Source organism: Equus caballus, chromosome 6, assembly GCF_041296265.1.
Source record: "Equus caballus isolate H_3958 breed thoroughbred chromosome 6, TB-T2T, whole genome shotgun sequence".
Taxonomy (NCBI): Eukaryota; Metazoa; Chordata; class Mammalia; order Perissodactyla; family Equidae; genus Equus; species Equus caballus.
Window position 1 is genome coordinate 12,981,597 of NC_091689.1, and position 72,089 is coordinate 13,053,685.

A 72,089-nucleotide genomic window follows, 5' to 3' on the forward strand; every position below is an offset into this window, starting at 1 on the left:
AATAGGTCATTCTGAAGACTATGATTAATAGAGGGAGAGGCAACAGAAACTTTCCAAGGAGGAACGACAGAGACACTTTTCTGTTTCTTAGGACTTAAGAAAACCAAAAACTATAGACAGTTGAAGAACTAAGGCTAGTTTTCTAGAGTGATACATTAGTTTGCTAGGGCTGTTGTAACAAAATGCCACAGATGGAATGACTTAAGCAACAGAAATTTATTTTCTTGCAGCCCTGGAAGCTGGAAGTCCAAGATCAAGGCGTCTGCAGGGCTGGTTTCTCCTGAGGCCTCTCTCATTGGTTTGCCAACTGCTGTCTTCTTGCTGTGTCTTCACGTGGTCTTTCCTCAATGCACATGCGTCCCTGGTATCTCTTTGTGTGTCCAGATTTCCTCTTCCTATAAAGACTCCAGTCATGTGGGATTAGGGACCACTCTAAAGGCCTCATTTTAACTTAATCACTGCTTCTAAGGCCCTATCTCCAAATATGGTCACATTCTGAGATACTAGGGGTTAGGGCTTGAACATACAAATTTTGGCAGGATACAAGTCAGCTCATAAAAGGTGAGGATATGTTTGTAATGGCAGTTGAAGTCATCAACACTGAGGGACCAAAGGAACAAATTGGGTTCTCCAAACAGCAGACTAGTAGGGCTCTGCTGGTGGTAGGGGTGAGAAACGAATGCATGAACAGAGGGTCAGATGGTAAACTGGGTCCAACTCCCTCTAACTGTGAATGTGAATCATCAATTTTCTCAGTAGATGAGGGGTTGCCCGCTTTTTCTCATTGGGGGTAGATTAGACCATAAGGAATATAGAGGGTTTATGAAAGCAAACATAACACTGTATTAGAAATTTAATTCTCAATATCCCCTAATCTGAAAAGTTTGATAGTCGTCAACCATAGATTGTGTTTAAAATGACTTTTTGACATGGCAAGGGGTATAGCAAGGCTTTTGATGATGGAAGAGTAGTAAGCACAAAAGAGAAATTTGGAAACCACTGGCCAGAGTAGAGCTTTTTAAACTTTTCAAACAATATAAATTTGATGTCGGAGGAGAGTGAACCCCTGGCTGGGAGAGAAGAGAGAAATGGATGTTGTGTTAACATTGAATATATTTGAACTTCACATTCTATTCTACAATATATTTCTTTTTATTTTGATTGAAAAACTATGTTACCTTTATCCCCCAAGTCCTCAAGAAAGTTCATGACCCAACAACAGACCTCATGCTTGTTGTGTAGCTTTTTCTGACCTCTGGCCTCACAGTTACAGACCTGGATTATTTGTGCCTGGATTTGAGAATCCAGGCCTCAAAGTCTTAAGTGTCCTCTTGTGGGGGGGAGTAGCCCTCTGGATAAAAAGTTTAACACACATCCTTACTAAGCCTTGGCCACAGGACTTGCTCCGGGCATGCTATGAGTGAATGAAAGTCTAGAGTCTCGGACAGACAAAGGCAGGATCTCTCCTTCCCAATCTCAAGGCAGCCCCTCCGCAAATCTCCCTGACCACTACAGGAGTTCCCACCACTTCTCTGGCAGTAAATGTATAGTTATCTATTGCTACAATTATGATGCATAAAAAACCACAAAACCTCAGTGGCATAAAATACAAACATTTATTTTCACTCATGACTCTGAATTGGCTGAGTAGTTCTGCTGATCTTGGCTGGCTTGGCTAAGCAGTTCTTCTTCTTGTCTTGGCTGAGGGTCGCTTACATATCTGGCAGTCAACTGATTTTTGTTAATGTAGGATAGTCCTGGCTGGGATGACTGGCTTTGCTCCACGTGGTCTCTCATCCTCCAGGAAGCTAACACAAGCTTGTTCTCATGGTACAGGGAAGAGAGGGTAGTAGGCATGCAAGATCTCATAAGGGCTGGCTTCAGAGGTGAGGCCCCATTCTATCAACCAACAGTGAGATAAAAGAGCAGCCCAGATTCAGGGGACGGGAAAATAGATTACACTCTTTTTGGGAAAAGTGGCAAAGTCACATTGCAAAGGGCAGAGATTCAGGGAAAGTTGGAGAATTAAGGCATTTTCTCAATCAATGTATCACAAGAAGGCATCTGAGTCATCTTTTTTGTAAGCAAAACTCTGTAATCGTATTATCTTTTTCCATACTGTTTACTTACGGAGCCCAGAGAATCTCGCTGGAATCCAGGATGGAATATCGGGGTGAAAGGTTTTAAGCCCTCCTTGTATGTCAGTTTTAGCTACTTACACATACTCTTTGTTGGGAGAAGAAAAGGGTGCACATCCAAAATGACTTCTCTGAAGACTGGTGGTTGACTAGAGATGGGCTTGCTCTGTTACATTGAGCCAAATTCTTGATAAACATAAAATATATTAATAATAAATTTATTAGACTTGTGACAATTTGGCATCTGCTTGAGCAAAGATTTCAATCACGCAAAGAAAAAAAGTGTCAAAAATGTGGAGGAGAAAAATTACGCAAGTCAATAATGCTTAGATGTATAGAGGAAAAATTAATCATATTTTTGAAGCTAGTTCAAGAAACTTCAGTAATTATGAGGCAGATTTATAGCTCATAAAGTGTAGTTTTTCCATGGAATCATATGTCACAGTTAAAAGGATATATAAAAGATGCTTAGCTCTTCATTTTTAAAGTGTATATCGTTACCCTGCTCAGATATTTACTTACCTTTATCCATGACTAAAGATGAATACTCAGAGAAAGAGAAGGAGAACTCACATAGTTTCAGGAATAGCCATGCAAGGTGAATTTTGGAATCTACAATGAAGGGACACAGACAATGACATTGATTGGCCATTGCAATAGGCACATTATCTCATTTAATCTCCACCATAACATTGTGGGATAGTCATTAACAGCCTTTGATTTTATAGATAAGGAAGCTGAGATTCAGAGAGGATAAGCAGCTTGCCCTAATTCGCACTAGTGAAAGAGAAAGCCAAGAATTGAACCCTAATCTCACGGTTTCCATTTCTGGCTGTGATTTTTCCACTATAACGGGTCATTTCCATCTTGGGTAACCACATCTTTGTAATTTGAAAATAAAAAGGTACTGAGCTGATTTTTACTCTTTGGGGTGTTTTTTTTCCCTCAAAGGCAGAGAAAGAAAGCCTATTTCACGCTGTATGAATGAACACCTCACCCTTTGTTCATGGTCTTCCCTGGAATGATCTTTGTTAAACTGAATACAGAAAGACTAGTCTTCAGGGGAAAAAGCCAGCAGAAATGATAAACACAAACGATGCAGTGACTCCAGAGTTTACAAATTTGAGAAAGAACTTTGCTCCAGGTCAGGCTTGGGGGAGCGGAGGAACAGCCACCCACATGAGACACATGCCCAGGGCTCGGCTGCTGTGGGCACCCCATGCCAGTATCCATGAGGTAATTCTGGAGAACAGCAGGACTCATTCATCCCACATGCCTTCTCAGACAATTAGGGTAAACAACTTTCAGATGTGTTTCCTGTTAGCTTAAAAAAAAATTTCCATAGTGGTACTAGGCAAGCAGTATTTGAAAATTCCCTTTTGTGTTTCCTTTAAAAGTACTTTCTTTTGCAAGAGATTTCCCGGACATGATATCATCCTAATTATTCCTTGACCAATTTTATCACCAACCACTTCACATCTAGACAGTTTACCCAGCCTTACAAGGTGGTTAGGGTCACTCTGGGAATGTCTGAAATAGTGACGACAGGAACACTTTAATTCCGTGGCCAGATCCTACGTTTGGAGTAATACGTGACCTGTCTGCCTGAAGAACATTTACTGCAAAACTGGGAGACAGAACTAATTGGTTGTGGAGTCATGAGGCTAAAGTGGCTAAAAAAATCTGTGACTGGAAACGTGAAAGAAAATAATGAATTGACAGCTAGTTCTTACTCTGAGTTCTAAAAGCAAACTGTTCAGAATTGTTGCAGAAGCTGACACTTCCAAAATTGTCCCTTGGCTCCCTGAATAGAGTTCAGAGTTCAGTGCTCCCCACTTCCCTGTTTAGGCTTTTCTCAAGGATTTTCAAACAGAGGAAACAATCCCCCTTCTACCCCGGGCTCCCCAGAGGGTATAGACAGAGAAAAAGTTGAATCCAGATTTACATAGATCTGCTGTTCTATAAGATTCTTGCCTCAAAGATGAGATAAAATGAAAGAAATGTTGGCATTATGTTGATAAATCACTTGAGACAATGCTAGGTCATTCTTAGAAGAAGATAAGGAAATAGACATTCAAAACCAAAATTTGAAGTTAGAGATAGTTCCAGAACTTATTTTGGAAATGACGTTTGCCACAGATAAAGTCTACTTGAGAGAGACAAGTCTCTTATCATCAGATTTCAGGGTTGTGAAATTTTGCCAGTTTTTATCTAAAGAAGTGAGGTCAAGGCCAGCACCTCTGGCCATAGTGGCTAGTTATTTGTGTATGTATCCCACGTTCAAAGATCTTAGCTTTGTTCAAAGCAAATTCCAGCTGGTCTTGCCCACTCATGGGACTGGAGAGCCCTCGGCAGTCCACGGAGGTACCACTCATAACCGCAACAGCATGAGGATGAAGAGGGGAAGCCACACTATCCAGGGACAGAGAAAGGCCTGCGGGAGCCTTGGGACCCCTCAGCCTGGTAAACCTGGGAATCTGCTCCCTCCTGACCTAACCTAGATATCACAGGACAAGACTACAAACGGCCTTGGCATTTCACTGACACAGGGAAAAAGTGGGAAAGGGAACGAGGTGTGAGATCTTGGCAATCTTTCAGGTCAAACGAGGGTTAGCCCTATAGCTGCCAAGTGACTATTACTGTCTGAAATAGAAGAATCCCACTTTCCTTCTGGATGTAAGGCTGACTTGGCTTCAGTAGCCGTCTCTTCATTGATCATCGGGGTTGAGCTGGCTCCCCTGGCTGGCTAAGAGAAGGCTCCTTCCTTCCCAAACCTGCATTCTCTCTACTGTAACCCTTTGCTCCCTCTGCGTACAACTTCTTTTCTAAACCTCCCAGGCTGTGAGACTGTCCTCCCCAGCTCCCCACTCCCACTTCTATAGGAAAGGCACCAAGATCACCATGGGCCTTTGAGCCACATTGCAGCTCTAAATGGCTGTGATTTATTTTTACAACAAGAGGAGGAGTGAGTGGGCACATGTTCCCTGGAATTTGAAAGAAATTTCCTTGCCTAGAGGGCTTCAATTCTTTCCTCCTAAAAACTCTCCTTAAGAAACAACCCAGAAAAAATGCCCTTAGTCATCAGCAATCAAATGTGTGAAAGTCATGACCTTGTCTGAATCACCTCTCTGGTGAGGACAGAACCAACCAGAAGTCAGTTTGAGGCAGCTGTTGAAGAATAGTAACCCTTGCCTTCAAGTTAGCTTGAAGAGCTTGTTTTAATTAGCATCAGAGCAGAAGAGTATGAATTAAGTCTAACGCTGGAAAAAACAAAAGAAAAAAATAGTACAGAAAAGAGAAAAAATGAACAAAATTATGAAAGCCTGACATTTTCATATTTTTTAAAATTCCATATATATATATATATATATATATTTTTTTTTTTTTTTGGTAAGGAAGATTGACCCTGAGCTAACGTCCATGCCCATCTTCCTCTATTTTGTATGCGGGACGCCTGCCACAGCATGGCTTGATGAGCGGTGTGTATGTCCCTTCCCAGATCCGAACCCGCAAACCTTGGGCTGCCGAAGTGGAGCACACGAACTTAACATTTCACCGCCAGGCCAGCCCTGTAAATTCCATATTTGTATAAAATTCAGTTCAGCAAAGATTTTACTGTGCACTAGACAGTCTGCTAAGTTCAGGAGATAGAAAGATGAGTAACACCAAATCTCTCTCCTAGAAAACTATGCTAAGCACATGGTAAACTTTCAATAAATGTCAATTCTCTTCTTTCTGCTAGTGACAGAAATTCTAAATTAGTGAATATTGTGATTACTAAGAGTTTTTAAAAATAATATACTGTGGCAGAGAAGACTAGCTCTCCCCCAAAATCCATTCTTAGCCTCTTTGCCTGGGCATGTTAGTAGACTACATTTCCCAGCCTCCTTTGCAAACTTGTGACACGTGATTGAGTCCTAGCCAATGGCATGTGATCAGAAGCAATGAGTTGCTTCTGGGCTGAGGATTTTTAATAAGTGGCTGTCTCTTCTCCATGCCCAGTTTCTTGGCTACCACGGTATATAAAATAGATAGGTCTTTATCACAGCAAGTGAGAGTGGAAGGTGAGACCATCCCTAAGGTATTTTTAAACAAGGGGATGGATATGATCAAATTTGCTCAAGTAAAATCCTTCTGGTAACAGGATGGTTTGCTGCAGAGAAAGACCATAGGGCAAGAATACCAGTGAGCAAGCTATTGCAGGAATTTGGGTAAGAATATTGAGGCCCTGAATCAAACAGTGCCTCTGGGTGTGAAGAAAGGGGGCTAATTAATTATATCTTCAGACCTCTGTTGCTAAAAGTTATCTGAAGGCAGACGGGGTTGGGAAATCGCTCATAACTCGTGGACACAGTCAGGAAGGAAAGCGCCTACCACTTTTTCCACTCTCTCTCCTCCTCCTGTTCCTCATCCTCTCCACACTTGACAATTTTCCATTTTTCAAATATCAGGATACATCCCTGAGTGCACATACAAGAAAATCAATGTTAGCAAAAATTCCAAATCCCATAATTGCACTCCACATCCAAACCGTAGTCCAAGACCACTAAAAATTATTTGTAAAAATGTCTTTAGTCAGCAACTCCATGACTAGCCATTGGAAGGAATCTTACCAGAGAAAAATACTAATAAATAGAAAGCATACAAAGGGAACACTTATAAGGAAGTTTTAGTCTAGGACTGGGGAAAGTGGAAAAGAAAAAGGTAAGGAGGAAAAATATTTAAACATATAATTTATAAAGTTTTTTTGTAATGAAAGGAAAATGTGTAATTTGTAATGAGAAACAAATTGCAAAGGTTTAGGAACCAGGTTAGGCACCAGAAAATTACAAAAGGCTCTGATGACCTAAATCTTTGCCGGGGCACAGTAGAAGAAACACATTTACATCCTTGGTCTTAATTAGGCAACTAAATCTTTGCAATAATCCACTATAGCAAAGCGTACTAGCATTGTCAGTCTGAACCTCAGAAACTGAAATGATGTCTCTTAACCTTGATTTTATAAATGTTTTTCTTGGCTTCAACTGGGGGAGGTGGGGATGCCTTTGCAAAAGTTCACAAATGTCTTGTTTCCCAATAAGCAGTTTCAACATCTTTCCTTTGGCCTCACGTCCAGCTATAAGACTTGAGCTCTCTATTAACATTCCTGGCACTTAATACTTGATTGATTCGTGAATCCTAAATTAGCTACCCAAACTTTTAAGCAAAACTACAAGCCCAATGTACAACACTTTAACAAAATTGATTTAAGAAAGACAAACTATTTTGACAGTCTGAGAGATTCTAGCTTTGACTATAAGCAAAGGAAAATTTAAAAAAATACTTTTCTGTCTCATGGTGTTCTTAGTAGACAAAAAAATGGTTCATTCTTTGAAGATAAAATGTAGAGTCCAATTAAGAAAGGAAACATCTGCCAATAGAAACAGCAATGAGAATTAGTTACATATCCTGGAAAAATAAGATTTATCCCAACACTGTTGATGCTGCTTAGTAAGATTGGACACCAGAATTGGCAAAAACATTTCTTATTCAACTATTTTATGGAAATCCTATGAAAATAATTGAAAACAGAAACATGAAATTGCTTCAGCAGAGAGAGCGCACATTCCTTCTCTTCTACCTTCAATGGTTTTGCAAATCTATAGAGGGCTTGGAAGGAGAATACATTAAAAGAATCCTCAATATGTGGAACAGATATGGAAGTTAACTGTGAAGCAAGGTTTTATATAGCAAACTTTTTCCCACTGACTTTCTTCTTAAAATGGAATGAATACATTCTACTGCTTCAAAACAAAAATGACTTCCAAAAGGAAATAAAAATTGAACCCAAGAATGCAACACATCTCTATAGCATACATTTAAAGCAAGTTAAATTGGCTATGCTACTCATATTAACGCAAAAATACGTATGCCAAAAATGAAAATTATAAAAATGTGGAGCCATTGCGTAGAGGTGTAAAGCATTAGGATGGGGGCATTTGCAAGCATCCAAGCCTTAATAATGTGATCCTAATTCCCATGGACACATTTGCCCAATTCGAGTTTCTACTTTATGGCTGTTTTTAAGTTTACTGCCACTTACTGACCTCTATTGACTCAACTTGCATAGAATTTAGTGGTCAGTGCTCACAAAATTGTTTAGGACCAGTTAAAATAGCACTAAATGAAGGATCCACTGTGCAATGATGGTTGTTTACACCAGTGCTACATTAAGGTGTGGTCTGCACACCTTATGTTACCAGTCTTAGTACAAAAACTAAGACTAAGCATCAAGAAATGCTTATAGCAATTTAGTACTGCTGTGATATCTAAGCATGGGCTCTAAGTAGGAGCATTTTGTTCAAATATGAATAGACAAATAATCAGCCAAAGGTGGGTTGGAATTTTCTTTTTTAAAAACAGCCTTTCACCACAAATAGATTGAGAAGCATTGGTCTACTTTGAATTAGGATATAATCATAGTCTAAGTATGGTGACAGGAAGACGCCAGATGAAAGGGAAGAAATACTTTCATCATCTCAAAGTTTATTTTTTAAAAAAACTAGTTTCCAACGGGCAATGGAAACCACTAAAACCACGATTTACCTTCTACGTTTACTGTGATTCACCTCTGTATCTGTAACTTGGGCTACAGTCATAGGAAAGGTCCATAGCCCAATTGCCAGTCTGGCAGCTAATTTTCAAAATTGATGATTAATAATGGGTAGCACATACAACGCCAATAAAATCACCCAAAATCATGTCACCCGTAGATAATCATACTAATATTGGGGGTGGAGAAACTTTCCTAAATTCTTTCCCATATCATACAATTCACTTAATAGATCATGAATATTTCTCCAAGTCAGTAAAGATACTTCTCCATCAACATTGGTAATAACTGCAGAATATTCCATTTTATGAATATGCTATAATTTGTTTAACCAATCTACTCCTGTTGAGTATTTAGATTACTTATACCTAACATCATATCTTTTTCTATCTTTTTACCTTTAATTTCTGTCTTTATATGTAAAGTGTGTCTCTTGTAGGCACGTACAGTCTTACTTTTCAATCCAATCTGACAATATCTTCCTTTTAATTGGAGTGCTAGACTATCTACATTTAACATTATTATTGATATAACAATATATTGATATATCGGGGTTTAAATTTACTATCTTGCTTTTGTTTTCTATTTGTTCCTTTCTCCTATTTTTCTTCTTTCTATTGTACTATTTCTTACCATTCCATTTAGTTTTCTTTCTTGGCTTATTAGTTCTAGCTGTCTATTGTGTTACTATAGTCATTGTTTTAAGGTTCATAGTATCCATCCTTTACTTCTCACCGTCTCCATTGCAGTGATATTATACCATTTCACATATGGTATTAAAAATCTTACAATACCTCTCTCTTCCTGGCCTTGGTGTCATTTTTGTCATAGATTTAGCTCAGATGTGTGTCATAAACTCACATACGTTGTTATTATTTTTGCTTTAAACAATGATCTTTTAGAAAGACTCCAATGATGAAAAGAAAAGCTCTTTCATACTTACCCACATGCGTATGTTCCAGTGTTCTTTTGTTACCGTTTCTAGTGTTCTTTCTTTAGATCCCTTTGTTTGGATCCAGATTTCCATCTGTTATCATTTTCCCTCTGCCTGGAGGACTTGCTTCAACTTCCTTACAGGGTTGGTCTGATGGTGGGCACTTCTTTCAGTTTCTGTACATCTCAAAATGTCCTTGTTTTGCCTCGGTTTTTGAAAGATCATTTCACTGGGTGTGAAATTCTAGGCTGGCAGATTGGTTTTTTCTTTCAGTACATTAAACACAATAAAACGCTATCTTCTGACTTGAACTCCTTCTGGTGGGAAATCTTCCATCATCCTTAACCTTGTTCCTCTGTGTGTTAGGTATCTTTTTTCCTCTGGTGCTGTTAAGATTTACGTTTATCACTGTTTTTTGACAATATGGTTATGATGTACCTTGTATTTTTCTTCACGTTCTTGTGCTAGGGGTTTGTTGGACTTCTTGAATATATAAGTTTATAGTTTTTATCATATTTTCAGCCATTACTTTTTTAATATTTTTTCTCTGCTCCCTCCTACCCCTTCACAGACTCTGATTATATGCATATATATCTCCGCTTAACATGTCCCACATTTCACCCATGCTCTCTTTTCATTTTTAAAAAATTCTTTTCCCTCTCTGTTTTTCACTTCAGATAGTTTCTTCGCTGTGTCAAGTTCACCAGTTGTCTTAGCTCAAGCTGCCATAAAATGTCATAGACTGGGTAGCTCAAACAAGAGACATTTATTTCTCACAATCCTGGAGGCTGGGAGGTCTATTCAGTTCCTGGTGAGAGCTCTCTTCCTGGCTTGCAGAAAGCCACGTTCTCGCTGTGTGCTCACATGTTGCAGAAAGAGAGATCTCTCTTTCTTTCCCGTTTCATAAAGCTGATAATCTCATCATGAGGGCCCCACCCTTGTGACCTCACTTAACCCTAATTACCTTACAAAGGCCCCATGGCCCAAAGGCCATCACAGTGGGGGTTAGGTCTTCAACATATGAATTTTAAGGGACACAATCCGTGACACTAAACTTTTTCTGGGCAATATTTAATTTGTTATTAATCCCATCTAGTATGTTTTTTATCTCAGACATTGTAGTTTCATTTGTTTCTTTTTTTTTTTTTTTTTTTGAGGAAGATTAGCCCTGAGTTAACGTCTGCTGCCAATCCTCCTCTTTTTGCTGAGGAAGACTGGCCCTGAGCTAACATCCATGCCCATCTTCCTCTACTTTATATATGGGACGCCTACCACAGCATGGCTTTTGCCAAGCAGTGCCATGTCCGCACCCGGGATCCAAACTGGCGAACCCCAGGCCGTCGAGAAGCAGAACAGGCAAATTTAACCGCTGTGCCACCAGGCCGGCCCCCTGTAGTTTTCATTTCTAGAAGTTTGATTTGTTTCTATTTTATATCTTATATCTTTATATCTTCCAAGTGCAATCTTTTCTCTAGCTTCATAGCTCTATTATCTGGTCACTTCTGGGTTGATATCAATATTTTTTTTTATCACTAGGGGCATATTTTCCCACTTCTTAGCATGCCTTGGTTGAATGCCCAACATTGTGATTTTTAATTTGGTGGGTGCTGGATATTTTTGTATTCCTATAAATATTCTTGAGCTTTGGTCTGGAACACAGTTAAGGTACTTGAAAATAGTCTTTAATCCTTTCAGATCTTGCTTTTAAGTTTTGCCAGGTAGATCCAGAATAGTGTTTAGTCTGCCCCTCATTTTCTCCTACTACCGAGGGCTCATCTTACCCCAGTTATTTCACTGAGGCAAATGTCTTCTGAGGTTTTCCACCTTGGCTTGGTGGAACATCAAGTATTCCTAGCTATATGAGAACAGGTCAGTGTTTCCTCTGTATCTTTTCAGTGATCCTTTTCCTGGTCCTGATCAGTCCTCAGTTGAGGACTCAAGGGGAACCCACTGTAGATCTCCAGAGCTCTCTCTTTCTGTGGAGCTCGCTCATTTCTGGTACTCTGCCAGCAAACTCTAGCCACCTTGGCCTCCTCAGGCTCCTATCTCTGTATCCTCAACTCAAGTAGACTTCTGGACTCTGCCTTACTTTCCCTTCCTGTACTCATTCCTGAAACCTCTACCAAGCAGTAAGCTGGGGTAACTATAGGCCTCACTTCATTGGCTTCCCACTTCTCAAGGATCACTCGACTTTGTTGCCTGATGTCTAAAGTCTTAAAAAGCTTTGTTTCATTTTTTTTCCAGTGTTTTGATTGTTACAGGCTGATGGGTAAATCCAGTCCCTGTCACTCCATCTTGACCAGAAATGCCCTACTTATTGATTTTTAAATTACTTCACATATTAAGAACATTTCCATTTCTCTTATATATTGCAAACTGGAAATTATATTTAACTCAATCTTTGTGGAGTTAGTCCTGGAGCCCAGGTCAAGAGGAAGAAAACTGAGAAGGCACAAAACTTGCATGGGTCCAAACTCTGAGTCAGACATAAGCTAAACTGGTTCTCCGATCATGAAGTTGTATAATAGCGATACGTCTTGTACTCAATTGGATTTCCCTGGAATAGGAGACTTTGATAAATGTACACCTGGGACTAAACTTTCCTAGAAATAGGCCAGATCTATATGTTCAAGCAAATTGAAAACAAAATAGAAGAAGCTAAGTAGGAAAACATTAAGTTTAATTCATTCATTTCTTCATCTAATTAACGTAAGCACTTACTATGTGTCTAGGGCTTTTCCAGACACAATTAATATCATTTCATATTAAATATGAATTCCAAAATAAACTTTAGTTAACACATGGAGAAATGGAGGGAAATCATTGACACCTCCTAAATTTCTGTATTAATTTAGGAGGTGGCAGATATCAGGAGATATTTCAACCCTTTGAAGCACAGACTTATTTTCAAGTGCTGTTCGCCCTGAGAAGTTGAAGAAAAACAAAAGCAGGTTTTTCTAAAATGAGGGTAAAATAAGAGTTTATTGCAAATGTGTCGCTCAAATATCAAAAGGCATTGGCTTAACAAAAGAACAATATGGAAATATTTTGCCTCTAGTAAATTATGTACAAGATTAGTGTATCAGATATTTGAGTTAAGAAATTTAGTACTCCAAAGATGGCTAATGCTGCCACTTAAATCTCCATGATGATTTGTTCAAAATGAATTTGTGACATTTCTAAAGTTGTAGAGGATGCAATCGACGGTAAAAACAGTCCAAAAATTGTAGGTTTGGATTATGAATTGGAAAATGCTTAAAATTCAGTATGAAATTCCAAAGTAAAGAGAGATTTCCAAAATTTCCCCAAATTATTTCCATTGCCTACCCAATACAATCAATACAGCACATATCAGTATCCACTACAATTAATTAATTAATCTCTTCCAATTAATGACCACAAATTACTTGTTAGTGAACTCTTTATTTTGGAATAATTTTAGAATTACAGAAAAATTGCAAAGCCAATGCAGAGTTCCCACATCTCCTCCTCCCCACACGCATAGTTTCCCTCAGTGTTAACATTTTACATTAATTACCAGGGTAACTTTGTCAACACCAAGAGACCAACTTTGGCACCTTACAATGAACAAAACTCCAGTTATATGGAATAACTCGAAAACTGTTCAAATAATGAATGCCAACGTCTTTTTTAAAGGAAAACATACTACCATTTTGGTTGATTGATAATACCCTAAAGTTAGGTAGTGACGTAGCTCTGTGTTGAGTTTCCTTCGGAAGAACTGAAAGCAAACTAATTTGAACGGAATTTGCTACAAATTCTCAGATGAGAGCTGTTGTATCTCTCACGTTGGGCTGACCTTGGACTCATACTAGCCATAGCAGCACCATTCTTCAAGTGCCGAGGACTCCAGGAAAGCTGGTTTTCGTTTTTCCAACAGTATTTTAAAGTGCTTTGGATTTATTTACTTTGCTTTTTTTTTTTTTTAACTAATTCACTCAAATCATACCTATCAAATTTTCTTGACAAAGATGAGGGTTCATTATTTGGCAAAGTATTTTCTTCTGTTTGTGCATTAATGCACACATGAAAGTAAGCAAATCACACTTATATTTGCATTCTTATGAATGGCCTTTATTGAAAAGAATAAGATTTCATGAAATAGAGACCATCCTGGAAAATCCGGGATGTAGCGATTTTGTCTCCATGGCAACTGGCTAACTGGTTGCACCTGGTCCTCCAGGGTAATTAATTTCTTGTGCGCTGGGATAGTCTGCTGCTTCTCAAGGCCAGTGAAACAGAAGAAACAAGATGACCTTTCTTTAAAACAAAACAAACTTAAATCACACCTAGAGAAATTAGACTTTTGTGTATGCTCTAATTTCACTTTTGCAGCGGGTTTTATATTTGAGGAATAAAATGGGAGGCCAGATGTTGAGTTCTGTGAAGCTTATTTTTCGGAGAGCTCTATTGCATTAGCCATATTTGTAGGATATTGAAGAGTTTTCTCTTGCTTGAATTAGTTCAGCTGAATCAATATCTGTTTATGGGTCCGTATTTGCACATCGTGCTTCACCTGAAAAGAGGAGGAGAAATGTCAGAAGACCTACATACTGACTATCCAAAGACTGGTGACCCTTCACTCTGGTAGGATATTAGAATCAGCTGTAACTCTTTTAAAACAACCAGTGTCTGAGCCCTGGGCGCCAGTAATTTTCAAAAGCTGATTAGAATGTGCAACCATAGTTAAGAATCAGAATCAGATAGTATAGTAACTTAGTTAACTTTGACCCAATGAAGTAAACGTCTTTGTGGATAAAGGACGGGTAAATATGTGCTATTTATTAAAGTGGGTTACTGTTTGTTACTTAATATTCCTTCCATGCTACAAACTAATGAAAGCTTCTGGGAATGCTTAAGGTAGTAGATCTAGAAGATAATGTTCTTGGTTTTCTTTTTTTCAATCCAAGTGTGGGATAACTTAAGCTTTTAGGATATACCATTCCGTCTGAGGAGGTTATAATGTCTGAATCTCAGCGAGCCGCACTTTAGAGTTTTCCCAGCCGTGCGCTGGAATCAAACTATCCTGGCTCCAAGAGCCGATGGTAAAATTTTCAGAAATTTTGCTAGCTAGCTGTTAAACCATTAGTGGCTTGAAAGTGACCCTCGTGGGCGTATCTACACCATGGTAATCAGCAAATGCTACAAATTAGGGCTTTGTTTCTCCTGGAGAGTGAGTTCTTAAACATCTACCTGCAAACCACCTGTTTTCACCTGTGTGATGAGATCAAAAGGACGAAATTTGACTGGGCTTCAAATATTTGTCACCTCTTTGTTTTTATAGATACAGAAACTGAGGCTTGGAGGGTTTAAGTGACTCGTGAAGAAAATTTCTGGTGGATCCAAGAATAGAAGCCAGTTCACCAGATTGTCTATCACGTCTGTCTTGATTCTAGTCTATATAGCAAATGCTTTCAAACAGCTCAGCATTGTACAAATAAGCACCCATCCATACAGTATTATTTTAGGGGCACAGGTATTTTTTGTTAAGATGCCAAAATTCTGTAATACCTATGATAAGTCTAGATAGTGGAGTATTATGCACCCATAAAAAATAATGAGAGACTTCTGTATATGTATACAGGAAGATCTCCAGTGTATATTGATAAGAGAAGCAAGCAAGGTACAGAATAGTGTATGTAATATGCTACCTTGTGTCTACGAAGGGAGAAATAAGAATATCCATGATTGTATTTGCAAAAAAAGAAATACTGAAACGACAAACAAGAACCTAATAAAGATGATTCCTGAACAGGGTGGGAGAGAAACAGGGCAGCAAGGGCAAGATGTCTCTGTGTTGAAAACCAAATGAAGGCTCTGACAACTGACAGCTGGTGACAACCCACAGTATTCCCTATAAACATAAACAATTTCACAGAATTTCAACATTAGATGAGGTCACACCATGACCATGATGGAACCAGGCCCAAATAAGACCACTCTGTAATCATGTCTGAACATAGACGAAAACAAGGACACCGCACAACCACAAAGGCAACAAAATATCCTTCTGCCCCCACGAGTGACTACTCTACGCTTTCTCTACCATGACAACTCTAGCTTCACTTTCTTCCTCCTGCCTCCTAGAGAAAAATCAAGCTTCTCAATCATTGAATTTTCCCCCATTGCCTTCCAGCACCTAACTTGGTCAGTGGTTAAGTTTGAACTTCCAAAGGTATAACAGTTCTGAAACATACTGAAATTATGAATATCTAAGCATATATTATAAATTCATAAAAGAGAAAGCAGGTTATGATACCAACTTGATTTTATTATGATCTGATATGATGAGCCACATAACTGTATTCTCAAGGAGCATGAAGAAACTAACTGAGCGCAAGACCGATCAGAAGTGGCACAAGAAAGAGATGCTGAAATGGAGGTAAAGTGGAAAGGATATATTTGTTTATAAAATTTGGTTCACGGCTTGAAATTTTCTCTAGTCAATGATAAGTGATCTTTTCTTCAGCCAATATGAATAATCTCAGAACAAATCCTTCACTTTCTTGCTAGGTTCTTTTAACTTCATTTCTGTAATGAGATGAGTGTATTTTTCATTCAGCACCTAATCTCTGAACCTCAATCATGTACCAGGCAGAAAGGATTGAAAGACGAATAGGATCTGGTTGCAGCTACCAAGGAGTTTGCTTCCTAAAGTGTGAGCCTACATTCCTCCTCCTCCTTCTCAGTTCTGTTTAGACATCACCCAGGAAACCACCTCTACAGTGATTTGATCAATGTCTGTCTTCTGTCTCCATGCACGACTTGTGGCTCTTGGAAGGCGGGGACTATGTGCATCACATTCACCATTACATTCCTAGTGCCCAACAAAGCATCTGATACAAGTAGACTCGTGTACTGGGCTGAATAGCATCCTTCCCAAAATTCATGTCCACCCAGCACCTCAGAATGTGACCTTATTTGGAAGATGTAATTGGATAAGATGTAATTTGTAATTGGATGAGATCATACTGATTTAGGTGAGCCTTAAATCCAATACGACCGGTGTCCTTACAAGAAGAGGAGAAGATCCACAGAGGTGCACACACAGAGGGAAGAAGGCCATGTGATGACAGAGGCAGAGATTGGAGTGATGGAGCTGCAAGCCAAGGAAAGCCAAAGATTGCCAGAAAGCCCCAGAAGTTAGGAAGAGGCAAGGAACAAAAGAAAAGGAAGAATTTGAAATTGCTTTCTCAGTTGCCAAGATCTTTTTGAAAGCATAGGAACCTAGGTCTCCAAGCAACTTGGAATGCCTGTGGCACAGTGGTTAAGGATAGGACTTCCAATCAGGCTCTCTGGGTTTGAGTCCTGGTCCTTCCACTTATTACACTGTGAGCCTTAGGCCAGTTGACTTAACATCTGGGTGCCCAGTTTCCACATCTGTAAAATGACAAAAGTAATAATAACTACCCTTGGTTGTGAAGAGGACTTGATGAGATTATACCTGTAAAGTAAGAACCTGTGCTATTGAATAGGCGGCCATGAGCACATGTGGCTACTGAGCACTTGAAATATGGCTCCCCTACACTGAGATGTGCTGCAAGTGAAATTCACACTAGATTTTGAATACTTAGTATGAAGGAAAAAATGGAAACATCTTGCTAGTACTCCTTTTATATTAATTACATGTTCACATAAGAATATTTTTAATATATTAAGTCAAATAAAAATATTATTAAGGTTAACTTCACCTGTGTTTTGTGTGTGTGGCTACTAGAAAATTTAAAATTACATACGTGGTTCAAATCTACAGCTCACATTATACTTTTATTGGACAGACCTGGAATAAGTGGTGCCTGGGCACAAATAAAATTACCTCCACTTAAAAATATGTAGAATCATTGTAAAATTTAGTGTTGGACATTGATTCAGAAGTAGATATAAAAGATTGGCGTGGGGGCAGGAAAATAGTTCTATGCGTAAGAAAGGTTCTATAGTGTTCTTGGCTCCCTAGAGAGGTCTCTCCCAAGTCATTTATCTGCTTTTCCTCAGAGGTACCGTTTAGTGGCACTTGCTATGTGTCAGACTAGATACTAAGTTTTTTCATTCACTGTCTTATTGAATAATGTGGTCCTATAGTTTTTGAATATATATAACTTACAATACGTACGTTATTTAGAACAGATGTTAAGGTTTCTATTATGTTAAAATACATCATTCAGTCTTGAATTATGATAAGAAATGGCAGTCACAGCAAGTGTGTCCATGTCATAGCCATAGTGAGCACCTCTGACCTGGGTATGTCCACGGGAGTGTAATTCAGATCCGAACATTATCTGTTTCATCTTGGTGGGAAAAGGGCAAGAATCCCTTCTGGAGAGAAAGCAGAAACCTAGAAAACCTTCTAAAGCTTGGCATTTCCTGGAAGCACCACTGACCCTTTAAGTCATAAAGTCCCTGCCCTCCAGACATGAAATATGAACCTACTTAAATAGTATTTCTTCTCTTTTGAGTTGAGGTGCTGAAAAAAATTCTCCCCGCCCAGTCTTTTGACATTTCCATTGAATTAATCCCTAAAGGAATTGTAATCTCCCATTAAGAGGTGACCTAATTCTTGGCATCTACGCCGAGGCAAGAGAAAAGCAAGAACAGAGTGTCAATCTTGTCCCTGTTGGGGTCACATTTAGGCTGCATACTCTTTGCACAAACCATAAGGGGCATGAGATTTTCTTGGCACTAAACTTGTAGTTCCTGAGCCACTAGGAGCAAAATGATTGTGAGCTTTAGATAAGGCATTAAGCTTCTCCACCTCGAATTGATGTTAGGACTTAATCTCTGGAAGATACGAGAGTGATAGTGCCTCTTTCTGTTGTCATTAGGTACCCAAACGACCTCTTCTTCCTTGTTAAAAGATAGAGTGAGAGAACTTGCTGCGTCAGCTGGAGTGACAGTATGAAGGATACTGGTTAGATGACAAGACCAGCTCCCTGGGATACATGCACTCTCATATAATGCCATTGAGTATTCACTCTTTGCTCTTGCAGGCGTTTTCATTATTTCCCCTTAGGAGACATTTTAGACATTTTTTTCTACTCATCCCTTCCCCCAAGAAATTTTAATATCACAGATATACAGTATATCTGTTCATATACTGCATGTATATCTGAGCTTTACGCCTAAAAAAAGTAAAATTATTTCACTCTCCAAGAACAAATTATGGTTTCCTTGGGGGCAATACTGCCCCTGTTGAGAATGTATGGAATGGAGTGATTCTTTTAAGATATCAGTGCATGATCGACAAATTAATGAACACCGTTAAAATGACTGTCAGAGGACCGAAAGATGCAGACCGTGTCTTTGCTATCTTTCCACCTCTAGAAAGTTGTCTCTAGTTAACTGACTTGATAAATAGAGCAAATTATGTAGTCATGGTAGCACTCTGCTCCATGCCGGCACTGTAACTCAATCAATGCCGCCATTCAGGGATGGGAGGGTATTTCATCCAGAACTAATTGTTCTATATAGGATCTCCAAATTGCCGTAAACTGACTCCCTGGAATATTATTGAACAAAAAGCAAGTTAGAGAATATAATATAATATATTAGAGATATATATATAAGTAATAATATAATATGTAATAATATAATATAATATTAGAGAACAGAATATAATAATGAATTTATTATCACAAAGGAAAAAATTTCTGGGTAGAAAGTGGGAAGTTTTTGCTCAGCTTAGTGTTGATTATTATAAAATAACAATGTAGGAAGTAACAAGTAGAACTTTAAGTGAATATATTTTTCCCAATAAAAACCCTATTACTCACCAATGATCAAATTACTAAACATCTAAGAGTCAACCATAGTTATCATTTGAATCTCTTCCTGCAATTGATACACTTGCTACATTTCCACTGCAAAAAATATTTCTCTTTGAGCCTTTTTTTATTATTATTATTCAAGGAACTTTTTAAAAATTAAGAACTGCATGCTTAGGAGTCAACTTTGCATTGACCAAGTCTTAAGGCTTTGGGGGACTCTGAGCTGGAAACCATGGTGATGGCTTTTGTAAATATCACATTAGCATAATAAGCAGCAGATTTTGATTTTGCAGTGGGAATACACATTTTATCCAGTACTAAAAATAGATTATTGAGATTATCTTGAAACTAACTTCAGTAATCCCAACACGTAAAATGGAACATTTGGAAAAATCTTGTGTTCCAAGGGAGTTTACTGCTCTAAGAGCTAAACAGGTGTGCAGTTGGACACAACATTTACCCAGCCTTCAGACCACTGCACAAAATGACTTTTAATCAGCAGTAAGATTCACAAAGGAAAATGACCTTATCTCATTTGATTATCTGAAAGTACATAATCTTCTTGGAAGAAAAGCAATAAGGACAACAGTAAACAAATGGCTCATTTTATATGCATCATTCTTTTCTCTGCTGAAGAGTATGTTCTTAAGGTGTTCTGTTTTAGGAGCAAGCATGATGGTGAAGTGCTTACTAGTGAAGACTAAAATTGCCTACTGATCACCTGCTTAGAGGTATTTTGTGTTTCTTGTCAATAACAAAGTCAAATTAAATTTATTAATACATCTTGATGTTTTCATCTCTTTTGTGGATCATTCACTAGTCACAACTGTGTTAACTTCGAGGAAAAGAGGAGGGAAATATTCATTGATATTCTTTATGATTTATAGAGCATGCTAAGGGTCAATGGAACTGTTGGGAAAAATTATTTTGTTTCCCATCACATTCAGGCTACTGTAGAACTCATTGGTGGCCAGAGCATCTTGAGTCACTGAAACACCACTGAACTCGGAAACAAAGATATCTGAACATGCCTGAGGTAGAAACCGAAAAGAAAATGAGACAAAATTGTAGGTGCTATCCAAAGATGTACAAAAAGAATTATACACTACAATCAAGTGGGACACATCCCAGGTATGCAAGGCTAGCTCACCATTCAAAAATCAATTAATGTAATCCATCACATCAACAGACTTAAAAAAGAAAAATCACATGATCATATCAATAGATGCAGAAAAAGCATTTGAAAAATTCAGCACCCATTCATAATAAAAACTCTCAGTAAACTAAAATAGAGGGGATTTTTCTCAACTTGATAAAGATTGTCTACAAAAACCCTGACACTAACATCAGACTTAATGTTGAGAAATGCAAAGCTTTGCCACCAATATCAAGTACAAGGCAAGGATGTCCTCTCTCACAACTCTTTCTCAACATTACACTGGAAGTCCTTGCTAATGCAATAAGGTAAGAAAAGAAAACAAGAGATACATAGATTGGGAAGGAAGATATAAAACTACCTTTGTTCACAGATGACATAATCGTCTATGTAGAAAATCCAAAAGAATTGGCAAAAAATTCCTGGGATTAATAAATGATTATAGCAAGGTTGCAGGATACAAGGTTAACTTACAAAAGTCAATTGCTTTCATATATGCTAACAATGAAACAAGTGGAATTTGAAATTCAAAACACAATATCATTTACATTAGTCCCCAAATAAATGAAATACTTAGGTATAAATCTAACAAAATATGTACAACATCTATATGAAGAAAATTACAAAATTCTGATGAACAAAATCAAAGAAGATTTAAGTAAGTGGAAACACAGTCCATATTTATGGATAGGAAGACACAATTTTGTCAAGACGTCAGTTTTTCCCAACTTGATCTATAGATTCAATGCAATCCGAATCAAAATCCCAGCAAGTTATTTTGTGGATATTGACAAACTGATTCTAACGTTTATATGGAGAGGCAAAAGATCCAGAATAGCCAACACAATATTGAAGGAAAAGAACAAAGCTGGAGGACTGATGCTACCCAACTTCAAGACTTCATATAAAGTCACAGTAATCAAGACAATGTGGTATTGGTAAAAGAATAGACAAGCAGATCAATAGGACAGAATTGAGAGCCCAGAAATAGACCAGCATGAATATAGTCAACTAATCTTTGATAAAGGAGAATAGGCAATACAATGGAGCAAAGAAGTCTTTTCTACAAATGGTGCTTGAACAACTGGACATCCGCATAAAAAAAATCTAGATGAGAGTTTACATCTTTCACAAAAGTTAACTTAAAGTGGATCATAGACCTAAGTGTAAAATGCAAAACTATAAAACTCTGAGAAGATAACACTGGAGAAAACCTAGATGACCTTGGGTATGGTGATGACTTTTTAGATACACCACCCAAGACCTGACCCATGAAAGAAATAGTTGATAAGCAAAACTTCACTAAAATTAAAACCTTCTGCTCTGCAAAAGACAATATCAAAACAATCAGACAACAAGCCACAGACTCGGAGAAAATATCTGCAATCTGATAAAGGACTTTTAACCAAAATATACAAAAAACTCTTAAAATACAAAAATAAGAAAACAATCAACCAAGTTAAAAAACGGGCCAAAATCCTTAACAGACACCTCACTAAAGAACATATACACATGGTTAACTAAGCATAGGAAAAGATGCTCCACATCACACATCATCAGGGAAACACAAATTAACACAACAATGAGATATCACTGCACATGTAGTATTAGAATGGCCAAACTCTCGAACACTGAAAATACCAAATCCTGGCAAGGATATGAAGCAACAGGAACTCTCATACATTGCAGGTGGGAATGCAAAGTGGTACAGCCACTCTGAAGACAGTTTGCAGTTTCTCAAAACTCAACATACTCTTTCTGGGCTATTTAGCAATTGCACTCCTTGTTATTTACCCAAAGGAGTTGAAAACTTATGTCTACACAAAAACCTGGGCATGAATGTTTATAATACTTTTATTCATAATTGCCAAAACTTAAAAGCAACCAAGATGTCCTTCAGGATGTGAATGGATACATAAATTGTGGTACATCCAGACGAAGGACCATTATTGAGCACTAAAAAGAAATGAGCTACCACGTCATGAAAAATCATGGAGGAAACTTAACTGCATACTACTAAGTGAAAGAAGCCAATATGAAAAGGCTATATACTGCACAGTTCCAACTCCATGACATTCTGGAAAAGGCAAAACTATAGAGACAATAAAAAGATGAGTGGTTTCCAGGGGTGTTAGAGGTGAAAAGGCAGAGCACAGAGGATTTTTAGAGCAGTGAAAATACTCTGTATGTGATTATAATGACAGATATGTGTCATTATGCATTTGCCAAACCCATAGAACATACAATATCAAGAGGGAACCCTAAGGTAAACTATGCACTTTGGGTGACTATGATGTATCAATGTAGGTTCATCCTTGGTAAAAGAGATACCACTCCATATCAAAATTGGACATCTCCAGAAAGCCAAAAATAAGTAAGAACATACAAGAATTGAACAAGTTTACAGTAAGTAAACTCATGTATGTGTGTGTGCCTACCCATGTGTGCACATGCACTCATGTATATAGGAGAAAGATCCTCAGATCCTTTGAATAGACAAGACACACTTTCACCCCCATGTGTTCATGGGACATTTTAAATAGTTGATCCATATTTGACCACAAAGAAAATCTGATACATCTTTTCATTATTTCACTTTTGCAGCAATCATGTACTACTTTTATAATGTAAAAAACACCAAAATAAAGGAAAATTAAAAAAAAAATACCACTCTGGGGACTGATGTTGATAATAGGGAAGGCCATGCATGTGGGAAATCTGTACCTCTCTCTTAATTTTTTTGTAAATCTAAAACTGTTCTTAAAAAAATAGATAAAGTCAAAAAAATTGTAGGTGCCAGAGAACAAGGTTGTGGAGTGTAAGAAAGATATTCAAAGACTGTGGTGGTTGTTGAGTTTTAATTTGTTTTCTTTTCCCCTTAGAACCTGTATTACGTAAAATAGCTAAAAGAACTTCTTCAGTCTGAAAAGAAAATTATTGAAAACTTAATCTTCGGGGTTGGCCCCGTGGCCGAGTGGTTAAGTTCGCGCGCTCCGCTGCAGGAGGCCCAGTGTTTCGTTGGTTCGAATCCTGGGCGCAGACATGGCACTGCTCATCAAACCACGCTGAGGCAGCGTCCCACATGTCACAACTAGAAGGACCCACAACGAAGAATATACAACTATGTACTGGGGGGCTTTGGGGAGAAAAAGGAAAAAATAAAAAAAACAACAAAAAAAAGAAAACTTAATCTTCAAGTAAGTTATTTCTAACACATTAATTCTCACGCAAATTTATCTGATTTGCTGAAGTTATCAATTTCTTGATGTAGATCTATTTCTTTTTTGACAGTAAAGTAGAATCTTCATTTGATCCGTATACATAATATACTTCCTAACTCAGCCAACTGCATATTCCCTGGAACCGGCCTCCAATGACCAGAATCAAGATCTTGAATATGGAGCAAGAAGAGGGAAGAAAGAAATCCCTTTCCAAATCAAAAATATCAGTTTCTAAATGCTGTGAGTCATCGATATTGAATAGGAAGCCTAGTACCATCTCATTTGCGTTGTATTAATGACCCTGGCTTCTTTGAACAAGCCATTTATTCTTTTTCAATCTCTGTTCTGTCACTAAAATAAATAAAAACATGGCCGGCCCAGTGGCCTAGTGATTAAGTTCACATGCTCTGCTTCAGCCGCTCAGGGTTTGCAGGTTCAGATCCCAGGTGCAGACCTACACACCATTCATCAAGCCACGCTGTGGAGGCATCCCACATACAAAGTAGAGGAAGATTGGCACAGATGTTAGCTCAGCAACAATCTTCCTCGCAAATAACTAAATAAATAAAAACAAGCCTAAGAATCATTCCCAGAATTCCTCTCAACATTAACAGAAATTTTAGTTTATATACATATATATATATATTTTTTAATACAGCTATTTGGACAGGATTGTGCTACTTAAGAGAAGTACAATTCCAAATGTTTGCAAGTTGAAATAACAAGCTGTATTTTTTGCAGCAGACTTTCAGGGAGAATAATAAATTTTACAAGGAAAATGGAAACTTTGGTTTGGTTTATAGATATATAACATACTAATATATTTGGGTCTTCAATATTTCCTATTATATCTCACTCCACTGAGCTCAAACAAAAGCTATTCATGTGTTTTTAAAACTTAGATTCTCTCATGAGTTGGAGAATATTAGAGATATTGGGCAAAGGTGCCAGGGATACTCACATTGTATCCTAGCCCAGCCGCTCTTCCTGTGAGGTCCTCTAGTAAGTAGTAAAGCATGGAGGAATGTTACAAGCGAAAGTACTTTCCTAGCTGGACTCTTGGCCCTAAACCCAAAGGGAGAGCATTGGTGAGGTAGGCTGTTGTGATCACGAGTTGCTGTTCCCTGAAAGCCACTTTGAAACGAGGAAAGGAAAAAAGCCTATTCTTTCCCGTTGCACCAAGCTGGTGCTTGCATCTTGACTGTAGACAATGCGGTGTGAAGAAAGCTCAAAGCAGAGCGTGCCGGTCTCTTCAAGGAGCAAGAGAGTACAGGAGCAGTGAGAGACACTGCCTCCAGGGCCAAGAGAGGCCCACTCCAGGGCTCCTCAAATCTACCCGTTCCAGGTCTAAGCCTGAGGATGAGAGAGCCCAAACAAAGACTGAAGAAGGGAGCCAAGGGGAAAGTGAGATTCCCGTGCCTGTATCCCAGGAATGAAATATACCCAAAGGAAACAAACTGTGGAAGGAGTGGATGGGCCTCCTCCCCACCTAGTGGAAAAGACACAGAAGGAAGTAAGGCTACAGCCAGCGTTTGCTCCAATACAGGTGCCTTCACCATAGACACCACGTTAAAAAAATACATGGCCTAATTGACATCCTTGACTTTGACTAAGTCATAGCCACATTCTTCATCAGGGAATTTGAGAGTCTGGGGACTTTGATAGGAGAAACTACAGGCTTCAAGTCAAAATTTGTCACGATTTTACTCTCTACGGTATTTTTATGTATTATAATATCTTTGCATCTTCATGTACAAAATACCTACACGTGCACATATTCACAAAGTACCCTCCTCCCCTAATTGCGAGTATGAAATTACCTTTAAAGTCCTTCATATTTGTAAGCTTCTGTTTACAGTAGACAACCCTTGAGGTCAGGAACCATAACTTACTCTGCCAACCCACTAAATACGAGTATGAACCAATGAGAATAAAGCTGACTAAAGGCGATCTGTCCTGCTTCATATATCCAGCAAATCTTGGCTAACCTAAAATTCAAAACAGATGGGCAACTTGAATTCTTTTATTTCCATTTTTGCTGTACACCTACAGTAGTTCCTATTCTGTGAGAAGATAAATCGTGTTATAACAGATGTCTATTGTTTTGGGAATTGTTAAATTATCCTTGGCTGTGAAAGAAATGTGTGCTATATATAAGTGGTCAAATCAAAGAAGTCTATAATCCAGGATTGAACCTTAATCTTTTCCCAGGGCCTGAATCACTTCACCCAACATTTATCCACTGCCTATTCTGTGCCAGCCACTGCCATAAGTGTGGGAGATTTTGAGAGAAATTAAACACTCTCTCTGTCCTGAACAAATTTATAGAATATAGGGAAGACAAACAGAAACTCAGGGCTGTAACCTGACCTCTCCTAAGCAGCCTTTTTAAACTTAAGCCACGTATCTACATTGGCTGTGACTCCTTCTTCCACTGGCATCAATTGTCACTTCCAAGCTCCCCAACTGGAGACCTGAACCCCTTTCCCGGTATGCCTCCTTCTCACGCCCTTCTGAACACAACTAGGAATAAAATATTTCAAAAACCTATTAGCATGGGAATCTTTTTATGATTTTGGCTATAGTCTCCCTCACACCCAAAAGCTGTGAGAGCTTTTCCAGTAAAAGTGGCCTTAATACAAAGTCCTCAAAGCTATACCCCATGGCACACGTCAGAAGTTAGCAAGGAAGACGTCTTAAGTATCAGCTCTAAAATGTCCAAATTCTGATAATTATACAGAAGAGGTTCTTGACACTCACTTGCGCATCAGAACCATGAGACAGAGTTTTAAAACCTACAGATTCCGGGACCCCACTCCCAGACATTCCAGTTCAGTCAGTCTGAGAATGACTTCAGGTGTTGTTTTAAAATTTTTAAATCTCTAGGTCATTTTAGGGTGCCATCAGGTTTGAGAACTGCTCTATACAGAACTTGGGATGGGGTGAAGGATTTTCTCAGGATCAATGATGCTTGAAGGATGTTGAAAAAGACTAAGAGGTCGTCTTTCTTTATTCTGCTGCTTGAAACCCTGAGCGTTTGGTCTTTCTGCCCCTCTTATTAAAGTGATTTAATTTGTGGATGGCCAGCTCCTCAACTCATTCACTCACTCTTCTGTTGTAGACTGAATATTTGTGTGTCCCTCCCCACCCCCCACCCCCGCTCCCCCGAATTCATATGTTGAAGCCTAATTCCCAACATGATGTTATTTGGAGACTTTAGGAGGTAATTAGATTTAGAGTCATAAGGGTGGAGCCTCCATGATGGGATTGGTGTCCTTATGAGAAGAGGAAGAGGCGTGAGAACTTGCTTTGTCTTTGCCTGCCATGTGAGGACACAGGGAGAAAGTGGCTGTCCATAAGCCAGGAAGTGGGCTCTTGCCAGGAACCAAATCTTTAGGCACCTTGATCTTGGATTTCCCAGATTCCAAAACCGTGAAAAATAAATGTCTGTTAAGTCACCTAGTCTGTGATATTTGTTATAGCAGCCCAAGCTAAGATACTGCCCTTGTGCACAACCCTTACCCCCTGGTTTTTTTGTAGTGCCTCATGATGCTTAACGTAAGCTCACAACTTGCAGAGTGTTTAATGGATGTCATTGGTTTTCTATCTTCACGTTTCTCAACTCCAAAAGGAAAATTCAAATTCTTGCCAGGTGACACTTTATCTGCTCCCAAATTTTGCTGGTTCCAGGAATCAGGCAAGGATTCCATGAATTGATTGTAACTTGCAGAAATGCAAGATACACTATCCTTTTGGAGAGTTATTTTCATAACTGTTGCATATCTATGACATGGTGAAACCAATGAGGCCTTAGTCATCACTCCACAAAGAAGATCAAAGTTGACCTCAGACCCCAGCATTTCCTGCAAAAACCGAGACTCCAACTATTCTTAAAAATATAAACATACGATAGCTTTTGGCTCAGAATTGAATACAGCCCCCGAAATTATTTTAAATGCTGAAATTTTTTTGATTGCTTTTATTCAAGTAAGGTGCAAATATTTATTATTATTATAAATATTTATTCATTATTATTTAATTTTATTGCCTCTTTCTCTTTTTACAAGGGCACTAATCCCATCCTGGGGGTTCTACTCTCATGGCCCTGTCTACAGCTAAATTTTTCATTGCTTTTATTCAATTTCATTTCAATTTTTGATTGCTTTTATTCAGGTAAGATACAGATACTCTTTGCTCCCTTGCCTGGAGATCAACACATGAAAACTATCAACTTGCCTGCGTGGGTTGCAGAGTCTATTAGAAACAAACTGACATCCCTTGTGCATGGCACACAGCTCACAAAAACACTTGTTTTAGGAAGGGCGTTTTGGCATTCAGGTAGGAATTTGGTTTTGAAGGGTTTACAAATAAGAAATCTTTAATTGAGCACCTCGTATGTTGCCAGGACAGTGCTAGAGCCTTTGGGAGATGCAAAGATGTGAGCTCTGGTCCAAGACGAGAAATTCACAGTATGAAAATAATAATGAGCCGCTCTGGGGATTCTGATAACAGGGAGGTCAATGGGAGCTAGAATGACGAGGAAAGGCTTCTTGAAGGAGGCAAGCATTGACGTGGGCCTGGAAGGCTGTGTAAGATTTAAATAAAAATAGAGATAATAAGAGAGAAATGAGGTAAGAGGAGCAACATATCTCAAGAAGCCATGGGAGTAACATGCAGTGTTCAGGAGAACAAACAAACAGGCCTGAATGTGTGACCTTGAGCGTGTTACTTAACCATTCTGGGCCTAAGTTTGCTCATGTGTTCAATGGAGACAACAAGAATCAGCTAATCAGAATAGCTCATAAGGTTGTTGTGAGGATTAAGTGAAATCAGCCTTTAGAGTAGCAGCTAGAACAAAGGGCATTCAATAAAAAGTAGCCTTGTTGTTATACTTATTATTACGACTATACTTATTATTATGACTATACTTACTATCACTTAATCAAGAGAAGTACTCAAGAAAAAAAAGTGGAAATAACTATTGACTGTAGAATGTGGCTAGATTTGAGGAGAAAGAATGACAAGGAATCAAAGCGTTTGAACAGGTGGGTAACAATGGAAAAGACCATCAAGAAGGACCAGGAGGTGGGTTTCGGTTGTACTTATGGGAGAGCGAGAGACGTCCTAACACTTTGTCATTGACCAAGTTATTGACCTAAAGACATCCTTCATGAAAGAATACCCAACTGCAATGCCACCATCCACCTGCAAAGAGATTTGGGCAGCAATGTGCGACTTTTTTCACCTCACTTGTTAAAAATTATAACAGCCCGTTCTCAGTTATTCTTAGAAAGAAAAATATGTTTTGCCAACGCATACTATTTAGGAACTGGGAGTATTTTTTCTGAACACCTCTTTTAGTAAGGGTATTGTATTATTATGACATGCTGAGATCTCTATTTCTGGAGTTCTGGGGGGTTTTGTTTGGGTTTGGTTTTTTGAGGAGAGGAGAGGAAGTGACTTGACAGTAAAACCCTCTTTCATGACAGAAACAGATCATGTGGTTTTAATTAGGAAGCGGTGTAGTGTCCGTCGGGCTGAGCAGTAAATCAGGGTTTTGTGGGCATGGCAAGCTCTGACAACTGAGGCTCAGCTTTCCCACATTCGGGGGAAGTCGGCCGCTAGCCTTCACATTAACTGCAGACTTTACCGTAGAGTACGGCTTTGCTTTCCAGTCGCACTCCACCCTCCTTCCACCAGCAAATGCAGAAAAATAGAGCCAGCTACACCCCGTGGAGGCCGGGAAAGTCTCTGTATCACTTTCAGCCTTCATAATTCTCTCTCCGCCCATCATTTTGATTCACCCAGCAAGAAAATGCGCAAATCAACACCTATTATCTCCTGGGGAAAGAGTCTCAGAAATTACAAAATGCCCCAAACCTATGTCCTGTACTTTTATATAGAAAAAAAAAATTACCCTGGACAGAGGAATGCAGACTGGGTTCCTGCTCAATTACGTCCAATGGAATATTCCTAACTGAAGCCACTGAGGCAGGACACACACGCATGTGTAAGAATCCTCAGTTTGTTCTCTCATCCGAATGCCTAAATGTGACGCTTTTGTTGATTATCAGCATCAGAAGAATAAAGGGCCTTTGTAGGAATGTTTTTAAAAGAGTGATAAAACAATATTTCAAATTTGCTGCTTATTAAAAACTATGAAAGTTTTAGTGTGGATGAAGGTCAATGGTGACGGCTGAATTCTACTTTTCGAGTTATGCTTGTTGAATTGTCTGTAGATTTAGGCATTCCTAATGCCACCTTTGCAGAAAAGAACAGAAACTGCCTATTAATACATAAGGAGTTGCTAGAAAAACTGAATGCAATGCAAGGAAATGCAATTATCCTTTACAAATTTGTTTTCTCACGTGCAACAAGACTTTCTTTTTGTGGGATTAAGGTGAGGGGTGAGGACGGACATGAGTGGTTAGTACAGAAATAGGGGCTTAAACTCCACTCCGTATGAAAATCGCCTGGGGAACCCGCCCACAGCAAAGATTCTGAGGTAAGACCAAGGAATGCGCATTTTTACGTAAATTCAACATAGTTTTGATGCAAATTGTCTTTGATCCACAATTTGAGAAAGTCTGGTAGAGTTAAACCTCTTCAGTTGCTGGTTTTAAAAGACAGAACCACCTCCACCGAATGGTATATGGTGATATTTCAGGGGATTTGGTCTCATTTGGTAGAGCTGAAGCCCCTTATACAAGGCATGGATTAGCAGTGTTTGCTTGAGTGGGGAAAAAAGCCTAGACGTCTATAATTTACCAAGTGCTGGGTGTGTCCGTGACATCTCATTAGGTATCAAGGAATTAACAACTATTCCTCGTTTCTGCCAGGCTCTTCAAAGGACAAGTATTAATTTTCACATTAGAGCTATGTATTCGTTCGGGGAAAAAAAGAGTCACATGAATTTCAAACTATTCACTTTCCCTTAGAGTACATAAAAATCCCCTCTAATCTATTTTTGGTCTCCTCTGGGAATAAAAGTTAGATTTTTTACCTAAGAAAATTCCATGCTGTACAGATTTCAAATTTGTAGTTATCAACCCACATATTTCTAAGAATGTTAGGAAATTTTAGTCATGAAGCAAAAGGTATAATAAAGCCTCTTGTAAATAAAAATAATCTAGGAAACGTAAAAGATTAGGAATCAATGAGAAACTTTATCCTTGACCACGCTTCCTAACTTCAAAGCGCACCCCAAGAAATTATTGGGGATGATTCGTTAAAATCATCAAGCCAACAGGTGCTGAGGAAAAGAATCTGGAGTGTGAAGAATAAAGTTTGAATTTTAATGAGCACATGGGCTCCCTTTAAAAGTTCTTCTGCTGTTATCTGCAGAAAGAGCTTACATCCTGCCTCTGCCTCATATTGGCTGTGTGACCACAGGCAGGTTACTTGGCCTCTCTGAGCATCAATTTCTATATCTTTAAATGTGGAGATAACAATGCCTACCTACAAGTGTGATTATTAGGAGTAAATGAGATAAAGTGAGTGGAAGTGTCTAGCAGAGGGCCTGACTCATAGTGGATGCTCAGTAAATCTGATGCTTTCCCCATGAAAGTGTGACTATTTAATTTAGAAAGAAAAAAGCAAGGGAGAATGAAATAGTTTAATTATTTTGGAGTTTACAAGTAGTTTAAAAAATGTAATATATGAGATCACAATGGTTAATACATTGCTTTTTGTGAAAGTCAGTTTTAAATCCTGACTTAGCCTCTTAGTAACCTTGTGACTTCAGGCAAGTGACTTTTTAAGCTTGGGCCCCTCATTTGTCAAAATGAGACTAACATAGAGATACTGTGGGAATTTCCAGGAGAAAAAAGTATAAACTACTTAGTATAAAGTCTGGGACAAGATAAGCCTTTGGGTTGCAGCAGATGTTATTCATGTCACTATCTCATTATTATCATTATTATTCGTTAAAATATCAAACAGATCAAGGCCCTTGAATGTCCATTTCTAGGCAAACTTATTTTGGTACAAGTCCCATAAGTCTGCAAAAGGTCAAATTACATGATCTTGGCCTTCTGGCAGCAGAACTTTATCAGCCTCAAAAGTAACCTCTAAACTGTTTTCCAGATCACTGGAGGCGGGCCACGTGCTATTTGGCTTCCAAGCCCTCGAATGATTGTCATCTTTGCAGAGAGCTCCAGCCAGCCAAATGAAAGACCTGGCACAGAGCTTACAAAGTAAGCAAATCCCACAACCCTTTGAATAGGACGGTGGGCATACAGTTAACCCTCATAGTTTAAACCACAGGAAAGTGCCTGTGCCCCCAAGAATCCACTTAATGCTGGCAAAATGGGGACCTGGTAGACCCTTAAAGAAATAAACATGTATATAGATTCAACTTAATTATTCAGAGGCGTAAAAGAAAGGCTTATGCATGGTATGCAAATTAGGTAACAGATATGCAAATCATAAGCCAAGTCTTTCCTTGAATTAGAAACAATTAAGAATTGGCTCCAGTAGTTAAGAGGATAGGGAGGAAAGTGTGACCCTCCTCTGGTTCCACGCAGCTAAAATATCCAGGTATATGGAGGGAGAGAGGGCAGAAGATGGATATGAATGATTCTGCTATTTCAGACCCTTTGAAACGATGTTTGGGGGAGAGAAGTTGGGAGTTTCTCTCTGCAGCCTGACCTTGTTATTCCCAGCACATTGTGTAGTCAAGACAGGGGCAGCTCCTTTTTCAGAATGACTCTAGCTTTCAGGGGATTCTGAACTCAACACCCGTTTTAGATTTTTTGAAGCGATCACTAACCCAGGCACCTCTGATTCACTGGAAGACAACCATATTTATAAAACCTATTCTCTCATTTTTTGCAAAGATAATATTCCCCCCGTACTTGAAGATTTACTTTCCAAATATTGCCTGTGCCAGGCCCTGCGTGAGACACTCCACATACGTTACTGCATTGAATGCCCCATGACGTAGGTACATTAGCCCCAAGACACTTGGAACTAGTAATAACCGCCTCATGGGGTGTCCTGCTGCAGCCCGTATAGATATAGATCTATCTTGACCCCAAATCCATGTTCCTTCTCCAGACATTAAAGAAAAACTGAGAGCAATGCAGTCTCTGTGCTAAAGGAGGAAGGAGAATAGGATTTGCAGCAGAGTACTTATATGACACCAAACAAGGTGGAGAAAATAAACACAATAAGATTGCAAGCAAAATATGAAGTGGGGTGGTTAAAGAAAGAAGAAGCTGCATCCACCTGGAGCAATCAGGAGATTTTTCATGGAGGCGGTGGCGTTTGAAATTCACTTAACGTATCTCAATAGAGCGGGAGACGGGGAGGCATTCCAGAGGGCTAGAGAAGCAAAAACAGGCAGGGGGAGAACAGCACATTGTAGAGTTTGACTTGAGCATAAGTTGTGAACATTGGAAGGGTGGGGCGTTCTATAATTGTACTGGTGTACTAGTTATTGTACTAGTTAATTCTGTTCGTGAAGAAGAGTTTTCTGAAAGTACCGTTGCAAGAGAAGAATAATCTGGAGCTGCTCATGGGAACAAGTGGGTTGAGGGGAAACAGGAGGCTAGAAGAGTCAACAGAAGACCTAGTAAGGGTCTGAATGAGGATGGGGGCGTGAGTGGCAGTGGAGGAGAGACCAGCCATGACTGTCTGGCTTCACCGATCTTTCTAGCACATAGCACAGTTCCTGGTACTAAATTGGTTCTCACTGTGGAAGGATGGAAGCCAGGGTGGAAAGAGTGAGGGAGTGAGGGAAGGAAGCAGGCATGGAGGGAGGGGAAGTATTAGCGACATTGCCCCTTAAGACTTTGGGTACTTGTATTGAATGTTCTCAAGTTGTAAATGTCAATCCAGATACAAAAAAATAGAGTGCGTGTAAACACTGGTTAAATCCAGGTAAGTTCTGTTGTCTAGTTAACCGTACTCTGCCAAGGTCAATTTCCTGGTTTTGATACTATACTACAGCATGTAAGATGCTAACATGGGGGAAAGCTGGATGAAGAAAACATGGGACTTCTCTGTACATTTTTTGCAACTTCTAGTGAGTCCATAGCTAGTTTAAAATACAACGTTTTTTAAAAAGTCAAGACGAGTGGTAGAACACTTTCATCCCCTCTTCTATCGGACGGCTGTCCTTGCTCTTACTCTCTTTGGCAGTTGACGAGGCTGAGTTAGAACAGAGTGACCTGTGGGGTGAGCCTGCTCCGTTAAGGTTCCCAGTCTGAAGGACATGCCCCCTAATCTCTGACATTCCTCAAAACCCTTTATTTCTCTAATCTCCCAAAGAGTTGTTGTTTTTTTCTAGATGTATCAAAGTTCACAAGTTTTCCATTTCAAAACCTTTCCTATTCCATGGCCCAGTGCATCAAAATAACTAAAAAGTGTGATCTTTATATTCACATTCTTTTAAATTTCCGCATCTCAGAGTTGTTCAAATCATTAAATTCATCGCGTCTTACTCTTCAGTCCACATAAGTTATGATTCCACTCTTTTCTATTTACTTATAATTGTTACTATGTAATAGGTCAAGTTTAGGGTACTCATAATGGGACATCCTTCTAAAATTTTTGAAATAAAAGACAGCGAAGTAGTTAAATTCTGTCTTACAGTGAATCCATTATTCCATTATTTTGAAATAGCTTCTAAATATATTTAGAATAAAAAGTGTAAGAAAAGGAAATTGTAGGATTTTAAGATGATTTGGTAACACAAGTTTGGAACCCTACACTAAACAAATGGTATTTGGAACAAGAGGTTTGGATATTTTTAATTTTTAAGGAAATGCCCACACCGTGTATATCTTTCTCTATAACTGATTTATACCTGAACATCTAGTAAATACATTCTTGAACTTTTCTTTCTTTTTCTGCCTTTCTCCATCTCTCTTTCTCCCTTTTCTTTCTTCATTTTCTAACCTTAAAAAATGCGGTATCTTATTACAGCAAACACTTCCATGAAAGAAACTGGCAGGCTTTCTAGGAAATAGGCTCTGTCTATTTCTGAGTTAATTTCACAAGGTACACATAACCTTGGGAAAGAAAACAGGAAAACACATGTGAAGTCCCATTTCACTTGAACCTCAAAACCCAAATGTAGGAAACAGCCCAAAATGAATGAATACTAGATTTCTTCAAAATGTTTATTCTGTGGAAGGAATTATGGTCACTACTTTTAAGTTTTCCAAATATATTTATGAATATAATTCTACCCAGCATTTGTATAATGCTACTGTTTTCAAAATGCTTTCATTTAAACTGCTATGGTCTGACTGTTTGTGTCCCCCCAAAATTCACATGTTGGAATCTTTACACCCAGTGTGCTGGTGTTAGAATGTCCGGCCTTTGGGAGGTGATTAGGTTACGAGAGTGGAGGTTTCATGAACTAGATTAGTGCCCCACCGCGCTCCCTAGTTCCTTCCACCACATGAGGACACAACGAAGTCTGCAAACCGGAAGAGGACCCTGACCCAACCAGGATCTCAGACTTCCAGGATCTCAGATTTCCAGCCTCCAAAATTATGAGAAATAAATTTCTGTTGTTTACAAACCACTTAGTCTGCAGTATTTTGTTATAGCAGCCCAAATGGACTAACGCAGAAACCAACTCATTTGACCACAAAAATCACGTGACTGTCCTTAAATCTTAAAGAGATAGTGATGAGTGGATAAAGAAAAGGTAGTACATACATACCATGGAATATTATTCACCCTTAAAAAAGAAGGAAATCCTGCCATTTGTGACAACATGGATGAACCTCAAGGACGTTATGCCAAGGGAAATAAGCCAGTTACAGAGGGCAAACACTGCATGATTCCACTTATGTGAGGTGTCTAAAATAGTCAAACTCATTGAAGCAGAGAGCAGAATGATGGTTGCCAGGGGCTGGAGGAAGGGGAAATGGGAAGCTGTTGCTCAATGGATGTAAAGTTTCAGTTATACAGGATGAGTAAGTTTTAGAGATCTACTGTACAACATAGTGCCTATCGTTAACGAGGTAGTATTATGCACTTTAAAATATCCTAAGAGGACTGATCTTATGTTAAGTGTTCTTCACACAAAAGCGCACACACACATGCATACACACACACACATACATACACACACATGCAGATGCAAAAGAACAGACGCACATTTTCGGAGATGATAGATATATGTTTAGTACCTTGATCGTGGGGATAGTATCAGAGGTGTACGCATATGTCCAAACTCATCAAAATGTGTACATTAAATATGTGCAATTTTTTGTATACCAATTATAGCTCAATAAAGCTTAAAGAAAGATTTGAAAATATTCTGATACATTATCACTCAAGCAGTATAGTGACAAGGAGAAATTAAATAACGAAGTTTGGTATGCCGTTGATCAACATTCACGATTTTTTCCGAAAGCCATTTTTTTAACTGAATAAGTTATATAAGTTGACGTTTTATGATGGTATGATCTGAAACAGATCATGGTACATTACTCTCTAAATGCTCTGTGGGTCATTTTTCTTCCCTGATTCTCTTTCATGTCTGTGTGATTATTTCAACCACCAACTTTGCCACACAAAATCCACTTTCCAGCAGAACTCTTAGAATGCTATAAATTCCTACTTTCCATCTCCTTTTTAAGACTCCCTGATTATATGATAAAATAAGCATATTCATATAAAATGCTTAGAACAGTGTTTGTGTCAAAATGAGTACTTAATAAATTATAGATAGCGTTATTATCAATGTTTTATTTGCCACCTCCCATTAATGCTTTTTAGAAGTGTGATTTTTTAAATTCTTTAGCTTAAACTTTTAATTTTTATTTTTGATGTTATTTAATATTTTTCTTTATTTTAAATCTGCTGAAGACAAAAAGTGCAAAATAGAAAACAGAGAAAATACCACAGTAATCTCCCGTATTCAAAACTGGTTTTGATAAAAAAGCATTTTAAAATTCTCCAATCTCCATTGCCCACTGCCTCTAAACAAAGTCCAGAAAGATGTGGCATACCTCTATTTATTAGTCTATAGTTCAGCAAATATTCTAACTTAGGACAAATTAGCTTAAACAAATAAAAAAAAGCTGAGTCATCCTATTTGAAAACCAGGCCTTCCATTTTCATTTTGGGCATTCAAGCCTTGTTGCCTAGAGATAATGTTTACTGTGAAGTTAGAGAATTCTCATTTTCTTGGACTACTTCAGAGGAGGGGCCCACTCATCGGAAGGGTTAAGTCATTTTCAAAGTTAACTGGAAGAGAGGTGAGTCTCTAAGAACAGAAAGAAGAACTTAGATAGAACCCACGTGAGCAACAGGAAGGGGATCTTTCTTGGATTTCACCATGCAGGTATCACCATGGAGGCAGTGGTTCCCAAGTGAGAGGTATTAAGATGGTACCTCCAAATGGAAAAAGGCTGGAAGTTGAGCCCCTGAGAAATCCTTTGGAGCTGAAGCATATACTCTGTATTAGTCTGCTCAGGCTGCCACAACAAAATTCCATAGAGCAAGTGGCTTAAAGAACATTTATTTTCTCATAGTTCTGGAGGCCAAAAGTCCAAGATCAAGGTGCCAGCAGATTCAGTTTCTGGTGAGAGCTTTCTTCCTGGCCTGTAGATGGCCACCTTCTCTCTGGGTCTTTACGTGGTCTGTCCCCTGTGCATGCACTTGGAGAGAGAGAAAGAGAGAGCTCTCTGGTGTCTCTTATAAGGGCACTAGTCCTACGAGATCAGGGCCCCATCATTCTGACTTCATTTAACCTTAACTACTCCTTAGCAACCTCATCTCCAAATACAGCCACGTTGGAAGTTAGAGCTTCAACATATGAATTGGGTGGGGGAGGGGGGACACAAATATCCAGTCCATAACAACATCCTGAGACAGTGTGCAGAGCAGGTCACCTGGAAGTCATCACCCAGACATCATGACACCTTCACGATCATGTCCAAGGAAGAAAGATCCCCTCTCTGCATCCCACTTAGAGCTCTACCTAAGTTCTTGTTTTTGTTGTGAGAGGCACAGCTGGGTAGGATCAGAAAGTTACTCTTTAAAAACCATGCTGTGTTTAACCTTTATCTATAAACATCTGGATTTATTGCTCTTCTGCTCTCCCTTGGTATATGTAAAGTCTGCTCTGAGTTCCCCTATCCACATTCAGAGAAACCAAGGGGAGGAGTCTGAGCGATGGAACACTGGCTTCCTGGAATTAGCACATAGAATCACCACTGGGGATGACACTTAGGGGGTCCCAGTCAGGCCTGCTGCATCAGCCCCCAGCCCCATCTGGAGCATCTCCTCTCATGTCGAATCCTGACATTTCAGAACTTATTAATACAATAGGTTAGGAAGTGTTCTCTTCCATAGTTCCTCACTTTGCTTGCCTACAATTATTTCTACATTATTTTCCTTGTGCTTAGAGTATCCTAAGCATGTTTGCTGAATGTCGGCTGTTACAGGTTGAATTGTGCTTGCCCAAAAAAGAGATAGATTGAGTCCTAACCCCTAGTACCTCAGAATGTGATCTTATTTGGAGAGAGAGTTTTTAGAGAAGTACTCAGTTAAAATGAGGTCATCAGAGTGGCCCTAATCCAATATGACTTGTGTCCTTATAAAAAGGGGAAATTTGGACACTGAGAGAGACATCCACAGAGGGAAGATGATGTGAAGACACACACACAGGGAGAACACCATGTGAAGGTTGGAGTTATGGAGCCATGAGCCAAGGAACTACCAGAAGCTAGGCAAGAAGCATGGAACAGTTCCTTCCCTAGTCTCTTCAGAGGGAACATGGCCCTGTCAACACCTTGATCTCGGACTTCCAGCCTCCAGAACCGTGAGACAATAGATTTATGTTCTTTAAGTCACCCAGTGGGCTGTACTTTGTTGCAGCAGCTCCAGAAATACATCAGTGAAACCAGCTGAGTCAGGTTCTTGTTGGCATTAGATTATACAGACCTTGCTTTATTCGTTGCAGTATCAGCCACTGATAATCTGGGACCTTTATGACTGATTGGATCAAAGAACACTAGGCTTCAAAAAGGGAAAGACTGAGCAGGACCAGATGGGCATTTCAGAGAAGATGTGCCCCAAAACTATTGATTGCAAGGTGGTAAATGATGGCATTAAGACAAAATTGTAGCAATGATAAAATTATAGAAGTGGAGACTAGATCAGGGTTGTTAGGGTTTAGAGAAGGAGGGAAGGGAGTGACTATAAAGATATGGCACTGGGGAGTTCCCTCATGGTGACAGGGCAGTTCTGAATTTTGATCGCTGTGGTAGTTATATAAACCTATACATGAAATAAAATGTCATAGAACTATACACACACATACCAAAAAAAGAATGAGTGCATTCAAAAGCTGGTGAAATCCAAGTAGTAATATCTGTGGTCTAGCTAGTTGTATTGTTCTAATGTCAATTTCCTCATTTTGACTATGTACTGTAGTTACATAAGATGTTAGTTACCATTTGAGGAAGTTGGCTGATGGGTGCACAGGCCCTCTCTGTAATACTTTGCAATTTTTTGTGAATCTGTAATTATTTCAAAACAATCGACGTTTTACCAAAAAGAGCTTGGCTGGGAGATGAGATAGAGATTTGGTTCTTTCATTTCTCCTACCCACGTGGCCTCAGTCTTTGACCTCAATGGCCCCCATTTAATCATTTGTTAAACTAGAATCATACAATGTGAATACTCACAACCAATTTTGAAGAATAGATTTCAAGGGCAGAGAGAACAAAATACTACGCATGTATTGTGGAACTTGTTAGAATTTCACTTCTTAATCTAACATTGATTCAGCCTCGCCAATAATTTCTGCTCTAATTTGAATCCTGTTGAATAGTCAAAAATAATAAAAAAAAATGGAACCCCCTTGGAACTGTGACACAGATGCCCTCCAAAGTGACATCAGGTTTCATCAGTTGTCAGCTGGTGACTGCTGCAATTATCAAGTTCAGATTATCTCTAAACCTGTACCAGCATTATTTTTACTTTTAAAAAAATGAAATAATTGATTCAGAATAAATGGTTCCAGACTTAGTCATTAGTATCTTCTAAATTTCTCCCTGATGTTTTGTTAGAGAGCTAATCAGATCTAGTGCTCTTCAGTACAATTTTCAGGCAATATTCATATATTCTGTTTTCAAGATTTATTTTTAAAATGATGGTACTTAAGATACTTGGTCACTGAACAAACAAGGTCCAGAACAGGATTCTGGATAGTCACATTTCTGTGTGAAATATATATGCGTGGGTACATGCACATTATATTTATCTTAATATATGCATAGAAAGAATCTGGAAGAATAGATTCCACACTTTTAACAGTGCTCATCTCTGAAGGATTGAGATCACAAGAGACTCATTTTCTAAGGAATATGTTTCCATAGTATTTAATCAATAAAGATTAAATTATATTTGATGCCTTTCCCGATCCTACTGGCCAACAGTATGCATATGTTGATCCCACTCCTACCTACATCACTATACACACACACACATACACAGTGTATATTGGCGGATCACTAACCCTGCAATAATGATACAGAAGGAAGCTTATATTGTAGAGAAGAATTGCAGGCACTGTCCTTCTTGCCTCTTATGTGTTAATCCAGCCTAACCCGGCCGTACATCTCAATGCTGCTGGCCCATATTATCCTTTGAGCCCTTCTTTGTCTGCCTCAGAACCCTTGGGATGGTAACACTGACCTCCGTCTCACCTGTAACCCCAGGAACTTGGTGTTCACAAGTAGTCTGTTGAGTTTGAACCTTAGCTTGGTTTACTCCTATGGCACAGAGTCTTTGTGGTAATTCTTCTCCCTGACCCCAGCCTTGGAAAAGGACCCCAATCCTTGAGCTCATCTGTTCTGCCAGCAGTGGCTGGGGCAGAGATGCCCAGCAGCATGGGTAAAGTGTGAGGGAGAAAGAAGCATCGAAGTGCTAACAGCCTGAAAAATGTGCAGGAGGGACTGAAAATGCTTGCTCTTCGATAGAGCACGACCAAAGCACGATGACATCATTTATGTGAAAGAATTAAGGATGTTAAGATGAAAGAACAGGAGGTCGCCACCTAATGTGCTTTTATACATCCAAATTCAATACACGTGTATGGAAGTCTAAGAATTAAAGGGAGACCTAGAGTGCTCCATAAACAAAGGAAAGGGGAAGACAACATACATAATGTGTACCAATCTCCCAAGTAGGGGAGGTGTGGAAAAGGAGTGGGTTCAACCTTTGCAGATAAAGAATGGTGGGAGGGCGGGGGTTGCATGCTGAGAGGGTGCCTCAAAGTAGGGCAGTCTTCAAAGACTGTGTCATGCTGAGAAGTTGGCCCTTTGGAGGCCACTGACCCAGGACAGAAGATAAGTTTCTTGACAGTCTGGGCTCCGTTCTACTGAAATCCTCCCCAGTATATACAGAATTGAGACAAAAATCAAGATACAATCATGAAGAAAAGCTGTAGTCCTTACCCTCCGTGGGAGAAACCAAAGCTTGGTTCATTAATTGTCAACAGTATTGCAGTGAGGGGCCCACAACTCTGAAATGTTCATGCGTCATAAACTTGAACTCTGATGAGAACTATCACCCTCTCCCCTGGAAAATGTGTCTACGCACACACGTGGAAGTTTGCATAGTCTCAGGGGTTTCAAGAACCCAGTTTAAGAACTTTTAAATAGAACTTCTCCTTGGAGAATGTTAAAACTCAGTGGGAAAACAAGATGCTCTTAGTGTGGAATTTAGAATTCTAAAGAAAAATATGGGGGGAATGAAAAGAGGAAAACTAATAACAAAATGAAAGCCAAGATTAATAGGCTTAGTAAAATAGCAAAATCTCTTTGGACCAGACTTTAAACAGAAAAGTCATTTAGTAAAGCTGTGTTTCCTCAAAGGAACAATAGAAAGACCCCAAGGGTCAAGATGGGGGTGGGAAGCTACCTTATATGAAACAGAGAAGGAGCAGAAAGAAGGGGAATTGACTATGCAAACAATCTAAAATACAAATTAAAATTACAAAGAGAAACTTGGTCAGCTTACCCAAGAGAGCACAGGGAGATAGCAGGTAATTGAACTAAAATCAGACAAATAAAAGCCAGAAGTGAGATGCAAATTGCAAGACACAAAGACATGTCCAAAGTTCTTTAAGTACATAAGGCTTGAGAGACAGTCACGGGGTTGTTGGCCCTTCCAAATTGCTTTTTAAGAAATGATTTAAAAAAATCTCTTAGCAACTTATAACTGTATAGGAATTCAGTTTGCAAAGTTTCTAGCAGTCAATAATAACAATAACAATAATGATAATAATAGTAATAATCGTGGTATTGCCAGTATGTCATAGGCATGAAACATAAGCCCTAGGCATGAAACTTTGTTTTCATTCATTTATTCCCTCAACATCAATTTTTGGAACATTTTAGTGGACATCTTAAATTAGTCAATTCATATAAAGCTCTCAATAAAAATTAGCTATTACTTCTCTTATCCTTATCAATATTTTTCTTGCCCAGCATCCATTCCCCCTGTTGTGGTATAGGAATCCCTCTTCTCTCTTTGGAAATCACTCTCATCCTACTCTCAATACATGTGGGTCAGAAAGGGCTCACCTCTGTTCCTAGTTTCTGGAAGGTCTACTGATCTCAACCAAGGCAGTCAGAGTGCCACACTCCTCAGTCATGGTGACAGACTCACGGCTGGGCCTGTGACCCAAGCAAACTGTCGACACAAATAATCCATAATCAATCTATAAATCAAAATTGGGGTGAGTTTATTATGAGCCAGATCTGGGGACTAGCCCAGGGCCTTCCTTCCCTAAGGAAGGTAAGGCACCAAAGAAGTGGGGTGTACAGAGTGGTGATATACCGTCTTGGAACAAAGAGCATACATCACATATAACAGGAATGTCCTTTTACAGTAGTCATGAGATAGCTTTGCTGGCACAACAGGTCAGTGGTCAGCAGGTCAGTGCTCACAAGGTGAGCACAGCAGGTCAGTAATTAATCCTTAGTTCCCAGGAAGAGATGCTTATTCTTAAAGAAATGCTAATATGGGGGGAAGTTACATCCCCACCTTTAGGGGCATCATTCTTGTCTTTGGGACATGGTAAATATTTAAAGCAGACATACAATGCATACTCAACAGGCCATGTCAGACCCTTTTGGAAAAACAAGGTCAGGCTAAATTAGTTTTAACCCAAATGGCTTCCTCAAATACGCCAATAAATTCTATTGCTTGTCATTTATTTATCAAAATCAATGAAAACCCTAAATGGGATATTTGCTAAAATGATGTCTTTCTAAGATATACAGTAGTGAGAATCAGATGAGCCTGGAACAACCAGAGCCATCTTGGCCCCTACAAAGGTAGAATATATCTAAGAGTAAAAGAAATAAAAGAAAAAATCATCCAAAGGACAAAATTTGAGTCCAGGGATACAGCTAGGATGAGACCACCCACTTCTGTCTCTAGACTTTTTAGTTACCAGATCCATTGATTCCTTTTTCTGGCATAAGTTCGTATGAATTACATTTCTATAGCTTGCAACTCGGAGTCCTGGACAGAAAAGTGCTAGCCATGTGTATGGTTTGTGCTGGAGAAATATTGGGGTCCCAGACAGATGAGGTCTCTGTCCTCATGGAGCCCAGAGTCTACTGAGGAAGCCTGGCACGAACAAGTCATTGCAAATGTGTTGAGGGTGATAAGGGGGGAGCATAGGTGTTTAATGGAAAAGTTTAATAAAATATGCATCTCACCTGATCTCAGAGATCAGGGAAGGCTTTCCCAAGGAAGTCTTATTCTGAGACACAAAGGACAAAAAAGAGTTCATCTGGTTTAATCAGATGACAGTGAAGAAAAAAGTTCTTGCACAGATACAAAATCCTTGAACAGAATGTTTCCTCCACATATTCTATAAAAGGCAATTTTGAGTTGACTAATAAAACAAGCAGTATTAGAAATGCAAAGTCAAGGATACACATTATACATAAACCAAGGCCTCTATAGATTAAAAAGAAATATGTCAGATATATTAATTTCTGTAAACAATGAGAAATTACACATAAGGAGATGGCCAAAGAAATGTAGAAGTGTTCATGAATGCACAGGGTCAAAGATTATTCCAGTGATGGGTACTCTGGGGGACCTATTAGTATAGGAAAAGTTCAGGCGGTAGAATGGTATTTTGCTAAAGAGGGGAGACATTAGGAGTTCTGAGGACTGGAAATTATTTTCGTGGTCTTAGAAAAGTCATGCAAACTTTTCAGCATCAATTTTTTAAATCTAAAAGAAGACAGAGTTGTAATAGATGACCTCTAAGAAACCTTGCACAAATTAAATTCTATGATGTGTCTGCAGTCTACTTTGTTGAAGCTTAATTTTGACATATTAAAGTATCATTCAGAAACCTACCAAGGGCTCACTTTCCTGAGTTCATATCTCACTAGGGCCTTTACTGATTATTCTCTACTGGCAGGATTATAACTTATCTAGAGAACTTGACATCTAAAGAAAGATAGAAGCTAACGTCCATGTTTCCCATTGTAGAGCATAGGATGTCGGCACAGTGTGATGCTTTTAAAAATCAAACGGCACTCCCAAAGCTATTCACCGAAATGTGTCTGGATTGAGAAATGATGTGAAAGTAAATTAAATGCATGAGGTATGAATTTAAAATAACGTGTCTGGTTTCAAAAAAACGTACCAAGTGGGCATGATCTCTTTCAAAGAAGTCTTTTGGGAGATAAAACCCTCATCTCACAGATGTGCTCAGCCATACACGGGTACTTTTGGAAACTACTTTTTTGAATTGCCTTTAGAGACACTATTTGTTCTTTTGACTACCCTTAATAGTGATAAAATTTGTCCTTTGGGTGATTTTTGCAAACAATGAAAAGGTACTTAACTCCTTATCAGGTGAATCAAGTGGACAATCAAGGTGCAGAATTCCACTTTGATCTGAAACACGAAGCAGTGAGTTTTGTTCCCCTGTGCTCACACTGACTCTAGGGGAATTCCACAGAAGATCCAAAAAAGTAAAAGTTTTGAACCACGACAATATCTTGAGAATAAGGGTGTCTCCTGCTGGGGTGACCACTCAAATACATACTCTGGGCTGACCGATACATGAACAATTTTTTAATGACCTATTATACCAAATTGAATACAGGTAGAATTAAAATTGAGGACCCTCCAATAATTCTCTGTGAATTCATCATTCCAAAATACTTCGGAGCCTTTAGCAGGAGCCATGTCCGATACATAACAGGTGCTCAAAGACCAGGCACAGAATAAAGCAGGGCAGAAGCAAATAAGAAGGGGAACTTGTCCTTGAGTTTAAATTCCTACTGGGGGACCCTGAAAAGACAGCATCTGGCAATAGATGATGACGACAGGATGAAAATTCAAGACTATGGTGATGGGGCTTTTGGGAAATTAAACTTCATTTCTCAACAACGTTTTGAAAAATTAATGGGATCTAACTAAATATATTCATTTTCTGCTTAGGAGACAAGAAAATTGTCCTAAATTATATTTGGAGTAACATGTTTGAATAAACCGACTACTTCATATTATGTCTAAATCCCAAACCAAAGTCCTTTAAGAACTTGAGAAATCTAGACATTGTCTTTCCTGCATGTTTACTGCCACTAGTTGTAACTCTTTACAATTAAATTAATCATATTCAAATCCCACAATAGCTCACAATCCGTTTTTACCCTTGGAGAAAAGATATTTTGTCATTGACAATTTAAATCATTGTAGAAGTTCAAAGAAACTCACTAGTTGTTAACTTTAAAAACCATAATAAAAATAAGCTATGTTAGTGTCCTAGCGTTCCCAACTTACTTAGGCAACGCTCAAGAGCACAATGTGAACCAAAGTTTCCTGAATGATTTTAAATGATCGAAATGCTTGGGGGAAAAACTGGTGATAAATATTACAATGTGTTTTCTACTCTGTAACACATGCTGTGACACTATTAAGTACACATTAAACAAAGATATTTCAAATAACCTACTTGCAAGATGTATACTGAGGTAAATTATAAGATATACTAAGAAATGGGAGAAGATAAAAGACAACCGTTAAGATGAGCATATTTACTGTTAACAGAAGTCTCCCAATAACACACTGCACACATTGACTCTGGCAACTAGTATCTTTAATTTCCACTTAGCAGAATTTAAATGCCCTCATATAATATTTACCTCAGGTCAGAAGCCATCTAAAAATGTTTCTCTAAATTTATCTTTAGCCTCTAAGGTTGAAGCCAACATTTCTCTTAAGCAAATATGGTAAGTACCAATAAGTGAAATAAAATTTTTTGTTCCTGAGACAAACGAAAACACACTTTACTTCATCCATTTTGTAAAACGACCTAACTCAAAATTGTGACTGCCTCAGCAAATTCATCTACCCAATTTTCTGTTAAAAGATTAGGGGTATGCCATTTCAGGGTGTAAATTCTACAAAAGAGCATGTATTGCTCTGCTTATATGGAATTGAGTTGAGCCAAAAAAGATTTTGTGCGCATAAAATTGTCATATTTTCTAGGTCAGCACAATCCCATAGAGCATAGCGGTCCTAGGGGCATGGGCCAATTTCTCCAAGAACCTCAATCTTGCCTTTAGAAAATGGTTCTCTTTCAGTTGAGATTTCCACCATTCCATCTCTTCCCTACCTTTAAATCCACATAGAAAATTAAGTATTTCAAAAACAAAGATTGAAGCTAAATTTGATACTTTCTTTTGTTGCTTAGTATTCTACAGTTAAACACTAAAACAATCTTGCACATTTTCACAATTCACATGTTTTCTCCACGTCTAATCAATTGATAAATACTAGTTGAGCTTACTAGGTGGGCCTATAAAATGGCCCTTGCTTTTGCTGGATTGAGGTCTAGTTGGGCAGACAGGAGACACATGGGAAAGAATAGCAAAACCTAGAAATAAGTGCTCATTTGTGGGGTTCAGACTGCATGTTCTGGGGGAGTTATGAAATGAGGGAGAGGTTTGGGAGCTGTACTGAGCAGTGAGCAAGGAAAGTGGTCTACATAGAGGGTGACAGATAAATGTCACCCTGGTGAGACAGCATCTTCAGACCCCATGTGTGTCACTTGCTTGCAGGGTGATGGCTAGGCTAGATAGCTCCCTTCTCTAAGCCTCCACATCCTCAGTTGTATCAGGAGATAAGAACAGTAGCTCCCCCATAGGTTATCATGAGGATTGCCGGAAGTGATGCTTAGCATCTGGCACACAGTTATGAGCTGCTATTCAGTCAGGAGATAGGACTTGATGAAGGTTTTGGCTGATGGATAGGATTTTGTTAATATAAAGGAGGAGAAGATTTCAGAACAGGAAGCAACGTGTGAACAAACCTAGAGGCAGAAATGATGATGCGGTTTAGAGATAAACACAAGTGAAATTTTTAAGCTTTCTACCAACTTACGCTAAGAAAACACAGCCTTTCAGAATAAATATTTTGCGTATTTAACCCCAGGAAGAATGTAGATTCCTACTCCGGTTTCCCTGGAGAATCTGATTCAGCATGTCTATAGAGAGATCCAGGAACCTGTATGTTGTAACACATTACATACATTACATGTGAGCATTTTGATCAATTTTGGGGTACTCTAAGCCAATAAAGTTATGCCTAGGAGTCATAACACCGTAACACTAGCTATTCTGTGATTCTATAAAATCACATTTTAACATAAGTTGTTAGATAATAATTTTCTTCTAATTTTAATAACTCAAGGCTGCATATTCTAGAGACCGAGTGTGGAGCAATTAAGAAGTAGGTGGAAAGCACAGAGAGAATCCCAGAATTTGTGGTGTGACGTTAGAAAACACCTCTTCATTTGAAAAAAACTAAGACCCAAAGGAATTAAACGACTTGTTTGTATATTCGCTATATGGTAGCTATAATATCTGAGGCCTTGGATGAGAGAAAGGGTGGTCTTCCACTTTGCATAAGCAGTTTAAGGAATTCAATATTGTTCAGTATGGAAGGGGGTCAGTTGGACAATAGAAAGGCCACAAATTTAGCAGATTTGCTAAAAAGTGGCTCTTCTTCTGCAGGGGCAGAGACAAGGTCTGGAAACCCATTAAAGAAAACACATATTGATTTCACTTGGACTCGATCAAAGGTGTATAAAAGCAGCTGGTCTCAGTGGAAAAACAAGTGGTCTTGCTGGGCCCCTTGAGAAGCACCAAAATCTGCGTCCTTAGCCCACTGTAAGAAAGTATCCGTGATTTCACCAGTATCTCCCCAGATAGTTGAAACTAGTCGGAATCTTATTTACCGGGTATGATTAGATATAAATTTGGCCCTCCCAACAGCCCAAGAAGAAACTTGAGCAATTCCATATCTCTAAGCAAAAACAATCTTTCATAATACTGAATACTCCATCCCATAAGTCAGGTTCGCTTTGGGCATTTGCATTTGGTCTTTGCTTGGAACATTTATTCATCCAAGGTCAGAATTTGATTACAAATACAAATGTCTTACCTATATCCTAAAACTTAACCATTTCTACCCACTTTTGATTTACAACTATCTAAAATTGGGATGTTCTATTAACTGCTTAATTTCTAAAATGTGTACATGCAAGGGGAGCACTTACTCTAGTCTTCTGAATGTTGTCTATTTTGGGGGCAGGGCGATCTTACTAGACTTGAGTCATAGTCTTCCTCATCTTTGAGCCCCGATGGTGCTTTAGGAGTAGTAAAGGCTGATAAGCTTCATTAAATTGTGCTCTTCTCTAAAATTTGGACAAATCCATTCCAGTTATAGAAGCCAGAAACCCAGGAGTTATTCATGACATCTACCTATTTCTCACTTCTTATATCCAATTCGTCACTGATATTTACTCCCTAAATCCTTCCAAAATCTATTTTCCCCTCCCCATCTCTAGAGCAGTACCACTCCAGTTTATCCACATCTAGTAAGATCCTAAGATTGGGGCACATTCATGTATACCAACACCGTGTATACCAACAACCTCCTAGATAGCAAAGATAACTACTTACCAACTGTCAAATCAAGGTTCTTATGTCTTGGCAGTAATTAGGTCTCAGTGAATACGTTTTTCCTTGGGAAGTAGAAGACGGTAGGAATCATTTTGGAAGGAGGGGACTTTAGGAAAGGGCAGATGTTTAAGGCAAAGGATTTTAGAATACCGGAAAGAGTGAGAGCTTCTAAGACGAACTTCCGTGACTTAGCGATACTGCCCAGGACCCTGAAAACAGATGCTGTGCTGCTGAAAATCCCTGTGCAGCCAGCCTGGGGTGCCAGTGGCCAGGCTGGGATGTCATGATGCCTGTAATCCTCAGCTTCCCATTTTAATTGAGTCTTCCTAGCTCAGCCCAGTCTTCTTCAGCCTGATGTTCATTCCATCGCTCCTCTCCATCTAGGAGGAGAAGGGAAGGAAAGAAAAGGGAGAAAAGATCAAAGAGAAAAAAGATCAGAGAAAAAGATACATCTATGCCAGTTTTTATCAGTGGGGAGAAGAGGTTGAATTCGCTCTGTTACCAGCTTTTCTTTCCTTAGTGAAGTTCCCTTCCTTTACTATATTTACTTAACATTTAAGCCTCGCTTTTCCAAGGACCACATTCCTCTCGAACCTACCCTCTCCCTTCAGTGCACCCAAATGGCCTTGTAAGCTTTCTAGAAATACTACTGATGTCTAATCCAGTAAGCCTGGGGTGGGAGGAGGGAGTATAAACCTCTGTATTTTTAAAAAGTATCCTAAAATCTAACCTCTATCTAGGGCTGAGAATTACTGTTTTAGTGTGTTAAGGGTCTGTTGAATATTTTATTGTAGCTAGAATGGAGGAAAGGTTGGCAGAACAGAAAGAACTGGAAGGAAAGAGCAGAATGGCACTGCAGGAAAATAATAAATGAGAAAGAGAAAAGCTGAGAAAGTTTCATGTAGACTCCTAGAGAGATTCAGACACGTAAAGGGCTTCAGTGTGAGTGAGGCCTGGGGTGGTGCCTTGTTTAAGCCACGCAAGCATAGTTACGACTGGAGCCCTGCTCTTCAGAACCCTAGTCCACGCTTTTTTACCTAGAGGGCTTTGAAGGGTAAACCGAGCTTGAATAGGATTCCAGCTCCAGTGGTGGTCAGGGGAAGTATGGAGTGGGAGGCAGGTGGTCCTAACTTGGGAGCTTGGGCTCTGGAAGCCCAGAGAGTTCTAGTCCCTCCCATTCTGCTCTTGGAGCTGGGGTCACAGCCCAGCCAACTGGGTCAGAAGGGTCTGCTGAGGCTGCAGGGTTATAAAAGCCAGAAACCCAGGAGTTAGTCTCAGGGCCTGGGCAGGGAGGCAATGGGGCCATGGCAGCTGTGTCCCTAGTGTGAGCAGTGACATGCAGCAAGTCCCAAGACTGCAGCAGGCGGTGCCTTCCCTGCAAGTCTCAGCTCACACAGGGACCGCTGCCTGGGCCAGCCCAGAGCAAACTGGCTGAGTCTCCCAGGAGATCCCTGCAGTGGACCGATGTGATGCACTCAAAGAACATAAACAGCAACGTGAAGCAAACTGAAAAGGCTTGAAAAAATTATCTGCTAATAAGTTAACTGAATACCAGAATATGTAACGGCAAGCATGTCTTCCTTAATTCTGCAGTCTGAAGGTAAAATATGATTGATGAGTTAAAGACCTTCTTCCTTAAATGGTGTTTAAAATCTACAAACATAAGAAAAATCCAAATGATTTTGATTTAAAGGAAACAAACTTCTTGACTTTCCATTGGCAAACATGTTGAGATGGTTTTCCATTAAAGTTACTGGATTTCTATTAACCCATTCGCATGATCTTCTCCTGTCCCCTTGTGGCCAATGGTGGACAGTGGAGAGCCAGCTGCCTAGGGAAGACCTTCATAGCACAGAATGGAGCAGGTGGGGATGAAAGCTAGTGCTTCCATCTCATTAGGATAATACCGAATCTAGACAGTGTCATGCCCAAGAGACCTCAATTATTGGGTGAACTCACAATTAATCTACACTTGTCTGCAGAGACATAAAGCCTTTAAGATGACCTTTTAAGGTCCAGGAAAGGAAATTTGAGGAGATGGCACCCCCTGCTGGTAAATTTTATCACCACCAGATCTTAATAGCTATGAGCCAAAGGAATGGTTAATATGGTTAAAATGAGATATTCATGCTAATGAAGCACGGTTAATGAGACATTCATGCAAAACTGAAATTCCTCCCAGCAGGCCTCTGACGGTTCCAGAACTTCACCTCACCTCTCTTTAATAATTGCCCTGGTAAATTATTCATCTTCAGGTGGTCCCCATCTGCTTTCTTTTCTCTAATCTAAGCACCACTAAGAGTAAAACCACGTGATGCCTTTGGATGCCAGTCTCGCGCTACATCCACTCTCCCATTCTTCGAGGCAGAGACAAATGCCATCATTTCTTATCCTTCATTTATAGATTACCTTCTTTTTCCAAATTTAGTTTTGAGAGAAATCTCCTACTTCCAAAAAAAGAACTTCCACCACTACCATGGAAATCTCTAGTCTAGATGTAGGACAACAAAGACTTCCTTACTCAACGGAGAGGAATCTAAATACAAATACACTTCCGTTCAGTTCTTGACATGCTATGGAAAACCTCAGCATTGTTTGGTTCGCGGCCATGGCCAACTTCATTCTCAGGGTCTCCTCTTTAGTTAACCCCTCCTCCAGGATAAGTGTTTGGTGGTGTCCCTTGGCTGCCTAGGGATCCAATGAAGACACCTACCTTTTCTGGTCATTTGTGAGCCCCCTCTGTTTTGCCACAGTTTGTTTTTCTGATATCTATTCCCACCAGATTTAAAATCATCCCCAATGGTCCCAGTCCAACCTTTTTATGTGGTATAAGAAAATGCAACATAAACAATATCCAAAAGGAATCAAACTGTTCGGAATCTTCCCTTCTTCCCAGATAAACAGGCTTAATTTAAGGGAAGTTCATTAACGGTGTGAAATTCAAGTAAAAACTATTTTATGGCACAGATCCCCTCACACCAACCAGCCCACTCATGTGAGATCAACCGTGAGCTTTGTAAAGTTTTTCAGATAGCTTAGCACCTTCACAGTGATATCTGAAGTCTTTTTCTCTCCTTTTGGGTATTTGCTGTTACGAGTGGTTGGGAGACCTCTGAACTTCTTCAAAGTACGCTAAGAATATAAAAGACAAGGACGAAGGAAGAAGAAGAAAAAGCAGTGCATTTCGTGGTTTGATTGTAGTCATTCATAGAACGTAATTCTTCTAAGTTTGCAATTTTCCCTTTTTTATAATATGGCAAGTATTTAAGAAACTGTAAAATTAATTGATTTTGCCAGAATGCCAAGAAATCACTAGCAAACAGAGATTATTGACCACATTCTGCAAATCCTGATCCATCAACTGGGACATGGCATTTACTCTTTACAAGAGGCAGCGAGAGGGGCCAGCGGGGTGGTGTAGTGGTCAAGTTCACACTCTCTGCTTCAGTGGCCCAGGGTTTGCCAGTTGGGATCCCCGGCACGGATCTACACTCCGTTCATCAAGCCATGCTGAGGCGACATCTGACATACTAGAGGCGGACTGGCACAGATGTTAGCTCATGGCCAATCTTCCTCACCAAAAAAAGAAGCAGAGGGGGAAATGCCTCAATGTTCCAGCTTTCAGAGTCATTGGACCAGATAAGATTATATCAAAGTTACAGAAACTGGAATGGTAACAGAATACTTGAGCACCTCTGAAAAGTTCAAATATAACAGCAAATTTTACCCAGAATGTACCTCTGGGATTTTTTTTTTTTTTTCGGTTGTTCCATTTTGTTTTGTTTGGCAAGGAAAACTTAATCACATGTAAATTTTACGCCTTCCTCATTTTAACAGGAACCTGCCTGCAGAGGCACACACTGCCAATCGAGAGCACTTACCACCTGGGAAAATTCTCAGGACATTAGTTATAAATGGATTCTCAGCAAGTCAGATAGTTGAAAGGAGAATGGAAAAGCAACTCTGAAACAGGATATTTTACACCTCAAAAAACAAGAGCTTTTCCTTTCTCCTTTGGAAATAGCTAAATCTTGGATCCTTGCACTATCAAACCAACAGCTCAGACTTATCTTACCGTTTCCTCTCATTAAGAAGGTCTCACTAATCACCTATCTGTAAGTATGGAGAACAGCTACGTCAGATTCTCTTGTGGGATGCATCATGCGGGGGGATGGGCACAGATCCAACTCAAGTTGAGGTGACCCTGTGTGTTATTCGTCCACTTCTCAACGTAATTTACTCGTTGCAAAGTGTTTTCACTATTAAGTGCATACTCACAAGCAAAATCAGCTTTGGCTTGGCGTGGTGCGTGCTGTCCAAAGTTGCTGCAAACAGGTCAGTGTATTTTATTCCCCATCACACCGCAACGGATCCTGGTAAGAACCGCCAAGCACCACCCACGCACAGTTGGTGCGCTTCCTCGCTGTTGCCATCGGGATGTTGACAATGTCGGCCAAGGTTTGCTGCTGCTGACGTGGGAAAGGCTGGAAGTGCTTGGATTTCTACAAATACAGACAAACGCACTCTGTTTACCAAAACAAAACAGAACAATCAGCTGCCTAACATCAGCTTGACTCTAAAATAAAAATGCATATTTTTAAAAGCAGGCCTAATTGGGAACTCTTCTTAGGATCATCTGGATGACAGCGAGCCATAAATGCAGGAACTAGCAATAATCACTATCACTTTTTGAAGTCTCATTTTTATGTCATTTCCACTTGTCACCACTGTGAAGGAGTTTCAAATGCCGCTCTCATCCATACGGTGACATTTTCTCATACACTGAACTGAACCACAGCCGTCAAATTGTCACCCTGACTCAGAACAGCCCATTTTCGAAAGGGCTAAATTATCAATGATTCAACTCCTTCCAAGGAATTAAGAAAACTCACAGTTAATTGTACTTGATGTTATTTTCCAGTCTTTGTAGCTCGCCTCCTTCATCAGACAAAGCCATATTGGAATTCAAGTTTCCTCAGTCAAAAGAAAACTAAGTAAAAATGTGCTATTTCGTTACTTTTCAGTGATGTTTTCTCCATAAGAAGCTTTCCTATAAATTAAGGATTTTTTTAAAATCCTAATTTTTAGAAGGAAAAATCCCCCTCTCCCAATACACTCAACTCAAACTGCATAAGGCTGTATGTAACTAGCTAAATATCAATTTAAAATGGACGAAGGACTTACGATATTTACAAAAAGGAAATACAAATGGCCAGCCAATAGATGAAAAAGTTTAGCTCTTTTTATTATCAGAGTAATGGAAACAGAAATAAGATATTTTTTCCTCTACCAAACTGGCAAGGATTGTAATCCTGGATGGCAGCACTCAGTATTAGCATGGATGTGATGAAGCAGGCTTTCCCATGCACCATTGTGGAAGTATTGAGTAGTAGGACCTTTCTGGAAGCAGTTTGTACTCATATTACAAGGGCTTCAAAAGGCAAAACATATAGCTTGGTTCAGGAATTTCACTGCTGAGAAGCCATGGCAGGTCTTGCCAATTTCCCCCTCTTATCCATTCTCTCTGTCATCTTCAGGTCATTAAATTCCTGAATTTTAGCTGGACACGTGGCTGCCCAGAATTAGTACTACATACCCCAGCTCCCTTACAGCCAGACACGGACTTACTGTTTAAGTTCAAGCCAATAGGATGTACTGGAAATATTATGTATGACCTCCCAAGAAATTAACTTAGAAGACAGCCAGTAAGTCTATTCTCTCTTCTTTCATGCTGCTTTAAATGTGGATGGCAGGCTACACCCTGGACCGTGAAGACGAGGTCTTCATCCTATTAGTGTCAGCTCAGAAAACCAGAAGTGGCCTGGGTTCCAGACAACTATGGTGTCACTATGCCACTCTCGAAGCTCAAAGTCCTTCTCCTTTGCCTTATCATGTCTCTAAAAGTTTGTTGTTTTTGTTAAGATGCTATATAAGCCCAAGTTCTAAGCACTCCTTTGAGTCACTCATCTCCACTTCCACGTGTATGTGCAATGCACATGATAATAAACTTCTCTTTGTTTTTTTTCTTGCTAGTCTACCTTTTGTCAGTCTAAATTCACAGGGTCCCAGCTGGAGAACCAATAAGGGTAGGAGGAAAAAGAATTTTTTCCTCCTTTACACTAGAATGTTACCTCACCACAAAAAGCTGAGTGACTTAGAATCCAAAAGCACTTTTGTTGAGACACAGCTAGAAAGAGGTTGGCGGAATCTCAAGTAATTATTGGTCTGTCATGATAAATGGTCCAAGGAATTATGCCTCATATAATAAAGGTATCACTTCACTGACACTAATCACATTCTCAGGGTTGTAAAAAGCAATTCTTACTTCTTATTTAAAAGAGAATAAAAGGCTTTGACATTACACTGGATTTTTTCATAACCTTCAGAGGCACTTTTTAAACTCCATTCTATTTGCTTGACGTCATGCAATGAACAGTTTATAATTATAAGCAAGTAAGCTAAAGATATATCTTTCAACTGACAAAAACAAAAATATAGGGAGCAAGAATAAGCTATTCAGTCAAAAATAGGCCTATATTCTTGCTTCTTGCTTTGCCACTACAGGTTGAATCTTAGCAGGACATCAGTTACCGTTGATAAGTTGTTTTAACAAAAGGGTCACCCTGCTTCCATGGGGAGAGAAATTTTCATGGCTTGAAATTCCAATAGAGTGGAAAAAAAGAACCAACAGGTATATCATTTTCCTTAAATCTGTGCAGGAAAAGCCAAAATTTTAGCATGCAATTATAGTACAAGAGGAGTACATTTCATTCAAAAGAAACTTCATATGAATCTTTTTTCAGGAAGGTCACCCCATCACCGTCTTCTACCTACAGTTTTTTTTTTTATATGTCATTTGAATTTTCAAATCTTCAGCTTCCTGAAAGAGGAGCATATTTCATAGTTAAAATTGCATGAAAAAAAAGAGAGAGAGAATAACCACAGCAACAAGAACATTCCCCAAAAGGAAACCCTTAAACTCACCCCACTGATTGGCTGTGTCCATAAAATCCATGTTCCAGAGCTAAGCAGAGGGATCTGAGGCTCTTGCATATGTCAGCCAGGTAACACTTGGTAGCATGATTCTCTACCGGCAGCTCGCTCCCCTTTAATCATTAGAAACGCTGGGCCATCAGGTTTATAGAAGTCACGATGAATGAAGTAGCTCTGTAAAAAGAAAACATTCTTTTAGCTCACTAACTACCCATGCCTTGCAATTTGTTTGTGACTTCTGCTAAGTGGGTGGCGGCACGATTTGGCCTGTCAGAACAGAGATTTGGGTTATGGGTCCTGACATCCCATCTAAATCAGTGACATTACAGAAGACTTTGTGCCCTCCCATTAGACAGATTTATTTTTTTGCTTTTTAATTTGAAAAGCTTTACCCTATACAATAGCACAGAGAATAAGATAATGAATCCCCATGTGCCCATCACCCAGCAAGGTAGGCTGAATAATAGCCCCCAAAGATACATGGCTCCTTAATCAGCGGAACGCATGAATGTTTCTTTATCTGGAAAAAGAGTCTTTCCAGATGTGATGAAGTTCAGGGTCTTGAGACAGACTGATTATCCTGGATTATCCAGGAGGACCCTACCATGTAATCACAAATATCCTTATAAGTGGGGGGTGCAGCGAGATTTGACTCAGACAAAAGGGAAGAAGGCCATGTGATGGATGCAGAGAGAAGCAGATGCTGTGCTGCTGGCTTTGAAGATGGAGCAAGGGGACCCGAACCAAGGGATACAAGGAAGGCTGCTTAAGACACTGGAAAAGGCAGAGAAATGGATTCCAGAGGCTTCTAGAGGGAGCAAGTCCCTGCAGCCACCTTGATTTCGGCCCAGGGAAAGTGATTTTGGACTTCTAACCTCTGGAGTTAACTGTAGGAGAATAAATGCGTGTTGTTTTAAGCCACCAAGTTTGTGGTAAAAGCAGCCATAAGAAACTAATACCACCAGTTTTGACAATCATTAACACACGTCAACACACATCTTGGCCACACACACACACACACACGCACCCTCTCCACATTCATTCCTTCTATCCTAAACAATATATATTATATACACACATTAAAATAACAACTAAATATAGTATTAAGATATAGATTATTAATCTCTTATTGAGACTAACAATATGATTGTTGGAAAGTTTTAGTTCTTTACAACTGTGTGTGTGTGTGTCCTTAGGATTTATCCCATAAGAGCCATAAGTCAAAGTACTGTACTTTCAATTCATTGGAACAATTGTCTCTGGCTAAATCGCAGACTTAATAGACAACTAGCTTCATTTGTTTCATTTTATTTTCAATTTTTAATTGTTTTACAACTCTGTGAAAGCATCGCGTTGTTGCGAAGTTAAACCTGCACAAGAAAACACATTCAGAAAAGTGTGATGGCATTTCTGTTTCCTAAAGTTTACCTCTCTCATTGTATGTAACCATTTCTATTAACTTTCATTTCTCTTTACTTTTTGTAAAAAAAAAAAAAAAAATATATATATGCAAATATTTTATTTTTCTGTCTTTTTTTAGGTAAGGTGCCATGCTGTAGTTTACTGTCTTCATATAACAATGTATCTGGGAGATCACTATGCAGCAGTATGCAAAGACGTAGGGCTGTTCCTCACTTCTTTTTACAGAGCCACGGCATTTTCTAGTGTCAATTAATTAATTATACTCATTCTATTTATAAACATTTGGCTCCTTTTCCATCTTTTCCTATTCTAACTGGAGCTGCAATGAATAGTTTGTGCATATAATCTTTTCATATTTTTGTTAGTGTATCCTTAGGCTAGATTCCTAGAAGTGTATATAACTTTGATAAACATCCCTAAGTTCCCCTCCAAAGGAGGTGTACCGTTTTTCATTCCTGCCTGCTGTGTATGAGAGTGCCTGTTTGCCAATAGGATATCTTATCGAACTGGAGAAATGGCACTGGAAAGCAGTTGATGATTGTAGCCAAAGGTTTTTCCCAAGAATTAAAAGAGCTTAATGACAAATCATCTCTGTAAAAAAAGAGATCCAGGGGCCTGCCTAGGGGTGTAGCAGTTAAGTTTGTGTGCTCTGCTTTGGCGGCCCAGGTTCACTGGGTCGGATCCCAGGCGCAAACCTATGCACCCCTTGTCAAGCCATGCAGTGGCAGGTATCCCACTTATAAAGTAGAGGAAGATGGGCATGGGTGTTACCTCAGGGCCAATCTTCCTCAGCAAAAAGAGGAGGATTGGCAGCAGATGTTAGTTCAGGGCTAACCTTCCTCAAAAACAAAAAGGCTACATTATAGGAAAAACCGACATCAAGCTGGCAACACCAAGATGTATCCCAGGAAATTTTATTTACTTCAAAGGAAAAAAGAAAAGACCTTTCAGGCATTGAGGCAAAAATCCCCTATTTGGCTGGACTCAACTTCCTATGTGCAATGCTGGAAGAGAGATTAACAGCGCACTTGACCACAGAGGAGAGAAACTGACACATATGGATTACGTACCTAACCAAACACACAATAGAAAGTATTAAAATTCATGAAATATAATTCCTACAGATCCTTTTCTAAGAAGATAAATGAGATAAATCTATTTATTTATAAAACTAAGCCTAAAACACCTTGAGATTCTGGTTACCAGATAGAATGTTAATGCCATAAAATATGAAAATTAGAAACAAAACTATCACCAACAAAAATAGGAAAGTAGAGAAAGTGGAAAGCTGCAGGGCAAATGGACTAAAGTCTTCATCTTTGATAAAGTTAGAAATATAAGCACTAAGAATAGTAACAGAATCACTCAAAATTTGGTTTATTAAAATATCTTGCTTTATAGATCTCACCTTATAACCATGTAAATACTTCAGATAATTATAAAACAAAATTAAATTTTATGAAACCTGTACTTAAAAATAAAAAAATAGACACAAATGGTATCTGACTGATGAAAAACCACCTAGGGAAGAACAATTCTGAGTGGCTATAAAACCAGTAATTTGTATGTCTTCAGTAGAACTGACTGAAGAGAAATAGAACCACAAAGGAAAAGTTTTAGCATTTTTTAGTAATTGTATTACTGGTGGTAGTGTTGGTATTGTTATTCTGAGACTGCTGGGTAATACAGGGTGAAGCAAAGAGTGATTACGTAATATAATCTAAGGAATTATTCCAAGTGTCTTTTTAAGATCTGGTAAATAAAGGGAATGAATCAAGCCTTAATCCCATCTTTCTGATACAAACTGTGCCACCATGTAACCCAATAAAAGATGATGAAAAGCCTCTTTTTTGTAGAAGTATTCCAGGTGATAAATGAAGAAGAATAGAATTAGAATGTCATCATTTTACAGCCCACAATGAATGAATAGATCTAAGCATTGGGTGTCAACACCTTCTACCACCTTAAAAAAGAGACACTCAGAGATTATGTATCTCTTCATGAAGACCGTGCATGCTGCCATCTACAAAGTGGTCTTGCCACCACCACCAACCCCCCAAAAATAAGAGCCAGAATATATAAATCCTATAGATCCAACAACTAATTTATTTGTGGGAGTATAGGTACCAGAGGAACATGTTGAACTATGACATTAGGAAGCAATCAGCAAAATCTAGACTGTGGAAAACATTACAGGAGAAATGACCCAAAAACTAAATTGCAAGGCGAAAGAGAGAGAGTTGAAGGGGCAGCTGAGAGCCTATAGATTAAAAGAGACTTAAACCCATCAAAATATGTGGATTTTATTTGAATCCTTATTGAAACAAAATTTTTATATCATTTATGAAATAATTGGAAAAAGGAAGAGAGAGAAGAGAGGAGGAGAAAGTGGAATAAACTAATTTCATAATGGGAAGTTAGTCCAAACTAGAGATTTAAAGGATTAAGTATATTACACAAAATTATAGTTAAAGTAATCCCTAGAAAGACTAAAAACTGAGTACAAACATTCCAAATTGCTAGCAGCCGTGTGCCCTTGAGTGCTCGTGTACACACACACATGCATGCACGGGAAACAAAGAACATTTCGCTTAGGAAAATACACTAAAATAAAGGAAGCATTAAAAAAATGAACAACATAATATAACTAAGATAAATTGTATTAGTCATACCAAATTTTAACAGGATAAACTCGTCTATCTCTGCAAAGAAAAGCTCTCAGCTGTGGTTCTAAGTAGAGCCCAACAGAAGGATGTGTGTAAGTGAAGACTCAAACTCAGGACAGTTGAAAATCAAAGAATGGACAAAGGTGCCCACATGCAAATGCAGACAAGGGGAAGCAAGCGTCACGGTCATAACATCAGACAAAGCGGAATTCAGGTACAGACACGATAAGAGAACCAAGAAAAGTGCTTTATGATGATGAGCGATAAAATACTCAAGGCAGATCTCATAGTGATGCATACCTGTGTGCCACGTATCATTGGACCAAAATGCACAGGGAAAGATGTACAGGAACACAAGGAGAAATACAGGCACATCAGCAAGGGAGACCAACGCACTGCTTTCAGATCGTAACACGTTGGGTAAGCAGACAAAATAAACAGATGACCCAAATCACATAAGAACAATGTAGATCTAATTAATATGCATCAAACTCTAAAGAGTGAAAACTAAGTATTCACCTTCTTTCCAAAGGCCAGTGAATGGCAGGCCTTCTAGTTATGGAATTTACCCTGAATATGTAACTCCAATATCACAGGAAAAAAACATTCACAGTAGTATTCATTGTGGCATTATTTGTAACAGCAAAATAATGGGAAAAACCGAAATCCCATACATATGAGATTGAATAAATAATTATGGTCATCATCCTGTCAAAGGAAAATGATGCTGATGTAGAGAAAAAGAAATCTCTATAAACTGATATGGAGTAATTTCAATGATGTATCACTAAGGCTGAGAAAGAAAAATCCAAGATACAAAAGATACACCCTTTGTATAGGAAAGAAGGAGAAATAAGAACCTACTATATATGTGCTTATTTTTGCATAAGGCTAAATCAGAAGCTAATACAATGTTACCTATTGAGAGTGAGTGGGAAGAGGTGGAAGAAATAGGGATGGGAACAAGGTTCCTCAGAATAGACCTTTACAAATAGTTTTGACTTTTGATCTATCTTAATGTTTTGCATATTCAAAAAATGAAATTAAATTAATATGAGTAGGGGAAAATCCTAAAACTAATTTTTAAAAACATGAACCTGGGGCTGGCCTGATGGCAGAGAGGTTAAGTTCACACAGTCCACTTTGGCAGCCCAGGGTTCACAGGTTCCTATCCTGGGCATGGATTTACACACCACTCATTAAGCCATGCTGTGGCAGCATCCCGCATATAAAATAGAGGAAGATTGGTACAGATGTTAGCTCAGGGCCAATCTTCCTTACCAAATAAATAAATAAATAAATAAAATTTAAAAATGAACCTGACTTTAGGAGAGGCAGATAATTTCACAGCTGAATTCTATCAAAATATTAAACAACAGTAACTTCAATGCTACTTAAACTACTCTAGCACATGGTAAGAAGAAAGAGTAAGAATCTCCCAGATTCTTTTCATAGCACCTAACACTAACATCTGACAGAGAGAGCACACACAAAAAAGAGAATTAGAGAACCGTTCAGTTATGAGTCTCAAGGCAAAAATAGTAAATGACCCATTTTCGAAAATAGATTTTAGCATCACATTAAAATAACAATGCCCGATGAGCAGGTGGGATTCATAGCAGGAATGCCAGGAATATTCATCTTAGGGAATAAAAGAATATATTTTGGCATTTTAATAAATCAAGATAGGAATAGAAATCAAATTATCATCCTTATGGATGCCAGAAGACAGTGGGTAAAATTCAATATATATTTCTGTAATGGATGGGGAGGAACAGATGGGTGATTCCTTAATATTCGAATAAGAATATATACATCTTAATGATATAAATGTACTTATTTATTCATGTGTCTCTACAGAGTTGTATTCTATGTAAAAAGGAAGTATCTAATGACATGCAAAATGGGTGCCTCTTTCAAAATCTGGTTAATGAGCACATTCCATTTCCCTGGACACAGAAGAACCAGCAAAAGTTTAGGGCACAGCATAAGCCAATGAAATCTCAGCCCTAGATATTTGCTGGAGCTATTGAGAAAGAGGTTTCCCTCCTCTGAAGTGTTGTTAGTAGGATCTTTGAACTGTGACTACAGAGGCAGACCAACCTTGAGAGTTACGCAGAATCCAGCTGGAGCTGTCGAAATGAACTGGCGTTCAGAGAATCCTATCCAACCTCTGTGTCAACACACCTGGTCATAGACTGATCATGGTTTAATTAGCTCATTTCTAATAGGACTTGAAAGGCATTAAGCCAGATTCAGCACTTCCAGAATATATAAGAAATTCCTGTAAGTCAGCAAGACAAAGATAGGAAACCCAATTTTTAAAAAAAGATAAAGGATATTAACAGATAACTCACATAAAAACTAACGGGAGTAATGCTCCGCCTCTCTAATTATCAGGGAAAAACAAATTAAAACAAAACCAGGCACTATTTTACCCTCCTTGGTTCTCAATAATTAGAAATTTGAGAACCCTACACTCTGGTGAGGGTGTTGGAAAATAAGAGCCGTCATATACAGCTGGTGGGGCTACCAGTGTGCACAGCCATCGGAGAAGAACCCGGCAGTATTCTTGAAACTGAGTGTGCAGATGCCCTAGGGCACAGCAATTCCAGCCTGCGTGGAAGTACCCCCACAATAACTGAGTCACGAGTGCAAAGAGAGATGTCAACTGGTGAGCGGTGCAAAGCACTGCTTCCAGCAGTAAGAGACTAGACATTTGGTGTCCATCCAAATGTGAACTGCAAATAAAATGGAACACTACGCAACGGTTAGATGAAATTAACCAGCATCAGGTTTAGCCAAGTGGATAGATCTCAAAAATAAAACATTGAGTGAAAAAGTAAGGAACAAAATGAGATTTAAAGCACAATGCTATTTAAGTAGGTTTTTCAAAACATAAAACACTATGCTTTTGAGGTGTACTTATACATGTAAATAAAAGGATGGAAGGTCAGTTGGAAGTGTGTACATTAAATATATGAAAAGAGGAAGAAAAATGAGACTGGGTATCATAAATGAAGGGAGAAATAAAATTTTAAAAATTTAAATAGCCATATACAGACTGAGGATATGCCATAAATCGAGGAATGTGATCAACTTGATCCCGTTCAACAAGGTCAAAAATCAATAATCTTTAGGTCATAAAGCCAATCTTGTTTTTCTAATTTAATTGAAATACCTATAAATAATGATAGTCGTGATTTGGAGTTACAAAACAAGAAACTAAAAATATTCCTCCAAAAATAAATGGACCGACAGAGGGTAACATATTAGCTCAATGAAATGTCTTCAGCCCCTGAAAATTGCTATTAAGATTATAACGTATAAGTAAAAGTTGTTAATTAATATATGGAGAACTAGTTTTGAAAATAGAATGCAAAGAATCACATTTCAACTGAGTAAAATGTTAAACGAAAGATTAAAATGCGCACAAACAAAACAACCCACTCAAAAATTTAAAATTTGTGAGCTTAATGGATGCGTGTGGGATCGTGGATGAAATTACCTTTAATGAAAAAATTTTTTAAAATTAATAACAAATGTGAGAATGAATAATAGCAAGAAAGAGGAATTAAAAATAAACTGAGAAATACATGAAAATTGGTTTTTGTAGCAACTCTTTCTGGGTTTTGTCTTGCTTGCTCATCTGACTGTTTTGTGTAATTGCGGAGAAATACATGTGACATGAAGTTTATCATCTTAACTATTTTTAAGTATACAATTCAGTGGCATTAAGTAGGCTCACATTTTTGTGCAGCCATTACCACCATCCATCTCTAGAGCTCTTCATCTTGCAAAACTGTAATTCTGTACCCGTTAAACAATAACTGTGTTTTCCGCTCCCCTCCGCCCCGGGCAACCACTTTCTCCTTTCTATCTCCGTGAATCTGACTACTCTAGGGATCTCATATAAGTGGAATCATGCATTTGTCCTTTTGTGACTGGCTTATGTCACTCAGCGTAATGTCCTTGAGGTTCATCCATGTGGTAGAATGGGTCAGAATTTCCTTCCCTTTTAAGGCTGAATAATATTTCATTGTATGTATGTACTATCCGTTCATCTGTCAGTGGACACTTGGGATGCTTCCCCCTCTTGGTTATCAGTGTCACTACCCACTACGAATGTATTCTGAGATCCCAAAACTCTAAAGGCCTCCTGAAGAGATAAGGCAGCATCTCTGCCTCTGGGATACTTTGTAATAGAGTTGAGAAGGCAACATATGCACAGGAGAGAAGAGAGGGAGGGACAGGAAAAGAGAAGGAAGGAAGGAAGGAAGGAAGAAGGGAGGGAGGGAGATAGAGAGGGAGTCAAACTAGGTTCCTAGTCTTGAAGCGCTTTGCTCACTCAAAATGCTCTTCAGGTTCAATGGCAGTGTGGAATTGGAGGGTTTTAAATAATACAAGGATTCCTATGGAGGTTGAGTGGGAGGTGGGGTCTTGAGTGCTCAATTAGAAGCATTTTTTCAAGTGCCTAGAGCCCAAAATTGACTAACACCACTGGCTCAGCTGCCAGACTGCATGGGTTTGAAACCCTATTATGCAACTTAATAACTGCGTGACCTTGGGCAAGTCATTTAATCTCTTTAGGCCTCAGTTTCTTCATCAGTAAAACGGAAATAATAATAATATCTACCTGTGTTGGAAAAACTCAGCCTTTCCTTCTGTGTTTTTCCTTTAGTCTCACATGACTACGACATTCACAACACTTCTGACACTTCTGGCCACCAAATGTGTGTGAGGGTTTTCCTACACCAAGCAATTCTGTGACACTGGCTGGGTGTCCTACAATTTAACTCATTCTGACACTATCTACCTAGAAATAGCATCAGATCCCCCAGGATAAGGGCTCAGTCCCACAAGACTGCCCCCAACTTCAGATGCCAATTGTAAGTAGTAGGTCTCTGGGTTACCCACAACTTCTGTCCAACTTGGCTACAAATTGGAGGTTCCTGTGACCTCCTTCCCCTTGAATTATTTGCTAGAACAGCCAACAGAACTCAGGGAAACACTTCATTTACCAGATTATTAAATGATATATAAAGGATACAGATGAACAGCCAGATAAAGAGATACATGGGGCGAGGTCTGGGAGGGTCCCAAGAGTGGGAGCTTCTGTCGCCATGGAGTTGGGGCGTGCCATCTTCCCACTATGTGGATATGTTTTCCAACCTGGAATCTCCCAGAACTCCATAGTATTGGGATATTATGGAGGCTTTCTCACATAAGCATAAGCAATTATTAAGTCCATTTCCAGCCCTTCTTTCTTTCCTAGAGAAGTAGGAGGGAGGGACGCTGAAAACTCCAAGCTTCTCATCATGGTCTTTCTGGTGATCAGCCCCAAGCCATCCAGGAACCCACCCAGAGTCACCTCATTAGAACAAGAGATGCTCTTAGTGCTTTTACCACTCAGGAATTTACAATGGTTTCAGGAGCCTGTGTCAGGAACCAGAGGCAGAGTCCAACATATAGATTTCTTATTATTTCACAATATCTTATAAGGGTGCTGTGAAAATTAAATGCGTTATCATATACAAAAGGACTTAGAACAGTGCTTGGCACATAGGAAGCCCTATGCATTAGCTACCATTTTAATTGTATGGAAGAATAGTGCTTACACTATAAGTTTCAGACATGTTCTCTTGGCACTGAATTTAGATCTCCTAAAATATATATCCAGATATCAAGCCCTCTCTGCAGAGAGAGAGATAAATTAAGAGCAGCAATAAATGCTTTCTCCCTAAGGAAACTTGCCTCTTCTACTATTTGACTTTCATCAGAGAGCATTCAATGATTTGCATCTTCCTGGTCCCCTTTCTACCCAGTCTTGGATATTCACAGAAGCTGGAAGTAAGGATTGGAAAACCGATCTTAGCTTAGTTTCCTGTTCTTGTCTTTTAATGTTTTCTCCTGAAGTTCAAAGTTACATAGTTGTTTGAAGACAGACTTCAGCCTAAGATTTCTGACTTTTTCAGTCAACGGATGAGGCAATCCTTCCTTCTGTAAGCCAAATAGCTATTTTCTTTTCGGTAATAATATTATAATGATGAGTCCTCTCTTTACTCTGTATAGCACTTAAAGTTAAGAATATCTGAATAGGCCTATTGTCTGATTTTTAACTGTCAAAAATAGAATGATCCCATATCCCTCTTGACCCCTTCCATGCCTGGTAAAGAATATTTTCTGTTCAACATCAGGAAATACCATTAAAATTTATGAGTGCCATGCGGGAAACTTTAGAGGTGATAAAGTATTCTAGATCTTGATTATAATGACGGTTACCCAACTGTAACCGTCTGTCCAAACATGGTAAAACTGTACACTTGAAAATGGTTAACTTTATTATATGTAAATTATTCCACAATAAAGTGAATTTTTGAAAAACTCATAGAACAGAATTCTTAGAATGTGAGCTTTTGATTGAATATAAATTATAACTCAATAAAGTTAACATAAAAATATTAAATCACTACCTACAAAAACAATGATGAGTTCTAGAGTCTAGAGCATTAAGGGAGGGAGTGAAATGGGTCAAACTTGGAAAAAGAAAAAGAGCAGGAAAAAATATTAGGAGGCCAGCAACCACTCCCACAAAAGTAGTGGCTGCCACCTAGTACAGAGCTCTGAGAGGCAGGCACTGTTACACAATGTAGATGCCATGTCAGCTACAGATGAGAAGAATTTAGCACACCTTGCATAGCGGCCCGATGATGTAAGTAGTATATCATCTTTCTAGTGTGTGATAAATCTCTGGTCCTGATACTTTCTTCAGTAATTAAAAAGTTTATATTACAATGGAATACTACTCAGCCATAAAAAAGATGAAGTTGTGCCATTTGTGAAAACATGGATGGGCCTTGTGGGTATTATGCTAGCAAAATAAGTCAGACAGAAAGACAAATACTGTATGACTTCATTCATACATGGAAGATAAACAAAGAAACATGTAGATACAGGGAACAGATTTGTGGTTATCAGAGGGGAAGGGGGTGAAGAGAGCAAAAGGGGGAAAGGGGCACAAATGTATGGTGACAGATAAAAACTAGACTATAGGTGGCGAATACACAGTCTATACAGAAGCCAAAATATAATGATGTACCCCTGAAATTTATACAGTGTTATAAACGAATGTGACCTCAATAAAATAAATAAATACTTTTTAAAAATAAAAAGTTTGTATCACTTTTGGGGTGAACGTGATATTATTCCTGTGAAGGGTCTGTTGCATGTTTGTTTCACTTTCAGCTGGTGAGGAATGTTGGCTTCAGATGAACGTTGCCAAGGAACCGCTGAGCTTTGGCTCGAAGCTCTCCCGTGAAAGAAGTGCTGTGTTGAGTTCTTGGTTTCCTTGCTCAAGAGAAAGAAGGAAACTGCAGATAGCATTCTGGCGATTTCCCACAAGGAAATTTGAAGGATTTGCTTGCAAATGAATTCTAAAATGAGATTTATTTTAATAACTTGAGGGCATGGCTGTTTGCCCTAAAGATATCAAATTAGAGGCAGCCTGCTGACAGGTGGGCAGTGACCAGGGGCACTGAGACCTGGGAGAGGTGTGGAGTGGACAGGTACACCATGAACTCTATTTTCTGGAAATGTCTGGTCCACACTCAACATTTGTCAATTTATTGTTTGACCCTAAAGGGAATAAAGTGTTCTTAATCTAAAGTCTTGTAAATTCCTCTAAAGAACCAAAACAGGGAAGTGAAGAAAAAAGCTAAGGAGAGAGGATAATGTGCATTTTGGCAGGTATTACATAATCGCTTTTCCCTAGCGTTCAAGGGTAGAGCTCTCTCATAATGTGGATGAACTCAATTCAAAGGGAGTTTGCAAAGACAAAATATGACAAAAATGAATTGAGAGTGCTTACTCTAAAGAGAATAAATTATTATAAATATATGGTATCTTTTTCACGTTGAAGCTTACATTTTCCCATGTAATCAAATTAGCGGGATGACTCATGATTGGAAGTCTAGGGAGACTCAGGGATGCTTGGCTTGAGGTCGTCCTTTCACAGGTGCCCTCAACTCGACTGCCACAGGACCGTGGTTTCTAGAACAAGGTCAGATCTGCAGAAAGCACCCTCCCTTGGATGATTGATGGCTGAAGTGGCTTAGCGCTCCACAGTAGGCAGATCTGGGGATTTTTCCGTTTAATGCAGTCTGGAAACGCAGCTCCCCCAACCCCCGACAAGCTACCTATTTTGCAAACCACAGTGTTGTAGGGAAAAATCTCTGCTGTGGCGTTCTCCTGAGAGATGTCTGGCTTCATACCCCAACCAGCTAGTCAAACTCAGCCCCTAATTCCTCAGGTTGCATTGTGGCTACGGGGCACTCAAAACGTGGCTCGTGCAAGTTGAAACGTGCTATAAATATGCTGGATTTGGAAGACTCCATGGGAAAAAAAGAACGTAAAATATCTCACCGTATAGATTATATGTTGAGATGATCCTATTTTGGATACAGTGGGTTAAACTGAATATACTACTAAATTTAATATCACCTGCTTCATTATTTTTTAGTGTGGATATTAGAAAATTTTAATTACACATGTGCGTTGTATTATATTTATGTTGGACAACGCTGTCTGAAGGGGCTATAGGCCTTAATGGCCTCCAGTTTCTTCCTGAGCTTACTCACAAGTCCTTTTTTCCAGTATGTTCTCTGGCTGGGACAACCAGCATAGCAAACCTCTGTTGAGTCCATGTCTTCACATGATTTTCCTTAAAAAAATGAGTCTAAAGTAAGGTAATTAATTGGAGTCCAGTTGAATAAATAACAGAACAAAGTATCCTTTTCGGTCTAGATGAGTTTTGTGCTATATATTTTCTTTGATTAACTGTACTGTTTCATTTTCCTCTCTGCAAATATGAATCTGTGGTCTTTTATACACCTACCCTCCAACAAATCCATTTTCTCCTGGAACAAAATCCTAACACTTTCCACGACCTGCTGGGTCCTTCAAGCTCTGATGTCCACTTGTGTCTCCAGTCTCTTTTTAGGCCACTTTCTTTGCCCATCAAGCTCCTTGCACGTCAAGCTCCCTGCCCTTCTCTAAATGCACCAAAGCAGATCTCCAAACTAGGCTTTTTGCTCTCCTGGAATACTCAACCTTCCCCACCGGGACCCCACCATCCCTCCTCTCTTCTCCACCTGCTTATCTTAGCTGTATACACTGTAGCTTGTAGAGCAAGAGAAATCAAAAATTTTCCACAATAAAATAAATAAGAAATTAAAAATCTCATAGATGTAACAAAGATTTGATGAGTGAGATTCATGGCTAGAGTCCTTATTTTAAAAACGTATACCTTGCCCAGAATGTCATCCTATAGTAAGGACAGAGGGCACCTGTGTTAGGAAGTTACATCTGAAAATGAAGCAGAGATCTGAGAAAGGAAGCTAAGTGTGGAAACGTGAAAAAAAAGGGGGGGGGAGAGAAAGATGCTCACAAGATGTTTGGGGAGTATTCTATTAACTGACTGTGGGTGATACTCCAAAAGTATATTGTTTATTTACATGTTTTGCTCGTTAAAAGATTTGTGTCATCCTTTGTAAGTGTCTTGTTAATTTCATTTATTTATTTGCTAAAGAGTTTTTACCCTGGTCTGAAAGTATCTTGTTTATTTACCTATTCAGTTGTTTCTTGCAAATCAGAATGTGTCACTTCTTTGCAGAAAATCATCCAATTAGTCCCTTGTCAACATGATGAGTAAAAGCCAATTCTTCACCCTGGCTTGCCAGCCTCTCTGACCTCATCACATCCCACTCACCCCTTGCCAACCACACTCCAGCCACAGAGGACTTCTTTCTTCTGCAGAACACTGAGAATTTATTCCTAAATTAGAACTTTGCACAGGCTGTTCCCTCAGCCATGAATGCACTTCTTCCTGATTTCAGCATGGCCCATGGTTGCTTGATAGTCAGATGCAGCTCAAAGGTCACCTCCTCAAGGAGGTGCTCCCTCACTCCCAGTCTATGGTAGTCACTTTCCACCACAGCATCTTCCCGGTGTCTTCTGTTCAACCCGATCTGATACTTTCTCATGTGTTCCTCTCCTGTTTCGTTGACTACAACGTAAGCTCCCACAGAGCAGGAACATTGCTCCATCTTCAGAACCTGAAAATAGCACAGGGGGAAACTGTACTTCCACTAAAGGGGTATAGGAATTGGAAAAGAGTCTGTCACGCTTAAAAGATGAAACGATAGTGTGCATAGAAAATCCATAGTTACTGATAGGAGAACTTAGCAAATTTGCTGGATACAAAAATCAATTTGCAGATGTCAATGATAGTCTATATTCTTGCAACACAACTTAGAAATGATGTTTTAGAAGATATCATCCACAATAGTATAAAAGATATGTTGTACAAGAAATGTGCTTTGTGATTAATAACCCAGGACAGAATCTTGTGAATAATTCACATTTTCTTTTAATTCGATAATATTCAAAGTCATCGCTACGACATCCCTTTAGTGAACATACATGCTGGTGTTTAAGGGGAGAGACTAGTCCTTATTTACTGAAGTGCGATTTTACAGCTAGATCTGCCTTTCTCCTAATTACTCTAACCATGGATAAAATTACATTAAGGAAGAAGGCCGAGGACAGAAGAACAAACTACAGATAGTGCATATGCATCTATGTTTTAGGGGGTGCAAAAATTATGCCACAAAAATCCCTTGTGGGATGACACTAAATAAAAATAACTAAATAAGAGACAAAGAAACAAGGCAAATTAGATTTGCAATAATGTTATTCAAGTTAAAATATTCTTAAAATTATAAATACCATATATTATAATTTAATCAAATGAGGTCTATTTAAGTTTATTTTAATAATATATTTTTGTTAGCCTTGCTAATATTGGCCATTGAGTCAAGGTGATATTACTCAACAAAATACTGATAACATTGAAATCACAATGACAAAATATGTAATGCTGTAAGTGGAGTCCCAGTTGTGTAAAATGCAGATTAAATTATTATCAGCATTATCGTCAGCTGTGTTCCTTAAGTGAGCACCATCTGTCTTGTGTGTCCTGTGATCCTGTGTTCAAATCTTGGCTTTGCTTCTTAGCAGCTGTGTGATCTTGTGCCAGCTATCTAACCTCTCTGGACCTCAGCTCCACATCTGTAAAAATGGAGTCATAACACCTACTTCATAGGGTTGTTGTGTGTGAAGACTAAATGAGTGAAAACATATAAAGCCCAGAAGAAGCCTGGCACATAGTAGGCATATGATAAATGTTAGCTATCACCGTCACACCACTGGAAATCTGAACACCACTGAGGGATCAAGTCCAGTTATCTGAGATGGAAGGCAACTCTCCCACTGAGCTTCAGGGAGCCTTGGTGGCTGCTTTCCCCGTATATAGAAGCAGCAGCTACTGCCACCACGGGCCACTTCGAGGGAAAGCCTAGCCTGGTGCTTCTTCCTCACTCCCCAGCTGTTTTTCCCAGAGAAAGGACCACAGGACCACTCACTCCTCACTCTGTGTGTCTCCTCTTCCACCTAAGAAAATCGCCAGCCCAGAGACTCGACGCTTCTTGTCCTTGCATCTTTCCTGTAGGAGAGACTGAACCAAACAGCACTGGTGGCCAGCGTCTCGGTTCTTCATCCTGCGACAGTTGACCTTGCCCGAGCTTCTTGTGACTGTAACGAAGCAGAAACTAAGAAGCAGTCACTTCATGGGGTAAAAACTGAGAGGCTGTAACACGCTTCTGAGAGCCTTACCCGACTCTGCCTCGCTGCTCGGCCCCTTCCTTCACAATCTCCATCAGTAGTGAACTTATTATCACAGCCACGTGTCAGTCGAGAGGCACACAGTAACTTATTAAATCTGCCATGCTGGGTCTCCCTAAAAAAAGTCATGCACGCACACAGACACACAGATAAAAAGACACACAAACAGAGTCACTGCCTAAAATCTAAGGTATTTATTATCTCAATCTTAGTGCAGGTGGGATAGAGCTATGAAGTTTTAAGGATAACTGAATGGCGCCCTCTCTATTTAGATCAAAAGGTGGTTGATGGAGCATTTTGAAAATTAAGAGACTATTCAGGAGACATCTAGACTTTTGTTTCTTTCCTAAATTATGGGACCATCATTTGGGAAAATTTTGTCTTAAGAAGCAGACTTCATCTCCCACCCCGGAACGTCTCCTTTCCATTTGCAAACTGAAAAAAATTCATGTAGCTAAAT

The 72,089-nt window shown here is 39.1% G+C and overlaps 1 long non-coding RNA gene across 1 annotated transcript; it reads right to left on the minus strand.

Annotated features, from left to right (window-relative positions):
* Positions 1 to 13,070: 13,070 nt before the first annotated feature.
* On the minus strand, positions 13,071 to 49,405 carry LOC138924739 (uncharacterized). The gene is made up of 3 exons (XR_011439850.1): positions 49,312 to 49,405; positions 48,810 to 49,189; positions 13,071 to 14,201 (listed from the first exon to the last, which is right to left on the minus strand). It is a non-coding gene; the product is annotated as an uncharacterized lncRNA (long non-coding RNA).
* Positions 49,406 to 72,089: the final 22,684 nt, after the last annotated feature.